Genomic DNA, 72,089 nt, shown 5'->3' with positions numbered 1-72,089 from the left:
TTTTGTTCCTTCTCTCTCTCGCTCTCTCTCTTTGGCTATATCTACACTAGAGAGCTTACAGCGGCACTGCTCTACCTCTGCAGCTCTGCCACTGTAAGGTTTCCCATGTAGCCGCTCTCTGTAGATGGGAGAGAGCTTTCCCACCGCCATAATTAAACCACTCACAACAAGCGGTGGTGCTATGTCGGTGGGAGATGCTCTCCCACCAACATAGCACTGTCCATACCGACGCTTCTGTCGGTGAAGCTTCTGTCGGTGAAACCGGTGCTTCTGTCGGTCAGGGGTATCATTTTTTTCCATACCCCCAACCAACACAAGTGCTAGTGTAAACATAGCTCCTCTCTTTCTCTCACACACACACACAACTGCAATCAAATCAACCCCCCACCTCTGTGTTTACATTCAGCCCATAATGAAACCCTTCCGCTCAGATAGTTCAGATTCCTGAGTGGCCTCTGTTTTGGGTGGTGGCGCCTATTGTTTCCACTGTCTCTGAACAAAGGGGCCTTTCATATTTCCCTCAGGTAGCCTGAATGGCAGGCAGCTGCACCCATCAGCTTCAGCAAGATTTTTCCCAACCCCCAGTGTAATGATGCTGCAACATAAATACTGAAACATTTCCACTGTTACATTAACCTAAAAACCAAAACGAAATGGTTTTGACCATATCAAACCAAAACATTTTACCCCCATTGAAATGCAATGTTTCTTTAAGGCATTTAGATGTTTCCAAACTGAAATATTCTGGAATTATTGTTTCAGAGTAAACTTCAACTTTTTGTTCGAATTCAGAATGAAAGGAAATTTTGAAGTATTGGAATTTCCAACCAGTTCTGCTGATATGCAGGAACATGCTAGTTATAAAACAAGCATAATTCCCCAGGGTCACTACTGGCAATATATTATATTCTCTATGTTTTCTGGGGAATGGGCCTCAGTACATTACATTTAATGGCGTTAGTTTCAGACCTATCCATCTGAAAGGAAGAAAAAACCCTGGACTGGCCAAAGCTTCTGGATATTCGGTGGGTATGTTTACTCTGCAATTAACACCCCAGGCTGGCCCATGTAAGCTGAATCGGGTTTATAGGGCTTGGTCTAAGGGGCTGTTTAACTGTGGCATGGACATTCGGGCTCGGGCTGGAAACCAGGTTCTAGGACCCTATGAGGTGGGAGGCTCTCTGAGCTAGGGCTGCACTGAGCCTAAATGTTTACCTCACAATTAAACAGCCCCTAGACCTGACGAGCCATGGGTGTCTAATTGCAATATAGACATACCCACAGAATAACCAGAAGCTTTCAGATCGAAGCCAGTTTACTGTTGAACAGCCAGTTTTTCTAAGTGCTCCAACCAAAATCCACATGCTTACTCAGATTGCCTTTGAAATTGCAGTGATTCATGTGAATCCAGGCTGGGGTTAGTGGTCCGAATTTGAAGTCATTTAGCAAGAGATTCCTGATACACACCCCCAGAAAAAAAAAATCACATGATGGCAACATGCTATGATTCTTGTAATATTTTTGTGACAAAGAGTCCTGTGGCACCTTATAGACTAACAGACGTATTAGAGCATAAGCTTTCGTGGGTGAATACCCACTTCGTCAGACGCATGTGGTGGAAATTTCCAGAGGCAGGTATAAATATGCAGGCAAGAATCAGTCTGGAGATAACGAGGTTAGTTCAATCAGGGAGGAAGAGGCCCTCTTCTAGCAGCTGAGGTGTGAACACCAAGGGAGAAGAAACTGCTTTTGTAGTTGGCTAGCCATTCACAGTCTTTGTTTAATCCTGAGCTGATGGTGTCAAATTTGCAAATGAACTGAAGTTCAGCAGTTTCTCTTTGGAGTCTGGTCCTGAAGTTTTTTTGCTGCAGGATGGTTACCTTTAAATCTGCTATTGTGTGTCCAGGGAGGTCAAAGTGTTCTCCTACAGGTTTTTGTATATTGCCATTCCTAATATCTGATTTGTGTCCATTTATCCTTTTACGTAGGGATTGTCCAATTTAGCCAATGTACATAGCAGAGGGGCATTGCTGGCACATGATGGCGTATATTACAATGGTGGACGTGCAAGTGAATGAACCGGTGATGTTGTGGCTGATCTGGTTAGGTCCTGTGATGGTGTCGCTTTTGTAGATATGTGGGCAGAGTTGGCATCGAGGTTTGTTGCATGGATTGGTTCCTGAGTTAGAGTTACTATGATGCAGTGTGTGGTTGCTGGTGAGAATATGCTTAAGGTTGGAGGGCTGTCTGTGGGCGAGGACTGGCCTGCCTCCCAAGGCCTGTGAAAGCGAGGGATCGTTGTCCAGGATGGGTTGTAGATTACTGATGATGCGTTTGAGAGGTTTCAGCTGAGGACTGTAGGTGATGGCCTGTGGAATTCTGTTGATTTCTGACACAAGTCAGATATTAGGAATGGCAATATACAAAAACCTGTAGGAGAACACTTCAACCTCCCTGGACACACAATAGCAGATTTAAAGGTAGCCATCCTGCAGCAAAAAAACTTCAGGACCAGACTCCAAAGAGAAACTGCTGAACTTCAGTTCATTTGCAAATTTGACACCATCAGCTCAGGATTAAACAAAGACTGTGAATGGCTAGCCAACTATAAAAGCAGTTTCTCCTCCCTTGGTGTTCACACCTCAACTGCTAGAAGAGGGCCTCATCCTTCCTGATTGAACTAACCTTGTTATCTCTAGACTGATTTTTGCCTGCATATTTATACCTGCCTCTGGAAATTTCCACCACATGCGTCTGACAAAGTGGGTATTCACCCTCAAAAGCTTATGCTCCAATATGACTGTTAGTCTATAAGGTGCCACAGGACTCTTTGTCGCTTTTTACAGATCCAGACTAACATGGCTACCCCTCTGATACTTGTAATATTTTTGTGACACCTGTAGCATCAGCATATATTAATTTTCAAAATGCTCTAAAACCCAGATGCACCATGGGATTATCTTGAATACTGGTCTTCTTCTTGATGCAAATTTGAGTTTCTCAAATAGAGCCACCAGCACCCCAATCAGGAGCGACTTTTAATATTCCAATTGCTTTGAAACCCAGGGCCATAATGAGATTGTCTTGAAAATTGGTGTTCTACAACATGGTCTGGTGCAGATGTGTAAATCTGTTGAGATGTATGGGCCAGTTAACGCATTTTGCCTCTGCCCTCTTTTTAATAATGCCACAACTTGTCTCTGGCAGACATCATAGCACTTTATCCTTCCAAATATGGAGCACTGTGGGAGCACAGCACATGGGTACAGTGAGAGAGATGGTCAGACTGTGTCCTTATTAAGGCAAAAGTCACATTTAGGGCAGGCTTTGTGAACACCAGCTGTCTGCTCCTGGCCTATATTCAACCACTTCACTCACTCTATGCAAACCACCCCAGAAGTGCCAGATGTTAATCCCCTTTGAAGCAGAGCTAACCTTAACTCTGCATTAAGAAAGTTTTGGGGCAAAAACCCCCAAAACAAAGCAAAATTATTATCCAACCTAATATAAAACCATGCCATTAATAAATCATAGAATCATAGAATCATAGAATATCAGAGTTGGAAGGGACCTCAAGAGGTCATCTAGTCCAACCCCCTGCTCAAAGCAGGACCAATTCCCAGCTAAATCATCCCAGCCAGGGCTTTGTCAAGCCGGGCCTTAAAAACCTCCAAGGAAGGAGACTCCACCACCTCCCTAGGTAACGCATTCCAGTGTTTCACCACCCTCCTAGTGAAATAGTTTTTCCTGATATCCAACCTGGACCTCCCCCACCGCAACTTGAGACCATTGCTCCTTGTTCTGTCATCTGCCACCACTGAGAACAGCCGAGCTCCATCCTCTTTGGAACCCCCCTTCAGGTAGTTGAAGGCTGCTATCAAATCCCCCCTCATTCTTCTCTTCTGGAGACTAAACAATCCCAGTTCTCTCAGCCTCTCCTCATAAGTCATGTGCTCCAGACCCCTAATCATTTTTGTTGCCCTCCGCTGGACTCTTTCCAATTTTTCCACATCCTTCTTGTAGTGTGGGGCCCAAAACTGGACACAGTATTCCAGATGAGGCCTCACCAATGTCGAATAAAGGGGAACGATCACGTTCCTCGATCTGCTGGCAATGCCCCTACTTATACAGCCCAAAATGCCGTTAGCCTTCTTGGCAACAAGAGCACACTGTTGACTCATATCCAGCTTTTCATCCACTGTGACCCCTAGGTCCTTTTCAGCAGAACTGCTACCTAGCCATTCGGTCCCTAGTCTGTAGCAGTGCATGGGATTCTTCCGTCCTAAGTGCAGGACTCTGCACTTGTCCTTGTTGAACCTCATCAGGTTTTTTTCTGCCCAATCCTCTAATTTGTCTAGGTCCCTCTGTATCCGATCCCTACCCTCTAGTGTATCTACCACGCCTCCTAGTTTAGTGTCATCTGCAAACTTGCTGAGAGTGCAGTCCACACCATCCTCCAGATCATTAATAAAGATATTAAACAAAACCGGCCCCAGGACCGACCCTTGGGGCACTCCACTTGAAACCGGCTGCCAACTAGACATGGAGCCATTGATCACTACCCGTTGAGCCCGACGATCTAGCCAGCTTTCTATCCACCTTACAGTCCATTCATCCAGCCCATACTTCTTTAACTTGGTGGCAAGAATACTGTGGGAGACCGTATCAAAAGCTTTGCTAAAGTCAAGAAATAACACATCCACTGCTTTCCCCTCATCCACAGAGCCAGTTATCTCATCATAGAAGGCAATTAGGTTAGTCAGGCACGACTTCCCCTTCGTGAATCCATGCTGACTGTTCCTGATCACTTTCCTTTCCTCTAAATGTTTCATAATTGATTCCTTGAGGACCTGCTCCATAATTTTTCCAGGGACTGAGGTGAGGCTTACTGGCCTGTAGTTCCCCGGATCCTCCTTCTTCCCTTTTTTAAAGATGGGCACTACATTAGCCTTTTTCCAGTCATCTGGGACCTCCCCCGATCGCCATGAGTTTTCAAAAATAATGGCTAATGGCTCTGCAATCTCACCCGCCAACTCCTTTAGCACCCTCGGATGCAGCGCATCCGGCCCCATGGACTTGTGCACGTCCAGTTTTTCTAAATAGTCCCGAACCACTTCTTTCTCCACAGAGGGCTGGTCACCTTCTCCCCATGCTGTACTGCCCAGTGCAGCAATCTGGGAGCTGACCTTGTGCGTGAAGACAGAGGCAAAAAAATCATTGAGTACATTAGCTTTTTCCACATCCTCGGTCACTAGGTTGCCTCCCTCATTCAGTAAGGGGCCCACGCTTTCCTTGATTTTATTCTTGTTGCTAACATACCTGAAGAAACCCTTCTTGTTACTCTTAACATCTCTTGCTAACTGCAACTCCAAGTGTGATTTGGCCTTCCTGATTTCACTCCTGCACGCCTGAGCAATATTTTTATACTCCTCCCTGGTCATTTGTCCAATCTTCCACTTCTTATAAGCCTCTTTTTTGCGTTTAAGATCAGCAAGGATTTCACTGTTTAGCCAAGCTGGTCGCCTGCCATATTTACTATTCTTTCTACACATCGGGATGGTTTGTTCCTGCAACCTCAATAAGGATTCTTTAAAATACAGCCAGCTCTCCTGGACCCCTTTGCCCTTCATGTTATTCTCCCAGGGGATCCTGCCCATCTGTTCCCTGAGGGAGTCAAAGTCTGCTTTTCTGAAGTCCAGGGTCCATATTCTGCTGCTCTCCTTTCTTCCTTGTGTCAGGATCCTGAACTCGACCATCTCATGGTCACTGCCTCCCAGGTTCCCATCCACTTTTGCTTCCCCTACTAGTTCTTCCCTGTTTGTGAGCAGCAGGTCAAGAAAAGCTTTGCCCCTAGTTGGTTCCTCCAGCACTTGCACCAGGAAATTGTCCCCTACGCTTTCCAAAAATTTCCTGGATTGCCTGTGCACCGCTGTATTGCTCTCCCAGCAGATATCAGGGTGATTAAAGTCTCCCATGAGAACCAGGGCCTGCGATCTAGCAACTTCTGCTAGTTGCCAGAAGAAAGCCTCGTCCACCTCATCCCCCTGGTCTGGTGGTCTATAGCAGACTCCAACCACGACATCACCCTTGTTGCTCCCACTTCTCAACTTTATCCAGAGACTCTCAGGTTTTTCTGCAGTATCATACCGGAGCTCTGAGCAGTCATACTCCTCTCTTACATACAAATGGAACAAATAACAGGAGGAGAACCTCAAGCTTCTCCCCTGCTTGAGCACCACCCCCAAAAGTAAAAATGCTTGTCACGGTAAATTCGAGGTTGCCATGCCAGGAGTGGTTTGGGAAAGGCTAGTAACACCCTAACCTGGCGTGTGAGTGGTGAAGGCAAAGCCCTGGCCCTCCCCACTCATGCCCAAAATCTCAGCCAGGATAGAACTATTTGAAGCATCCTTTGTACAAAGCACACACAAAAAAACCCATGAACTGGTGCACTTTTAACCACATTAACCACAGACATTAAACACCTGCTCCTGGAAGTGGTGCTGGCCCCTGTGGTCTAGGTGCAATAATCCACAGCACCTGCAGTGAGCGCTTTGTGTGGGTGCAGTGCTCTGTGGGCACCTAAAACGAGATGGTTTGAGCTGGGTCAGTCTCACTGGTTCAAGTTGCATCAGTGCAATTCTCTCGGGTAGACGCATCCTTCTTTAAGAGATTCCCCCAAACTATACTTCAAAAGTTCAGTAGCTATAGTTGTCTGTTGCAGATGATGGGCAAAAGCTCAAATCCTTTACATTTACAAAGAAAGCCCTTCTGCATAGTGTAGAGATACTCAGAGCATCAGTAATGTCCTTCCTGCGCTGCGATGACATATCACAGACGTTCTTTGGACAGTGAGGTCAGTAACGAGGGCTCTCCTCCTGCACTGTCTGCTGTGGCCATGTACACTGAGTCTGATGAGCCATGAACTCTCACAGGAGCAGTCAGATTTGCTGTTCTATCCTGCTGTTCTTTGGTATCATGTTGCCTCTATATAAATCCATGGTATGCCCACATCTTGAATATTGTGTGCAGATGTGGTCACCCCATCTCAAAAAAGATATATTGGAATTGGAGAAGGTTCAGAAAAGGGTATGGAACAGCTTCCATATGAGGAGAGATTAATAAGACTGGGACTTTTCAGCTTGGAAAAGAGACGGCTAAGGGGAGATATGATTGTGGTCTATAAAATCATGACTGATGTAGAGAAAGTAGATAAGGAAGTGTTGTTTACTACTTATCATAACACAAGAACTAGGGGTCACCAAATGAAATTAATAGGCAGCAGGTTTAAAACAAACAAAAGAAAGTATTTCTTCACACAACGCACAATCAACCTGTGGAACTCCTTGCCAGAGGATGTTGTGAAGGCCAAGACCATAACAAGATTCAAAAAAGAACTAGATAAATTCATGAAGAATAGGTCCATCAATGGCTATTAGCCAGGATGGGCAGGAATGGTGTCCCTAGCCTCTGTTTGCCAGGAGCTGGGAATGAGCAACAGGGATGGATCACTTGATGATTACCTGTCTGTTCATTCCCTCTTGGGGCACCTGGCACTGGCCACTGTCGGAAGACAGGATACTGGGCTAGATGGACCTTTGGTCTGACCCAGTAGGGCCATTCTTATGTTCTTATGTCTTATGTTTGTGTAGTTATTGAAGTTGTCAAGGGTGGGGCAGCAGGTTTGTATAATTTTTGGTGGTGCCCAGAACAGGTCCAAGTCCCCCCCATACACACACCTGCCTTGTAAGCTGATATATATTTTTTTAAAATAATGTAAAAGGGAACTGGAAACAGTAAGCGTTTAACAGTTTTCCTATATTGCACGATGTGGGAGATGGAGTGTGTGTGTGAGGGCTCAGGCTGGCGCTGGGGACAGGGGTTTGGGGTGTGGAGCTAGGGCAGAGGGTTGAGGTGCAGGGGTAAGGGCTGTGGAATGGGGCCGGGGATGAGGGGTCAGGGTGTAGGAGGGGGCTCAGGGCAGGGGCAGAGGGTTGGGATACAGGTGGGGGGTGAGGACTCTGACTTGGAGTGCGGGCTCTTGTGTGGGGCCAGGGATGAGGAGTTTGGGGTGCAGGCAGGCTGCCCTGGGGCTGGGGCCAGAGGAGGACTCTCCCCAGCCCTCTCCCCGCTGGCAGCAGCAAGCTCCGGGAGGGGGGAGGGGAAGGGAGAGGAGCTCCCTCTCTCCCCCGGCAGCACACTCATCCCACTCTACTGTCACTACACGTGCTCCTAGGGCCAATCTCAGGTCCAGGAAGCCTCTCGCTTACCCTGTGGTGGGTGCCGGGAAGGGGGGAGGGAGCTTCTATCACATCTGTGCCTCCTCCCCTCCTCTTCCAGCCTGCTGCCAGCGACACTCCCTTTTGTAGCCAGCAGCAGTCGGCAAGGGAGTGCAGTGCGGAGTGACAGGGCAGCCACCCGCTGCCCAGGGTGCAGGCAGAGATGCTCTGGGGGGAGGAATGGGGCCAGGAACATTGGTGAAGCTGGGCACTCAGACCCTGAATATTGCTAGAGCCTGGGCCCTATGAGCCCATATAACTCGCTACCCCTGGTCAAAGTATTTTTAAAAGAACATTACCCATATGATATGATCATCTTTCTGAGCATTAATCAGTGCTGCTGCCCTACCCTGACATGCAGACTTAATTTTTATCAGAATTCCCAGCCAACGGACTCCTTCAGGAACATTGTTATAGAACCTACTTGAGCCCTATGATAACCATTAAGTTACTGGAAAATACTAAAATATATAGAATATGGTGCTAGGCTTTGCCACAACATTTGTAGTGTTTCATGTAGCAAAACCTGGGTGCAATGAAATAAACTCTTTAAAATACCAACAGATTACAATTTTCCCTATAGAAAAGCGGTATTCAATTAGAATGTTTTCTCTGGTATCTGGTGCAGGTGATTTGCTGATCTCTGTATCTGTTTATTGTAGGGTTCTCCGAGCCTGTTTTCACTGAAATCCCATAGAGTTCAGGCAATGAAACTGTAGGTCAGTCTGTCCTTATGTCTGTCTTTCTCCTATAAATTCAATAGATCTTTTCACCATCCTCTGTCAATTCAATGAAATTCCAGTAATACCCCTGATCCACTCACCATCTACACAGTGACTAACTGCTCTGTCAGTGCTGAGGGGATTCCCACCCGCTGCTCTGGACATAATTTTATACATCTCACATACCAAGGCTGGACACCATTTTGACAGTCTCTTCTCACAGCAGAACCACACTCTGAAATACTCAAAGTACTATCTCATTCTGCTGCTTTCACTTACCTGTAACTTCCATCCCAAATTGTCTTGTGACTTTGAAATCACTGGAAAAAGTGAAGACCCCAGTGTCAGCCTCTTTACATTTTTCAACAAGAAGGAGCCACTGGGTGGGTAGAAAGTCATAGTTTGGGGGGGGGGGGTTGTTTTTTGTTTTTAGGGTGGGGGTGAGGAGTTGTATATTATTTTGTCAATACAATACTCTGGGGTGTGGTACCATTTAACCATTTTCACCAACCAATTCCTAAATATTTGTCTTGCCTTCTGAAAGGCATAAACTGGCTGCTCATTCTATGGCCCACCATCCAGAAGAGGCTCTCAGTATGCAGGTGGTATCTTAGTGCCATGTAATCAAGAGCACCTGGAAGTGTTTATGAGGTTACTAACAAGTAGCAGTGAGTGGGGTAAGGACATGAGGCATGAAATCATTGCAAATGTTATGCAGTGGGTTTTGCTCACCTCTGGTTGAAAGTAGCCTCTGAGGACAGAGGCTGGTGCAAGACTCTCTGCACCATGTTAGCCCCACATCAGGGCTGTGCTAGGGGTTGACCAGATGAGTGGTTGCACAGGAGTGACTGGGCACCAGCTGTGAGCAGCAGAACTGGACTCTAAGCCAGCCCAAAGTCAATGTATGAGAAGGCTGAGGATGGCTGGTTGGTGTGGGAGCAACACTGTACTGTAGGACCAGTATGGAAGGGCTGTAACTGCTATTCTATCCCAAAGTCTGAAGCAACTGCTGCAGCGAGGTGAAGAGGGGGCTGCAGGAGGGCACTGGGCCTGAGCTGCAGCAGTGAATTTCACCTCCACCTGCACAGACACCAACTACTCCAGCTGTACAGGAACAGAGTGAATCCCACCCACATGAGCCTAGATCTTGTAAATGAAAACACACCACCTTTCCGCTGAGTGGGGTTTCTCTGAGTGATAAAAGCACTAAGGGTGTTTACATTAGAGAAGGTGAGGTAGAGGCACAATGAATTTTATGATCATCTGTAACATGCATCTGTCTTGCTTTAGTGTGATGTGTGGTTGCAGTTAGGAAAAAACACACAGCAGCAGCACTGAGAAGACAGGGAGGCACCACCAAGATAATGTTCAAAAGGAAACTGTGGTAACATTGGGAAGGAGGAGATGCATCTGAAGAAGTGAGGTTCTTACCCACGAAAGCTTATGCTCCCAATACTTCTGTTAATCTTAAAGGTGCCACAGGACCCTGTGTTGCTTTTTACAGATTCAGACTAACACGGCTACCCCTCTGATACAAGGTTCCAGTAGTCAGTGCAGGACCCCTGCGCCCCCAGGCACAACGGAGTTCAGTTCCGGGGGGTCCCCTTGCATGGGGAGACTGGGGGATGGGAAAAATCAATAGTGTAGGCGAGGGGAAAATGCAGGTAAATGGAGTTTTCATGCTTCTCATTTGGGGAATATGGAGTGTCGGTTAGGTTAGGTTACCCGCTGCTTTTCTTATCACTGGGAACACTAGAAAGATCCCACTTCCCCCATGGGGAAGGATAGCAGATCTGGTCCTTTATGTTATGTATAGCATGTAACACATTCATATATGTATGCAAAGTATATGCATATACCAACTCCTGTATATCTATTTCATTTAAAGTAATCTTTGGTTGTATTTTTTTTCCTTTTTCCATTTGTTTTACAATCTAATAAAACTACTTTTAAATCACAAAATTTAAGACTACAAATTTTAAACCTGCTGCATCTAAAATTTGGCATGTCAAACCATATTTAGGCACATAAATAGAAGCAAACTGATTTTTTCAGAAGTGCTAATCCCTTTTAGCTCCTATTGAAGGCACCTAAGTTTGAAAACATTGGTGCTAATATCTAGATACGATTGTCGAATAGAAGAAAAAATACAATGGCATTTGGTCATGTGCAGTAGTTTTAATATATGATCCTAATCAGTGATGAACTGCCAAACTCTTAAGAACCGGTTCCTTACCAGTCCTTCGGCAGCATTTCGGTGGCGGGTCCTTGACTCACTCTGGGTCTTTGGCTGCACATTGGTGGCGGGCCCTTCAGAGCCGCCAAAGACCCAGAGCGAGTGAAGGACCCGCCACTGAAGTGTCGCCAAAGATCCGGTAGGGAACTACCCGGTGAGTACAAGCCCCCTGTTCCCCCCCCCATCTGACTGCCCCACTCAGAACCCGCAACCCATCAACCCCCCCCGTTCCTTGTCCCCTGACCACCCCCTCCCGAGACCCCCCACCCTAACTGCCCCCCAGAACCCCCCTCCCCACCCAACCCCCCCCGTTCCCTGTCCCCTGACTGCCTCCCCAGAACCTCAGCCCCGTCCAACCGCTCCCTGCCCCTTATCCAACCCCTCATCCCAGCCCCGGTCCGGCCCCCTTACCATGCTGCTCAGGGGAAGGCGGGGGAGGGGTCAGGGGAGCCTCCCCAGCTGGGAGCTCAGGCGGGCCGGATGTGGCCCGCGGGCCGGAGTAACAACTGAAAAACCTCCCTCTCCCAATTGCCCACCCCTTTAACAACCAGTTCTAAACCGGCTTCTAAATTTATCAACCGGTTCGCACAAAGGCCTCTAAGAACAAGCAGGAGAACCAGTGTGGTCAGGGGAAGCTTAGCCTGAATAAAAGGGTTGATGTTGGAGGGTGAATTCCAGCAGTAAGGATAGGACATATGGACGAGGAGGCCTGAGGAATGTACGCTGCTGGAGTTCTTTCATGGGAGACCTGACTTGGGGCTACAGGAGACATGTCATGGGCAAGAAGTGAATTGGGATGCACTCAGGTGGATGGCCTGGATAGCGAAGCCATGGAACAAGGGCAGAAAGAGTCTGGGGACAGACTGCTTAATGACCCTCTTGGGAAGATTAGTTGGAAATGATGTGGCATTGAAAACTGCTGTGAACCTGTTGTATTTTGGGAGAATGGTGTGATTGGGAGTGTTCTTTGGTAGCCTACCTTCACTGCTGACCTTGGTGAAGAATTTCACAAGCCAAAGCCAAGCATGAGGGCCAAGTTTTTTTAGGAATTCTGGATATATGTTGTCATAGCCCGCAGCTGTTCCACACTTGATGCTACCTGGTGTCTGTTCCAGCTCTGTTACAGTGAATGGTTCTGGGCAGCTTCTGATATGATGTACACATTTAAACATATACCATTCGTTCCTCACTTGTCTTCGCACCTATTTCTCCAAAGGTGCTCTGACCACTTTAAGTAGGTGTCCAGCTACCTGGTTGGGTGTCACTGAGAGTCGGCAGAGTGCAGGTGGCTGCTGCGCTGCTCCAAGGCGTCGGAGCAGACTCCAACACTTGTGGCTGGAGGGATAGAGCTCATCCTCTTGGTTGTCTCCTCCCATCTGGCTCGGTGAGCAGTGTCCAATGATTCAATCAGATGGTCCATGACATCTGGGTCACCATATGCCTCATATTGCTCGAGCAGGCAGCGCTCTCCTCATTGAGACAGGGGATGTAGACTCAGCGACAACTGCGTGGGATGGCTCTGCAGCCTGCTTTGCAGATAGCACCACGGAAGCGACAGTAGGTCTCATTTACCGAGATATGCCGGGCTGGTGTTGTCACCGCACTCTTCTCCAGGGCTTCCTGGTATTTTTCCCAGTCGGCCTTTCAGATGTTCCACTGCTTCTTTTTGGAACTGTTGACAACTGGGAGCTGTAGCCCGATATGCATCATTACCTGTAAAGGGTTAAGAAGCTCAAATAACCTGGTTGGCACCTGACCAAAAGGGCAAATAAGGGGAGAAGATACTTGCAAATCTGTGGGGGAAGGTTTTTGTTTTGTGCTCTTTGTGTGTTCTCTCCGGGACAGCGAGGGACCAGGGCAGGGAAAATACATCTGCTAAAGCCATACTTGAACTAAGCATTTAAGATTACAAATTGTAAGTAATAGGAAGGAAATGCGCTAGATTATCTTGTTTTAGCTTGTGAATTTTCCCTATGCTTAGAGGGAGGTTTATTCCTGTTTTGTTTTTTTGGTTTTTTGCCTAGAGGGGAATCCTCTGTGTTTTGAATCTGATTACCCTGTAAAATTACCTTCCATCCTGATTTTACAGAGGTGCTTCTTTTACTTTTTCTTTATAATAAAGTTCTGCTTTTAAAAATCTGATTGGTTTTTAGTGTCCTAAAAACCCAACGGGCTGGTCTGTGCTCACCTTGTTAACCTATTTGGTTGGTATATTATTCTCAAGCCTCCCCAGGAAAGGGGGTGAAAGGGCTTGGGTGGATATTTTGGGGAACAGGAATTCCAAGTGGCTCTTTCCCTTGAATCTTTGTCTAACTCACTTGGTGGTGGCAGTGATACCGTCCAAGGACAAGGAAGAATTTGTGCCTTGGGGAAGTTTTTAACCTAAGCTGGTAGAAATAAGCTTAGGGGGCCTTTCATGCGGGTCCCCACATCTGTACCCTAGAGTTCAGAGTGGGGAGGGAACCCTGACACCCCCAGTCTGTGTGATGGCTTTTGAAGTCTCCAACGTAGACAGCTGGGTGTGGCAGGCTTGGTGGAACTTGTTGGCTCCAGCTTGGAGCACACTGGCCTGCTCGTGAAGGTATCATGGGTCTTGCTACCTTGGGTCATAGGCGTCGTTGAACTGTTCCTCTGTGATAGGCAGTTCAGAGTCCATAAGAGGGAGAAGACGAGTGCTTGGAGACAACATAGCTATGGGTTACCCCAGGCTCTGTGCTTTCTCCAACCCTGTTCAACCTTTACATCAGTGACCTGCCAACAACAGAGTCATGGAAGTTCATCTATGCAGATAACATCTGTTGTGGTACCCAGGCCTGGATGTTCCACAACCTTGATGCCACCTTAAACCAGGACATGTCAAAGTTAGCTGACTACTGTAAGACTTGGCGCCTCCAGCCAAGCGTCATAAAAACAGTCTCCAGTTTGTTCCAGCTTCATCATGCCAGTGCAACATGAGAACTGAATGTTTATCTGAATAGTCAGAAAGTGAAGCATGAAGTAGAACCAGTTTATCTAGGTGTGACCTTAGACCACACACTGAGTTACCATGACCACCTGAAAAAGACAGCAGCTAAAATTAAAAAGCGCAACAATCTTCTTAGCAAATTGGCAGGTTCATCGTGGGGTGCTCATGCTCCACTTTTGCAGACATCAGCTATTGCCACCTCGTACTCGGTGACAGAGTACTGCACACCAGTTTGGAGTTGATCATCACAGACCAAACTGGTGGATACGCAGTAACATGCTGCCATGCGTATCATCTCTGGCACCCTGAGTCCGACACCACTCCCATGGCTTCCAGTTCTGAGCAATATTGCTCCTCCTCATATCAGACGAGAGGTTGCCACTGGCAAGTTACTGGAGAAAGTACGTGCCAAGCCTGCTGCTGCACAACGACCTTTTTAAACCACGAGCTGCACGTTTGCCATCAGCTCGCTCATTATGGTCTCATCCACCATGCCAGGATGTTAGGGCAGAAACCCTCTGGCGAGAGGAACGGGGCAGTTTATGGCTTATCTAGAAAAACAGTATATGGCAAGCTGGGGTGTGATCCTACCTCGTGCTAGCTGGGCAAACACTAACTATGAACCCTGCGCCTGCTCACTAACAGTTCCCTGGAGAGCTTTGGTGTACCCTGCTTTGGAACATGCGTAGGTCAATGTGCACCAGGGAAATTTTAGTGTGCAGTAGCATGGTCCGTACAGACACTTGATGGCCAGCAGGCTAGTGTGGGATAGATTTATGCCCTAAATTCCCACTAACTGACTAATCATCTAGACAAGTCCACAGGGCTATTGTTATAGGCTCTCTGCAAACTCAGGCAGGCATCACTGTATCAGTTACACTAGGCTCATGTTTCAAGCTCTTCTTCACAACCATGAGAGATAGACACCTGTTTTTTAAAAAACTGTTAAGATTCTGATGTTAGTAGGTGTCTTCAGGAGCTGTGCCCCTAGGCATATACCTATTGTGCCTGTATCTTAACCTGCACTTGTAGTGGCCCTGGTGTAACTTAAAGCCATCCTTATGATACTCTAAATTATGCCAGGGACCAAAACATCCCCCAACATCCTACAGGATCAGGGGAGTTGAAGGGGGGATTAGAGCCACTTTTCCTGCCCTACTCCCCTCAGTTATTTTGAGCAGAATTTGGCCACTGCTGGGGATCTGGCCCTAAGATTATATGGGGATGTGGTAATAGGAACAAATTCCTAAGAAGTGAAAGGTAGAGGAAATTTCAAAAGACTGTCTTCATGTTAACTAACATCTCTGCTCTCCAGTGAATCCTGGGAACAAACAGGAACAGGTAGTAACTCAACAAAACATATTTCACAGAACAGCTCTATGGACCAACTTCTTTCTGAATGATTCTAACACTTCAGCGTTATTATTCTCTAATACAATATGTACCATTTTCAATGCACATTTCTCATTTATTTATGTAAGAATGCTGATGTGGTTTGAATATGAGTCTTCATGATGAGCTAGAATTATTCCAGCAATTTAGGGAGCTCTAGGACTGAGCCACAACTGTATACTTCTCTCAGAGGTGCAGTTCTCTGCATTCTGATTGGAAAGAAACATATCAGGAAGTTTGGGATTAGGGGATGTCCCCTGGTTGTAGGAGTACATGCACAGACAGTTCAGAACAGAAGAATTCACAATAGCCATGCTGAGCTCTAGTCTGAGAGGAAAGAGTATACCTCAGTATAATAAATTGTAATAATTTCAGATTGCTACCTGTTGACTTGGTAATATTCAAGTTTTAAATGTATTTAGCACAAGCCAGGATTCAGTTAATACCTCTCCAACAGGAAGCAATCTAAAGCTATAAATGGAACTTGCAATTTATCTGATGCCTCAGCTATCCTTTAACATTTAATCAATTGCAAATGCTGACACCATAAGCATTATTTCTTAATTCAATGACTTGTTCATTCCTTACTTTGGATTATATTTATATTGCTGTTTTAGAAGTAGTTTTATCTTTTAAACTGAGTTCATATTTTTAAAAAATACTGATACCCTTCAATTTATGGTTTTAAAACCCTTTAGCTTAATTTTGTCACTAACAATATCACAGGACAGCACAGTTTGGTGGAAAATCAAATGCATCTCTTTCTGATTATGCAATTTGATTTTTTTTGTGTTAATTGCTCTCCTGTGCTGCACCTTTGATTTCTTCACACCTTACCTCCAGGCCTGGACAACAAAGGGACATCTTCCAGGACCCTATGCATGACACTTCCGTGAACTGCAGAGGGAACGAGAGCTTTTGATGAGAGAAACTCCAGGAAGAAAACAGGTACTGCCAGAACTAGCATTGGTGTTTCTATATGGGATACAATTCCTTCCAAGAGCAAGAGGCTATTGCTCAGTTGCAGGGGGTTGGGCAAGAAATCGAATATTGCCACTCTCTACAACCTAGCCTGATGTCAGAACTGCACTGATGGCCAGGCATGGTGTTGGAGGCATTGTGTTGCTGGATGCATTGTCATCTAGAGCAGATGTAAAATACAGAACTCCTCTCTGCCAAGTCATGAAAAATGCAAAGAGTGCCACTGGAAAAGCAGCAGAGTTGATCCCTCCATCCTGGCTACAGTCCATCTTATTTCATTACATTTTGCTTCCATTCCATTCACTTCTTAAACAATAGTCCTGTGTGTTTGTTTAACTCTATATATTTACACAAGCAGTTGTAAAGTGTTTTGAAGTACTGGAAGCTCAAAAAAGTTCTGGCTGAATTGAGGGGATTTCTCAGTTTTTGTTGTACTATGGAGAACCAATGAGAATATTTTCAAAGTCCAATGAAAAGGATTTCTGGGGCACTGCATCCTTACTTCTGCAGGTTCTCTTTCTTGCTAATCCTTTTGTTGGCTTTTTTTCTTCCTGTGATCTGGAAAGCATAGACAGATTAACCCCTGCTTAGTGCTTTATATAAACATCAAACCCAGTGGAAGGAAAAGATGTTACACCCAGAAAGTCACTGGAGCATCTGTGGCGTGAGAGTGAAACTAGAACCCTTCAGAAAATAGGATCTGAGAGTGGTTCTCTGATCCAAATTCCAGGACACAATTCTTGCCGCAATACTAGAGAAAACAGGAAGATTTGCAAAACATTTTTTTAAAGAAGAGGTATGGCTGAAGTGATTCGTTTTTGGCATTTTGGTGTACTCAAAGTCATACCTGCCTGCATCTCCCTTATTATTTCCCTCTTCCAATAAAATGAAATCTATATGTTTTGAAGTTAAAGGATTTATATTATCATATACACATATATCATCAGCTCAGGCAATAAAATTATTTTGTGTTGGAAGGGATCCCACCCCTCCCATCACAACAGGATCATCGTCAATCTCTCCTAGTCCCTCCAAAAGGAAATCATAACCAACAGCACCGGCACACCATGTAATTGTCACCAATCTCTTTTTTTCCTCCATCCATCTGCTTCTTCACCTCCCCTTCCCCCCAGCCACCAGAGAAAACGGATCTCAGAGCCCCTCCTCCACTCTGGAGGGTGCTGGGGTCCCCCAGCACCAGGACACATATAGGTCCTCCAAGAGCCACCCAGTTCCCAAGACATGGGCTCTCAGTGTTGCGAATGTGTAATTACATTTTTTAAAAATCCACTGAGGGTAGCAACACCATATGCACCTGTGAAGTGAGTTTGCTGCAAGGAAGTCCAGGAAGGTGGATTTCAAAATGTAAGCAGTGCGACACTTATCGTGATTGGTGAGGTTTTTTTAATTATATGAACTTCATTATAATTCTAAAAAAGAACTACAATATAATATAACTACATTATAATTATACCCTGGGCGCTATCAATATTTAACCTGCAGCCAGCAGCTGCCCTTGAAGTTCACTATAAACAGGTTTCACCTGTATAAAAAATGTTAAGGGGAGCCCCATACAGGCTGATTTGCCCCAGACCTCGCACCTCCCTAGGGATGGCCCTGCCTGCAGTTGGCAGGGGAGAATTCTCCTGACACACCACTGTACAAGGCTGTCATAAGCAATCCTATGCAGGCCTGTTTGCAAGCCCTGATGTAGAAGGTTGGACAGGGACAGGGAGAGGACGCGCTGTAGGGTCCCTATAACATTGAGTGCTATGGAGATTCTCAGCTGCTGTGCGGGGAACTTGAAATCTCTATTTTGCACCAGATATAAAATTCAAATGCACAAAAGCTAGCACTGAGTCTGTATATAACTAAGTTCCCTTTAAAAAAAAAGGCATCTTTGCAGGAAACTACATGGTATAAATTTTAATCCGTGCAGGATGGGGGCTTACTTTGGAGATGCTGGACATTCTGTATAAGGAAGATGGCAAACAACACAACTAGAATCACTCCCTTAGAAGCTGCAGTATCCAGAATGACCCAGTGCGCTTGGAGAGAGAAAGTAAATAATAAAATGCTGCCATACATGATTGACACAATTGAATGTTGATGGAGATTGTTTTTTTCTTCTCTTTGTATGTAGGATCATTCCTGCTTCCTGTACAATTGCAAAAGCCTTTGAAACCTGATTCTTGAGGTGACCCATGGTGAGTCGCAGCTCACGAGACTTCAGTGAAGCAAGTAGCAACAGGAGTCAACCGGTCTGCAATGGTTTATTGAGTTTTGTAACATTTTATGTGATGTTAAGCTCTCTGTACGTATGTTTTCTTTGTTTAACATTTAAGGCAAAGCAGGTATGGGCAAACATTACTAAATATCAGCCAGCAAGGGGGAAAGGTACAAAGTGCACTTCATGTGCTGCCAAATACTAGCAGCTGCTCAGGAGGTGTGGGGCCTTGCCCGCATCACAGTCCTGCTGGCTATGGAATTCTGCAGGCATGCTAGCCAACTGCACAGCATATTGCTGGGTCAGTATTGTGTCTGGCTCCTTGAAAGATGTGCTAGGTGAGCGCGGGAGAAAAATGTCCTTGTACCTTTTTCTCCCTCTAGCCACGCTCATGGGCAGCCAGAACTTTGCCCTCAACATATAGGATATGTCTACACTCTGAGCTGGAGGTGTGATTCCCAGCTCAAGGAGACAGACCTGCACGAGCTCTCATCGCTCTACCGTGCTAGAAATAGCAGTTCAGCTGTGGGAGAGGCAAGTTGTCCTGAGTACGTACCTAGTGTCTCTGACGGGCACATAGAAGTCTATTACCTTCAACAAGTAGGGCACAGTGTTAAGCTCATATGAGGACAATTGGAATTGGAAAAAACAGACCTAAGGCCACTAACTGCGGGAGTCTGGTTGTCACGCTTCATACCAACTGTGCCAACAAAGCTCAGCATTTCCAATGATAATCGCTACAATACATTACAGCTACACCACTCACTCTGAGAATCATAGACATGTAGGGCTGGAAGAGGCCTTGAGATCCTCCTGTCCATCTGCCCGCACTGAGGCAGGAGTATTTACACTTCTGCCATCCCGGATGGACGTTTGTCTAACTTTTTCTTAAATGTCACAAATATATAGGTGCATGTACAAATAACCTATTACTTACTTGTTTTCTTTTTAAACATCCCAAGGTGTTGGGGACAAATTGCCGAGACTGCACTTATGAGAAGCGTTACCATGATCACCCACGTGTGGAGAGACCTGTGGAGAAATAGAGAATGAAACAAGAATTGCTGTACCTACAATTAGGCTCTGCTACTGCAAATCACTTTGCCTGGGCAGACCCCTGCAAACACAAGGTGTCCCTTCGGAGGTCTGCCAAGATGGAGTAAGTAGCAGGATTGGGTCTTAGTTACGATGACAGAAGGGCTGTTTTGGTTAATTCTGTTTCATTGTGGTTTAATAACTGCCAGCCAAAACATGTTAAGCTGAAGTTAAGGATGAGAATATGTATCAATAATAAACATCCCATCCTCAAAAGCATTGTAGACCCAAGAGATTCCTACTTAGCTAGATGTAAAGCATCCAGATATGATAGGGTATGGAAACGTACAGTTATGACACCCAAACAACCTTAATTGCACCCAGCAGGGATGCCACAAGAGAAAAAAGTGGGGGTAAAAAATACTAATCTATCTATAAAAATCTGTTAAATCTAATGAGGGAGCATTGGAACCAAAGTTCCTTGTTATTAATTGTGTGGCGTGACCACAGTGCAGGTTGAGGGAAAGGGGGTGCCACGTGGGTGAAGGGGTATGGAAGGGTCAGAGAGGTCCCAGTTGACAAAAGAACTTATTCAAGAGCTTCCCCTACTGTTTGACAATGTCATGGGTTCCATTGGAACATATCTGTCATGGGAGCACAGAGGGAGATCCCTTAGGTACCTAGGGCCAATGCTAGGGCTTGGAGTAGCCTCCTTTTGAAAAGAACTCTGTGTTCAGTGAGGAGCCAGTGGAGACCCGGAGCGCTAAGTAGTCGTGTTTGTGCTCACCTGTGTCCTATGCAGATGGGTTGCTACGTTTTGTACCAGTTGGAACTTTTTTGGAGAGTTCGGTTTCTTTTTTAGATATAATGACTTGCAATAATTAAGCCTGGAGATCATGAATGGATGGATCACTGTGGCCAGGTCTGTGTCTTGGAAGTCCTGTGGCCTGAAGCTCTGAAGAGATGGAAACTCACTTCTACTGTCTATTGCTGAACGGGGGAAAGAACAGCCCAGAGCTGCTTGAGAACTCCAAGTGGACAGAGGATCCATAAGGGAGAGAGATCTTGGCTGACATCTGTTGGTAAACTGTGGAAAATGACTGAATAGGCCTGGCCTCATATATATTTTTGCTATGTGAGGGTTTAGGCAATTTTGTTCAAAATTCAGTAACATTTTTTGGGGGGGGGGATTATAAAGTGGTTGTTGTTGCTGTTGGATAACGAAAGGGCAAGAGAATGGCACCAAATGTCCCTGGGGTGACAGGTCACCCTGACCAATACCGCAGTCTGGCACAGTTAAGTAGCAGAGCCTAGAGAAAGTCAAAGAAAGAGGTTTTTATTTTCTGGTATGAGTGCACCATAGGTGGTAGGAACTCTGTTTAGGGTCCTATATGTCACTGATCCCTCTCTGAAGAGTTTGTGAGAGGCAACTTTTCTGTGCAGCTGCTGCATTGTGACCTAAAGCATCACAGAAGTGTTTTTTGTTGAAGCTCTAAAGGACAGCAGCAGCATAACTGGGGAAACCCAGTGATGTCTACCCAGAATTATTAGAGCTGAAATCACCACAGCTGCATTAGATCATGGGGGCCCCAGAGCAGACCTGCCAGCATTTCACTTAGGGGCTGGAGATGGATGTACCTGAACTCTGGCCTTTACTAACTCTAGACAACAAACAGTGAGTGGGGGTGCAGTGGAAGAGAGGGGGTGGACTGGCTATTGAAGGAACATTGCCTGTTTGGGTGTTCACACCACAAGTGGAACACTGACTCTAAAGACTCTTACCAAAGACACTGTTGGGCTGAGGGGTGGGAGTTTTACTTAGTAGTTATATAGAGAGACATTTGTGGTTTATTTTGCTAGTTTCTACCAAGGTGATTCTGTGTCTCTTTTCCCCCTTCTAATACAATGTTCCCTGCTTCATGCACAGACTCAGTGCTTGTCACTGGGGAAGTATTGCCTGTGGAGGTTGCCCAGGGGATGTATTTAGTTTTCCCAGGTTTTCAAAGAGGCGGGGCTCGAGCTGGTGGCATATGATAATTGTTAAAGGAACTACCAGCTAACTGAACCTGACTCTTGTTGCTGCCAACAAAACCTGTCAGTTGGGTGGCAGTCTGCTAGAACAGCACACAGTTTTCTAGCCAGGTGCAGATAGAAATGGTGTCTTTGTTGCTGTGGATATCTGAGTGTCCAACAGCACTGAGTCCAAGAGGACCTCGAGCCTATGGACTGCCTTAACATTCTGGGGGCTCATGCTCTCAATAACGGGGATAGTTATGAAGGAAGGAAGCTATTCAGAGCACTTCCTTCTTTCTACCAGCATCACCTCGGACATGCCGGTCTTCAGTACTTGCCTGCTGGTTTTCATCCAGGTGCTTATTTGGCTAACTAACCATTGAGATTACTGGCAGAGGGTGCTGTTTGCAGTTGACGTGAAGCAATTATAGACCTGCGTGTTTGCAAATTGCTGGCCCTGCAGCCTGTGTTGCCTTATTTGGTCCCTTGGGGCTTCATTTAGATGTTGAATAATAAGGAGGGGGTGGACTGCACCTTGTGTAGGCAAGAGACAAGTAGGTGCCATAACAACCCTCAGGGAGATCTGATGCGACCCTGAGTTCTTATGGTACAGAGGAACCATAGTCATTGCTGCACCATTTAAAAGGGTGCAACTGAGTAGCTTTACTGTGTAGCACAGAATCAGAAATGTCTTTTCAGAAAAATTCAATGGAGGGAAGTAAAATTGTGTCAGTATATCGAATATTATGTGAGATTATATTACATCCCGCAAGGTCTGGGGGTGAGAGCATGTAGATTCATGAAAATTCTGGGTGGTGGCAACTGCCCTCCTTGCCCTTGGAAAATAATTCTCCTGTGCAGAATAGGGAGCTAGATCCCCATGTCCTCCCAGGGGCACTAGTAGAAAATAGTCCTTGTACACAGGAGAGCGTCAGGCCAGCGGTATCCTGTACTTCATGTGTGAGAGGTGGGATGTTCTGCGGGGAACAGCCACATCTGGCCCTGAAGCATTAATCTGGGTTGGGGAAGCAGTTTTGAGAGGGCATATTTTGTATTAGATTAGCATGTTTGTCTGTCTGGCCACTAGGTCTTTGATGGTTACTTCATGGGTGGCCACCTCCAGCTTTTAAAATTTGCTCATAGCTGAATGCTTTTAACAATGAAGTGCTCTGGGTTACAATTTTTAGACACATCAAAGTTAAAAATGGCTTGGTCATTCGCAAACTGCCAATGAATCCATCAACAACACTAACTCAAAGCGGCACCAGACCCTGCCACCAGGGCCGGCTCCAGGCACCAGCGCACCAAGCGCGTGCCTGGGGCGGCAAACCACGGGGGGAGGCCTGCCAGTCGCTGTGGAGGCGGTAGTCAGGGAGCCTTTGGCGGCATGCCTGCGGGAGGTCCGCCGGTCCAGCGGCTTTGGCGGCAATTCAGTGGCGGGTACGCCGAAGGCGCGGGACCGGCGGACCTCCCGCAGGCATGCCGCCGAAAGCCGCCTGACTGCCGTGCTTGGGGCAGCAAAATACATAGAGCCGCCCCTGCCTGCCACAACAACAGATGCAAAACTTGCACACATGTATCCACTATTACAATGATCAACATCCCCCACAACACCTTTCAAGATCTATGGATCCTACACATACCTATCATAAGATGTGGTGTGCCTCATTCAGTGCACTAAATGCCCCACTAGTTACTATGTGGGTGAAACCAGACAGTCATTATACTCTTGAATGAATTCACAGAGGAAAATGATAAAAGAAAAAAACACCCTATCACACTTTTCACAAAGCGATCCTACTATATCTGACCTATCAGTGCTGATCCTCAAAGGAAACCAGCACAACACTCTTAAAAGATGAGCCTGAGAGCTTAAATTCATAACTTTACTAGACTCTAAAAATCATGGTCTTAATAAAGACACTGGATTGATGGCTTATTACAACAATCTGTAATCCACTAACCCTGCCCCCGTTTTTTTCCTGTGACTGCAGGTGTGTAAACTGGCCACTTCACCTTGAATGGTCCTTTAGAATATGTATTATTTCTTTGATCTTGTATTTAGCTGTAACATTCTGAGTACCTTTCCTAGACCTGAGAAAGAGCTCTGTGTAGCTCAAAAGCTTCTCTCTCACCAATAGAAGTTGGTCCAATAAAAGATACTACCTCATCCTCCTTGTCGCTCTAATTAACCCATCACTCAGCTAGTAGGGGGATCTAAAAAGACCATTTAATTTCTTAAACAAACTAGCAAACCTAACTTGCTGACACTGTTACTTGTTTCCAGAGTCTGTAGTGTGTTCCTGAAAGATGATCAAGGGGGTTAGGAAGAAAGGTGGGAGAAGGTGATTGAAGATAAGCAGTGGACAGCCACTAGCCACCAACACCACCCAGAACCTACACTAACCCCAACAACTGAAAGGGACCAAAGTATTACAGCCCACAGGAGACTAGACTTTTATGTACCATAGGCAGAGAATAGAAGGGGCAGAGGTGCACCAGTGCCCAAGGACCCCACAATGACAGGGAAATGATTGTGAGGTATATCCAGATAATCCTGGCAAGTGACCTGTACCCACATGCTGCAGAGGAAAGCTAAAACCCCTCAAGATCACTGCCAATCTAACCCAGGGAAAAAGCAACAGAGGGTCCTGTGGCACCTTTGAGACTAACAGAAGTACTGGGAGCATAAGCTTTCGTGGGTAAGAACCTCACTTCTTCAGATGCAAGTGAGGTTCTTACCCACGAAAGCTTATGCTCCCAGTACTTCTGTTAGTCTCAAAGGTGCCACAGGACCCTCTGTTGCTTTTTACAGATTCAGACTAACACGGCTACCCCTCTGATACTTAACCCAGGGAAAAATTCCTTCCTGACCCCACACCTACGGCGATCAGTTAGAGCACATGGTCATGAACCAGTCAGCCAAACATCTAAGAGAGAGAATGCTCGGTGCCACCTCAGAGCCCTGGACTTCTCTCCAATGTCCCATCTTCAGCTGTGACCATCCCTGAGGCTTCAGATGAAGGAGATTTAAAAAATCTTCCCAGAATACATTAGGGGGTCCCTTCCTGACTCTTGCCAATGCTGGCTCAAACCCTGTAGCATGAGCTTTAGGAACAATGATATATAAACCAAAGAGAGCCCCAGAACTTGTTTCCTTGACAAGAGCAAATTCATCTTGACTTTTAGCAATTCTCAGTTATTCCTACTTTTTCTAACCTTCACAGTGTAACTTTCTTTGCTGATCACCTCCTTTTTTCATTCCCTACAGGCTTTCTGACTTGGGATGCATATTTGATAGTCTTTGTGTAGTTGACCTGAAGAAATTTCAAGTTGCCTCTATATTTAAGTCTTGCACTCTTCAGTCCAGCTGAATTTTTTAGCTAATTCCCTTAATTTTCCAAAGTCTGCCCTTTTGAAATCAGAGATAAACAGATAATACATGTTCCAAAGGCGAATCAACAATTTTTGGTCCAAAATTCCACTGCCAGGTTTAGTGCACCTGTTAACACTGGGTACAAATTGCACAGATAGAACAACTAATACTCAAGTGTTTTTATATTTAGATTGTAAGTTTTTCAGAGCAGGGACCATCTCTTTGTACAAGGCCTAGCACAATGGGGCCCTTATCCATGGTTGGAGATCTACATGTTACTGTAATCCAAAATAATAATAATGCTTTTCCAGTTTAGATTTATTTAAGCACAGATCTAAACCAGATGCTCAGTACTTTAGAGGAAGTATAATTTTATTTTCATTTCTAAATTGTGGACATAATATTGAAGGAAGGAAAAGGACAAACTGCCCAGGAGGCTGCTGCTTTCTATACATAAAATAACGTAGTGGACATTCTATTCTTAGCAAACACAAGTATAAAGTGACCATTTGTCCAATTACATTTCAGTTGCACAATAATTGAATACAATGCAACTTCGCAGAACAGAGCTTTAAACACATACATACAATTCCCTTCTCATGTGCTCCAACAACATGAATTACTACCGTTTAGGGTTGCCAACTTTCTACTTGAACAGAACCAAACAATCCAACCCCGCCTTGCTCTGGTTGGGAGTGCAGGCTCTGGTGTGGGGATGGTGAGAAGGGACTTGGGGTGGAGGAGGGAGCCCCAGGCTGTGGCTGAGTGGTTTAGAGTGCGGGAAGGGGCTCTGGGCTGGTGTAGAGGATTGGAGTGTGGGGGTGTATGAGGGCTCCGGTTGGGGGTGCAAGTTGGGGATGGGGATGAGGGGCTTGGGGTGCAGGAAGGGGATCTGGGATGGAGCTGAGGGGTTCAGAGGGTGGGAGGGGGATCAGGGCTGGGGCAGGGGGTTTGGGCGTGGGAGGGGGTGAGCTCCCGGAAGCAGGCGCATGTCTCCCCTCCGGCTCTTATGCAGAAGCGTGGCCAGGCGGCTCTGCGCGGTGCCTCATCTTCAGGTGCTGCCCCCGCAGCTGGGAACCGCGGAGCCAGCGCTTGGGGTGGGGGCAGGGCGCGGAGCCTCCTGGCTGCCCCTACTGGTAGGAGGCAGAGGGGGACATGCCGCTGCTTCTGGGAGGCACGCAGAGCCACGGCAGGCAGAGAGCCTGCCTTAGCTCCACTGTGCCTCTGACTGGACTCTTAATGGCCTGGTCAGTGGTGCTGACTGGAGCCTCCAGGGTCCCGTATTGACCTGTCATTCTGGTTGAAATCCAGACACCTGGCAACCTTACCACTGTTGCACTACACAACTTTTCAGTGATCTAGTTCAACACACTCCTGTCACAATCACTGAACATCTACATTAATTCTCAAACAGTAACTAAGCTTCTAACAGTGTGGTAACAGAGAGAACTATACTTACTTCCTAAAATAGTTACCTCCCAAAAAAACAGCAAAAGCACTATATTTCTTCCTATTTAGCTCAGTCACCATGGCTATCCACCCTCAGCTGTCTAACAATTATTGCTAAATATGCTGCATGGGTACTGGTCTTTTCAAGAGACCTTAAACTGTTAAACCCCGGTGTGCGGAGCAGAGCTGGTTGATCTGTTTGCTACAAAGAACATTCTTTAAGAATATGACCTCCATTTTGGTTAGCAAATCATTTGTGAACTGTTTCTGATTCAGATAGTTTCTATGAAAAATTTTCAGCCTATTGATTACTTGCAAATTGTTCAATTAGTATATCTGGCATTCAGCATGGGTGTTGTATGAGTGATTGCCTAAGTTGCATGGTATTGTTGCTTTTCCCTGACTTGATGATTGAAAGGTTTTAAAATTAACTTCTGTTTCAGGTTTTTGGATGAATAATCGTGGCGACTACATTTTGGGAAACTCCTGGCACCTGCAAGTGTTGTCAGAAATTCCCAGCAGTCAACTAAATATTTGCAAGTGGTGGATAACAGGACCTCACAAATCACATTGAACTGAACTAGGAAAAGCAATTTGCTAATCAGTGTGTTTGGTTTTTATGTCTTTCTGTTTAAGAATTTGACCAGGTTTTCACCTAGTGCACTCAGCAGACACTTCATACTGGAGAGAATATTTGCTTAAGAAAATATTAAAGTTAGTTAACAAATATGTTTCTTTACTTTAAAAGAGAGAATAAAAAAATAAGAGCAAAAAAGTCATTGTAAACTCTCCGCTTGAGCTGATTTCATGCACATATACCAGTTATCTATTCTGAAGAGCCGACCCATTACCACATTTGCTCTGTCTACTAGCTGCTACTTGTGTGTGGGCTGAATTTGTGGCATCTTTTACTACCAGAACATATTTGCTGCTGCTGCTTTGAACTGCTCTCTGCATGTTAGTCACCTTCAGGCTGCTGCCCCAGAAGTTGTGTCTGTGTAGCTGAATTTATTGCTTTGTACAACTGTAATTATGTACAGAAATGTGAGGGGGTTTTAAAGGCACAAGGTCCAAGTTTCAGGGACGGATGGTGGATGTTAACTCTATTCAAAGTGATTAGATCAGAATGAGAGGAATTGAGGGAGAAATGGAAGTCCCATTTCCATTCTCCCCTTTGCTCTCTGAAACAGCCCTATTTCACTGATCTAGTCCCTTGCTGGGAAAGAAAGCTCAACCAAGTGTCAATTTATAGTATGAGGCAATATGGCCCAGAATGAAATTGTGATTTTTTTCATGAAGTTTCACAGATTGTTGCTGTATTTTCCACACAGCCCTAGCTGACATCCAACTAGCTGGCCTCGGCAGGGGATGAGACAGGAAAATGTGACAGAACATGAGTTCTGAAAAAGCAATATTACAAATGTAATATGTTCTGAGGGAGAGAATATCCATTATCCTCCCTTCACACTCCTCTTTATCAGAGCCTTGTCTACAGTACATTACTTGTAATGCCCAGTGAGTGAAGCCCCACCAATGGTACCAACAATGGGCACTACAGCATCAATGATACGCAGGCATTTTTACCACCTTCCCTGAGCAGGTCTAGATGACACAATTGGGAAAAAATGCATGTGCCATCTCCAAACTGCCCACCTCTGCCATTGCCACCACCAGTCAGTCTGCATCTGTTGGGAATAATTATGGGTAAGACAAAAACTCAAATGCAGACACAACCTAGATATGAACTAGTGGGGGGATAAAACCCATTCTTCCACCAATACTAAATGATGGCTAAACTTTGGCTTTGCTATGCCTGGTGGGATATTTGGAGGTTTAAGGTTATGTTCTGCTCTCAGTATTCTGGAGGAATGCCATGGAAGTCAATGGAGTGACTCCAGAGTATGTAAGAACAGAACTGGACCTGAATCTGTTACTGCAATAATAATGTAGGTTTCTGTGTTGGATAAAATAGAATATGTCTCTGGGCCCCAGCATGATGTAATACAAATGCATTGTGTAAAAGAACAGGCTTGTCACATAGCTATGTCCACTGGCCACGGTAGTGACAAAGATTGGGTTAGGTGATACGAGGGCTTTCTCTCTGTTTCAAACACCTGGCGGTCACAGCTCAGTGAAAACACAAGAAGAGAAAGCCCCATCTTTTCTCAGTCTCAAGACCAGTGAAGCAGGAAGCTGGAGTCGCTTTAGCTAAAGCAGAGTTATCATTGTGGTTAGCATGAGCTCTTGAAGGGCCGTGTGTCTGAGTGAGGGGGCAAACATGTTGTCTACAGAGGGTTGTCTCGTATATACAGAATTCCACAGGAAATATTTACTGTCTTTAATATTCAGCACACTGAATTATATTTAAATTGTTGTGTTCCCTATATCACTTTCTGGTGATAGGGAGATTTCTCTTGGGACAATAAGAAGGCTCTGTGCATGGGTTGATATTAAGGTGACCAGATAGCACGTGTGAAGAATTGGGACAGGGGGTGGGGAGTAATTAGCGCCTATATAAGAAAAAGCTCCAAATATCGGGACTGTCCCTATAAAATTGGGACATCTTGTCACCCTAGTTGATGTTGCACCATTTAATTCACCCCATGCAACTAAGAGTTTTTGCTTGAGTCTTGAAGTAATTGGGCAAAATTGCACTGTTAATTAGAACTTGCAAGCTTGTTGAAGCCTATAGGGTAGCACTCATTAACTGATAGCAGAATTGGCTCCTCTAATTGAACCTGGTCAGTTCTATTTAGAAATGATGTCTCCTTCTCTTTCATCTCAGTTTCATGTCATCTGATATTACCAATTCTAGACACCAATGGCCAAGGAAAATTACGAACAGGGTTTCAGCTCCCTGTGAATGGATGGACAGAATATTCATTATCCTCTCCCAAAAGTGCTCTCATATTTATACATTCTTACTGTATTTATTGGAAGCAAGACTAGTAGAAATTCTTATCTGCTTTGTTTCTTATCTACTTTGTTTCTTGTCCAAGTATCTATGAAAATTGGAAATAGAATTATGACATCACGGGTACCAAAGAAGTATAACCAGGCTGAGAGGGAAAGTGATTTTTATTCCAGACTATTTAAAACTTTGTTTTAATGTCACATCTATTAAATACAAATGCCCTGCCACAGCTTAAGAAAGAGTCTCTTTGGTAGAGAGCACTGCCTCTTCGGAGAAGGTTTGAACGTGTTATGGTTGATCTCTTCTCAGGGATAGCTGTGCAATACAGAGCTTGAGCCCAGTGGGTGTGGAATTCTGAGTAAAGGGCTGTATTCTGCTCTGTTACCCCAGTATAAATCCATTGACTTCAGTGGAGTTACTGTGGATTTACACCAGTATATCTGAGAACAGAATTTGGCTCACAATGAGGTTCAGACCTTATTTTAGTAAGTACTAACTTTAGGAAGAGGTTAGCTAGATTCTATTTCAAAACTTCTGCAATTTTGCATACCTGTTTCAAGTGATGGGGGCAAAAAGCTGAATGTTTTACATTTATAAATAAAGCCCTCTGCCTATTGTAGAGACCCTGAGAGCGTCAGTAACTTCCTTCCTGGCTGAGATGATATTTCAGAGACGTTCATTTGGACTATGAGGTCAGTAACAAGGGGCTCTCCTCCCGCACTATCTCTGTTGCAGCCACATGTACAGATTCTTAAGAGACATGAAGTCACGGAGGAGCTGCTGGTCTGTCCTGCTGTTCCTCGGTAAGTACGGGAAGGGGAGAGAGCTGAAAATGCCTCATTGGAAATGTCCTAACTTGAACTTGACAAATAGGCTCTGCATCGTTTCTAAATTATAATCCGCACTTACATAGTTTCACATCATGTGAGGAAAAGGGAACTGGTTGGTACTGTCTAAAAAGGTTTTCTGTTTGTATTTGATTTAATTGAATAGCCTGTAATGGTTTGATTATATTAATCAGTTCAGCCTTGGGGACACAGTGAGAATGCAAGGTGCAGCATTTGATAAGGTTTTATTGTAAAAGCCTCTTTTCTGAATGGGTTAATTTGCTGTTAACTATTACAACATACCTTACCTTATTTCCCTGTAGATTAGTATGAACGCTGTTTGAACCCCTCTGATTTCTGTTGGTTTGGAGCTCACACACTGTGGGCTGGGTTAACGGCATTTGTCAGAGATCTGTAAAACACACATTTATTGAGAGGATGAAGTTTGATTAACTTGAACTTCCAAGGAGAAGCCCCCACTCCTTCCCTCCAGCACCTCCTAGCCCAGGCTCTTCTTTCTACCTTTTGATGTCTTTGGAAGGGAGTGATCCATTCCCCACTAACCTAGTCCTAAGCGACCTCCTCCATCTCCCTGGTGGGGTCTTCAGGGTGTAACCAAGGGGTCTCTGCACCAAGCAAAGTCCTTGGGACCAGCTATTACATCTCCAAGTCCTTAAAGTGTCTTCTGAGAGGCAGGATTCAGCTGCCTTTCTCCCTCCCTCTTTCTCTCAGTGCAGCTGCCAAGAGAGTAACCCATCAACCCTTATTCTTTTTATTAAATGAGTAAAAACTAAACATTTTTGAGAGCGCTTTGGGTTATTTTAAGAAAGCCTATTTCCCAAAATGATGAAACCACATTTCTTGCTATTACAGTCATGGCCTGCCCATTGTTGGTTCATTTGTTGCAACCCTGGAATCAACTTTATTCTGAGAGATTTCATGGGACCAACCCTCTCCTCACATGCACATACACAATTTCCACCAACTTCAGTTGGAGCAGCCCCAGGTGTCTCCGGGATATGAGCATAACCCTGGAGATTTATTATTCAGCATGAACCAAGGTTACTGCCTTCTCCTCACATGCAGATTTCATTGTGTCCAAATTTGCATCACAGTGTACTGCTGGAAAGTGCTGTTCTTGGAGCTACAATATTGACAATATAACCATGATTATATTGGAATATAATAAAACATGACACATGCAGCTAGAGTTTACCTCAGTGTGCCTAGTTTTGGTGTAGTTTTTAACACTGCATATTTTGCTGTCTTTAACAATAGCATTAGGTTATTATTTTCCTACAGACACTATGAATTATTATAAGGGGGAAGTTTTCTCTGGTGCCAGGTTCAGGTGATTTGATGATCTCTTTCGGTATGTTTTCTGCAGGTTTCTCCCACACTCTTCTCATTGACATTCCTCAGGATTCAGTCAATGGAACTGTCGGTCATTCTGTCCTTCTGCCTGTCTCCTATAGGCTCCAGGGGCCATTTCCCTCTCGTCTGTCCATTCAGTGGAATTTCAGTAACAACCCTAATCTATTCACCACCTACACAGTGACTAACTGCTCTGTCAGTCCTGAGGGGATTCCCACCCGCTGCTCTGGACATAGTTATACACGTCCCGAATACGAAGGCCGGACTGTAGTTTTCCCTGAAAATGCTTCTCTGCTTCTTCAGAACCTGCAGCTCAATGACAGCGGAGTCTACAGCGTCGCCTTCAAAGTACCACAGCAAACCAGACACATCACATTAACTGTATCTGAATCTCACCTGAACCGTGGAAATGCAGAGGGTGGTATGTATGTAACTTACAATGCACACAGCACTTAGGAAGTCTGTCCCTCCATTGGTAACAGTGACAAGTAGTTCCCTCCAATGTGCATCATTTTGTGCTTATATACATTAAACCACATCTACTATATCGTTACCCAAGCGTCTAATTTAGCTAAATCTTTCTTCAGTTCTTTAGTCTTCTCTAATTGTGACTAAACTAAATATCTTGTATCGTCTGCTAATTTGGCCACTCACTTCACAGTTCACTCCCTTCTCTAAATCATTAATACATAAACATCGGTCCTGGTGTGGATCCTTCAGGCACTACCCAAGCAGATGCCATCTTTCTGCCTTGAATGTTTGGAGTGTGCCTAGTATATATTTCAGGTTTTGGACACTTCCATTAATAATATTAACCATCTATACTACATACTGAAGAGTTGTGCTTGCACTTTCTTTATTTTATTTTTTAACCAGTTTCCAATATATGGCAGAACTTTATCTCTCACCCCTTCATTATTTAATTGCCATAATAGTCTCCTGTGAAGGACTTTACAAAGGATTTTGGAAACTACAAGTGAATAATAGCAAATATTATTTTACTGAGGTCCTGGAAGAATTCTAGCAGAGTCGAGAGGCAAATGTTCCTTCCCAGATGCCAAACTGACTGGTTTCTACCAGATCATGTTAATTGTATCAAAGGTAATTTCATCATAGAGCTGGTGCTGCCTCAGTTTCCCCTTACTAATTAGGGTAGTAACAGTGTAGTGTAGTCCTTTGGCCAAACCCCAAAGATCCTTCCTGACTGTAATAAAAGCAAGAGTCCAAACAAACAAAACTGAGTTACTTCCAGCACTCTGTGATGGAGACTCATAAACAGCTATTGATCTCTTCAGGTTTCCTCCAGTCTCTAGTTTTCTAGCCCAAAACAAACCTTTCTCAAGTTGCTTTACCAAATCCCTCTAGTCCCCCCCTCCAAGTTTTTCCTAAACCCTTATTGGGCCTTTACTTGGAGAAACCAATAACAGGTTTTATTTCCTTCAGGTAGAGACAATCACAATAGAGCCTGATTCTTCCCTGGTCTCTCTCTTACTAGAGCAAAAGAAGCTATTTTATATTCCTGCCCCTTTATCCAGCATACATTGCTGCCCGGTCTACTATTCTCAATCCCTTTGGATTGAGAAGTCCCAGGATGCCTCAGTCTTGGGATCAGGGACCAGGAATTGAGAACCAGAACTGGAACAGGGCTAAAGTTGGACCTTGAACCCCTTTCATAGGACCAGCTCACCTGATGGCATTCATCTAGGTGTCTTATAACATTATCATAGAATCATAGAATATCAGGATTGGAAGGGACCTCAGGAGATCATCTAGTCCACCCCCCTGCTCAAAGCAGGACCAATCCCCATACAGATTTTTGTCCCAGATCCCTAAATGGCCCCCTCAAGGATTGAACTCACAACCCTGGTTTTAGCAGGCCAATGCTCAAACCACTGAGCTATCCCTCCACCTCATTCTATAGTTATCAATTCCAATATAGTTATAACATTCTATAGTTATCAATTCCATCCGCTTACCTGATACTGAAGTAAGGCTCATTTAACTGTAATTTACAGGATCTGTATTGCATCTTTTAAAATAGGTACAAAATTGGCTATCTTCTTTTCCTCTGTAGTAGTATGGTTTAATGGGATAACGTGATTTTAGTCAAATAAACAGCGTGCCATCGCTGGTAGATAGTATCAATGGCCAATGAGGGTCTGGCTGGAGAATCTTGCCTGCATGCTCGGGGTTCTACTGATCGCCATATTTGGGGTCGGGAAGGAATTTTCCTCCAGGGTAGATTGGCAGAGGCTCTGGAGGTTTTTCGCCTTCCTCCACAGCATGGGGGTCACTAGCTGGAGGATTCTCTGCTACTTGAAGTCTTTAAACCACAGGATTTGGGGACTTCAACAGCAGAGTCAGGGGAAAGGGGTTGGGACAGCTTTTGTGGCCTGCATCATAGAATCATAGAATCATAGAATATCAGAGTTGGAAGGGACCTCAAGAGGTCATCTAGTCCAACCCCCTGCTCAAAGCAGGACCAATTCCCCGCTAAATCATCCCAGCCAGGGCTTTGTCAAGCCGGGCCTTAAAAACCTCCAAGGAAGGAGACTCCACCACCTCCCTAGGTAACGCATTCCAGTGTTTCACCACCCTCCTAGTGAAATAGTTTTTCCTGATATCCAACCTGGACTTCCCCCACCGCAACTTGAGACCATTGCTCCTTGTTCTGTCATCTGCCACCACTGAGAACAGCCGAGCTCCATCCTCTTTGGAACCCCCCTTCAGGTAGTTGAAGGCTGCTATCATGCGGGAGGTCAGACTAGATGACCATAATGGTCCCTTCTGACCTTAAAGTCTATGAGTCTATGAGTCTATAATAATATTTAGCATTTATTAATAAATACATTAATAAATACTTTCCATAGCTCAATATCTCATTTAATAATACAATTAGTTGGCTTTAATCATATGATTTTTAGTAGCTCAGCTAAAGATCTTTTAGATCTTTTAGAACTCTTGGATGAACGCTAATCAGTCCTGATGACTTTTTTCCTCTTTATCTTATCAATGTGTTCCAGCATCTCTTTTGACACCTCAATCTTTGACAGTACTTCTATTTTATTACCTGAAAAGAGTGCAGGTGAAATCCTGTCCCCATTGACTTCAGTGGGACCAGGATAGGTATCTCCCCAACATACACTGTGGGGAAGACTGATGCAAAGTAGTCATCTAGGCCAAAAGTTTCAAGAGTGTTTTCACTAATTTTGGATGCCTTCATTTTGGGTGCCCAAACTGGGAATTCTTAGGGCCTGATTATCAGGGGTACTGAGTATCCACAATTTGCAATTTCAAGTGCCCGTGAGAATTAGGTCTTAAGCAGTGTTGCCAACCCTTGTGATTTTATTGCAAATCTCATGATATCTGGTGCTTATCTGAAAGCTCCAGCTCCTGGAGTCATGTGAGGATCTCAGCTTTACTTTAAACAAAGAAATTTCTTTCACCCATACTTGTGGAGAATACTTCAAGAGATGAATCCTAAAGGATCAAAAGCCAGAAGGGAAATAAAGATTTCAAATCTATTTTTTTAAATCTCATCATTTTAAAGCCAATTTCGTTATTTTTTTTCTGGCCTGAGTCATGAATTGAACACTTGGGGTTGGTAATAGTGTTTAAAGTCTCACAAATAGGGATCCCAAAAACTGAAATGCCCACAATCAGAAGACACTTTGAAAATCTAGGTCTGAGCTTTTCTACAATATCCTTAGGCTAGTATCTGATTTTCTCAGTCTTCATACACCAAACACACTTACATAATTTGGTGCAGTTTCTTTTTATGACTTTGGCTAATTGTTCATCATATTCCTTTTTAATCCCCCCTCATTTCTACTTTACAATTTATCAGCTTTAGCTCCTGGTCCTTTTGACTTGTTTCGCTTGGATTGGACTTTTGAAGTACACCATTCCTGCTTGAATATTCACTGATTCCCTGACACTTGACCATTTTTTCTTGACTTTCATTTTCCTTGTTTTATTTATTGGTATAGATGCCTCTCTTATTTGATTAGCCTCTGGGCTGATTCTAGGGCTTTTAAACTCTTCACATTTATCTTTAATTACTTTCTAATTGGCATCCTCTTTTTTTTTTAAATCCCCCTTTCTAAAGTTTAGTGTGACAGGGCTAGTTTTTGATATTTTCCCCTCCCACATGGATGTTGAACTCAATTATATTTTAAGTATTATTATATTACACAGTTGCTCAACTATCGCTACTTCTGAAACTAGCTCCAGTGTCTCAATTGAGACTCAAGTGAGAATAGCCTCTCCTCTTGTGCGTCGTAGAACTAGCTACTCCAAGAAGTAATGTTATGTGGCATTGAGAAATTGCTTCTGCAAACTGTGTCTCAACGTGTCATTTGCTTAGATGATATGCAGTTTGCCGAAGTGGCATCTTTGATCTACTTTGTTGATCTGCCAATTGCTATCATTAACGTGGTTGGAAGGCCAGTAGTATAATCCTTTCATTTGGGATTCATAGCCAGGCACGTGTTACCAAATACTTCTATCCCCTCAGAAATGCTATTTCTTTAGATTCTACTGGAATCTTTTAGGTACAGGGCTACTGCTCCCACCTTCATAATCAAATGCATCCGAAGAAGTGGGCTGTAGTCCACGAAAGCTTATGCTCTAATAAATTTGTTAGTCTCTAAGGTGCCACAAGTACTCCTGTTCTTTTTGCGGATACAGACTAACACGGCTGCTACTCTGAAACCTGACATAATCAAATCTGTTCTTCCTGTATAGTATATTCCCATGTATTACAGTATCCCTTTGGTTGTAGTCATCCCACTGTGTTTCTGGGAACACTACTAGGTCTTTTCCCATTGTTTTAGAGTGTTCTCCTCCAACAAAGTAGCCTGAAATTTTATATATTAAACATAGGATTAATCAAGGTAGATTCTGAATCTACTCACACAGCTAATCGCACCCAAGGTATTATCACCGTAGAGGTGAACATCAGGAAGGGACTGACCACACCCTTATCCTGTTCCAACTCTCTCCTCCTCCAGGCTGATATCAGAATTTTACCACAATCCCATTAGAGGAAAGGTGCAACCATACAAACCCCCATTCTTAGAATTCATGGATCTAGAGGATTTCCACTGCTTCCGGTTGGAGAGGTGATTGTCTGTGGGACTGTCTACACTCTAAGTGAAGGTGTGATTGTAGCATGGGCAAACATACCTGTGATATCTTTAATCTATCCAGCAGGGGTACTAACAGTGTACATGTGTGGCGGCACAGGATAGTAACTTGATTGTGTACTCAGAATCCTCGGTGGGTTTGTGCCACCATGTCCTCACCATTATTGTTACACATGCTACTCGATTAAAACTAGCATGGGTATGCCTAACTGTGCTATAATCACACCTTCTCTTGCAGTGTAGACATACCCTATGAGCCCAGTCTGTCAATGGTCTGGTCAAACACTAAACTACCTTCTATTGACACATTGGTCCTAAATGTCCCTATCCTCTCAATTACCCGCACAGATTGTCATGGCTTACTAATAAACAGTGACCAATGAAATGTGAGAACAGGAGGCTTGATCACCAGTGGTGGAAGATCCACATGGAATTTGATCAACTCTGATGTAAGGAATATGTGATCCTAGACCATGATTGGGAAGGAAACAGGGACCTTTCTTCTCTAAAGCAATAGCACCTGGCAAATTTTGGCCAAAAGAACAGTTCTAGACAATGACCATCTATCCAGACTGCCTTGTGTCTACCATAGACCTGAGCATCTGCTGCTGTGAGGAGGTCCCCTCATATTTTGCAGGGAAAACTGCACATATCCTAGACAGCCTCTCACCCCTTGAGTTTTTACCTTGAATTTTGCGTTCAAATGAAACATCAATTCAAAATCATCACATTTCATTTGGTTTCGCATCAGAGCCATGTGGAATTTTGCATGATTTCAGGGCAAAGCCATAAGTCAGCCTAGGTTTTCTGGAAAGGTATATGCACCTTCTGAGGACCCAAGTCTGAGTTTCCAGGTTGTAACAAAATCCAAAAATAGCTGAGTTTTGTGCGGTTTCAAATTTCATTACAAACATTTTGCACAGTGACAATACTGAATCAAACTGATTAGTACTGAATGTAAATCTTTTTCTGCTCAGTATGATTTCAAAAGGCTTTTAAACTTTAAAAGATAAATTCATCTTCTTTTGATAAAACTGGATGTAGGTCCAGACTGCAAAATTTTAATCTGGATCCCAACTTCCCCAATATTTGAAGTTGTTTGGATTTGGGTTTTTGGTTTGGCCCACTATTTGGAGAGCACCCAACATTTGGGGGTATTCGTATGTATGGTTTAGTTTCAGGCTCATCTCTAGATAAAAGTGAAGTAAGTCTAAGGCTAGCTGGAAGGTTCTCCTTCTCAGACCATGTCTACGCTACAAAGTTAAGTCAAGGTAACTTACTTCAGCGTACAGCCACTGCAGTAATGACATCACTTGTGCGTGTCTACACTTTGCTTCTTGTGTTGGCAGTGCACATCCTCACCAGGAGCACTTATATCAATAGTGTCAGTGTGGGGCATTGTGGGATGGCTCCTTAAAGCCAGTAACAGTCGATGTAAGTAACTCAGTGTCTACACTGACACTGCATCAATCTAATTACGTTGACTTTGACGCTATGCCTCTCATGGAGGTGGAGTTATTAAGTCAGTATAGTGGGGTAGTTACGTCAGCAAGAGTGAAATTTGAGTGTAGACACTTCAATAGTTACGTCAATATAAGCTGCCTTGTGTTGACCTTACCTAACTCTAGTGTAGAGTTAGACCAGGCATCAGTTTTGTTTTTGCAACAAGTAAAAACCGAAATAAAACATAGAAGCAAAAATCAAAAATAGTGTGTGGCTGTTACACAACAATGGGAAGTAAATATATGGAATCCAGACAATATGTAATAATAATCTTCTCTGAGGCACAATAATGCTCAAGAACGCCTCCTCACTTCCTGTATCATATTGCTTTGTGCCATTCATTAATGCAGACTTGCTTGTGCCAGCTAAGGTCAAAGTTCTATTCTTAGTTCTCAAAACTTTCACTGATCAAGTTGAAAATTTCAAGGTGTGGTGTCTGATCAAAGGTTACTTGTTTTGGAACGACTGAGCAAAAATAGTTCAGCAATTTTGAAAATGGAAAAATATATTTTCTTCGTGATTAAAAGTTTCTTACAGCCTACTTTTAATAGCTCTGGTGCCAAAAAAGTTAGGGATAGAAAGCTGAAATTGGCAGGGAGCTAGTGCTCATTGAGGACAAATGCTTTTAAACATGCCAGTGAACATTGGGTTTAATTCATTGGAGTTATAGTCCTTTGGAAATTACATTTGGTGCATGTATAGAATGAACAGCATGATTTTTAGCACTGTTTGGCAGTCATCTGAATAAAGGAAAGATGCACTACTATACTCAGGGAATGACACAGAGCGCTAGGGTCTGATTCTCCAAGCATGTGCTGTGAAGTGCTTACTGCTCTGAACTTCCACTTAGAGCTGGATGAACGTCTTCAGACAAATAGTTTTTTAATCAAAAATGATATTTGCGTCGACCAAGAACTATTTGTAAATTTGATATGAATTTGCTGAATAGTTTCAGCCAGTTTCTGCTGGGGGGGGGCAGAGGAGGAGGCTAAATTCACAAAACAGCTGGAGGAGGAGGAGTTGCTACTGCTTACCTTATAACCTTTAGCCCAGTAGTTAGGGCACTCACTTGAGACATGGGAGACCCAAGCTTGAATCCTTGTTTTAGACCACAGATGTGAATGAAGATCTTCCCTCTCTCTGGAGAGGCCCTGACTTCCAGGCTACAGACTAGTCTGGGATGACACTCTCTTCTGTAACAGCTTTGTGTTAAATACTTGTATGGTCTCTGGACCAGAAAGCAAGAGAGAGAATGACTCTCGTACTCACCTGGAAGGGGGGTGACACGAGTTCAAGTCTCTGCTCCAATGAATAGTCAATACAGAGTCTAACAGCTTCAGCAGCGGGGTTTGAGACCCTCACCCCAGAATAGCCAATAGCCTGGTGGTTAGGGCACTCAGTTAGGGGGGAACTGTTAGGTTCAAATCCTTGCTCCAAAGTGGGGATATGAACTTGAGTCTCTGCCGTCCTAAGTGAGTGCCTTCACCACTGGGCTTGAAGTCCTAAGGTGAGCAGCTTTTTCTTACCCATAAACTGAGAAATCAATTATTTGCTCAGCTGAATCCCTCTGCCTGTGTCTCCTAAGCATGCAGTGAATGAGGCAGAGCTCTGCGGAAGCCCTTGTGTCACTCAGTGCACATCTTTCAAGGTGTAGTGGGAGCAAGGGCTCCACAGCTGCATAGTCATCCAGGTAGCAAGTGCTGAGAGAAACTTATGCCAATGGTTCTCAACCAGGGTACACAGAGGTCTTCCAGGGGGTACATCAACTCGTCTAGCTATATGCCTAGTTTTATAACAGGCTACAGAAAAAGCACTAGCAAGGTCAGTACAAATTAAAATTTCATGCAATGATTGTTTATACTGCTCCATATATTTTACACTGAAATATAAGTACAATATTTATGTCTGATTTTGTAAGCAAGTTGTTTTTAAGTGAGGTAAGACTTGGGGGTACACAAGACTAATCAGACTCCTGAAAGGGGTACAGTAGTCTGGAAAGGTTGAAAACCACTGACTTATACTGTCCGAGCACTGCTGCCTGAGTTCAGCACAATCCTGTAACTTACCAAGACCGTCTCTGAAAAATATACATTAGCCATTATAGTTATTTCCTTATAAAATACTCTGACAACTTGTTTTCTTGTATATGTCAGGAACAAGAAAAGAAACTAATCAACATCCAGACCTTCTCCTTGGACTTCAGATCACTGGAGGCTTCAGTTTCCTCCTGCTCTTTCTGTTGCTGTTCTTCTGCTGCAGATGGCATAAGGGTGAGTGGTTTGCTCATACACCTCACTCACTGCTGTTGGTGCTTCAGATTCTTCAAAATTACTTTTTAATGAACAAATCCAAGTGACCCTGACTAGCTTCTGGGAAGTCCATGTGCTGCCCTGCCAGCCAGAGTGAAGCCCTCCCATGAACCATGCCCTGAAATGTGCAGGATGCTCCTGATCCATTATGAAACCATGTGGAAGTTGTCACAAGACAACTAAAGGGACTTGGATTTATTTAGGGTTCTCTGACACAGTGTCAGGATAGAGACTCACAGCATGACTCCATGTTGTGACTCAAGATGCAAACTTTTGCGTGTTTGTAGCTCAGTATCAGGGCACTGCAACAATATATTGTCCCATATCACAACTAATCATAGGTGATGTCTCTAGTGCAATATGGAGTCTTTGAGGTTGGAGGGATGGAAAGTTGTGAGCAACACTTTAGGACCTCGCTCAAAAGGAAATGGCACAGGGAGACACCAGTATTTTGGAGGGATATGTACCTAAAATACTATAGTTAGTTCAAATGATTAAACCTAAAGGCCTGATTCTCCTCTCACTTATACCAGTGGAAATCAGGAGAAATGCCACTGAAGTCATTGTGGACATACAAAATTGGTGTTAGTGAGGAGAGAATCAGCCCCACACTCTTTAGATACCTTCCAATGGATCTTTCAAGAATGTGAGGTTAATTATTTGCAAATAACTTTTGCTCCCAGAACACGCACACAGAGAAATCTCTAACTCAAAGGCAAAAATCCATTTCTCTTTGTGTCACTGATGGATGTCTTTGGTTTCAAAAGCACAGTGCTACTATTGATTACAAGAATTAACAGATCTTCATAGATGCAAGTGATTTAACTGAATGTCCACTGTCCCTGTAAAATATTAACTATTCAAATAACTTTCACAGGTGCAATTCAGCAGAGGAGGACAAAAATCATAAAGCAAAAAGAAGAGGTACTGTAAAACATAATAAAACACGGGGATCTGGTCTCCACACATAATATGGAGATATACCTATCTCTTAGAACTAAAAGGGACCTTGAAAGGTCATTGAGTCCAGTCCCCTGCCTTCACAGCAGGAAGCAAATTTGGGAGAATATTTAAAAAAAGCAAATTTTGAACAAACAAATATAAGCATTAACACCAGAAACCTGGTTCTATAAGTGACATGATCCATGTATCCAATCAAGAATTTTGAATACTTGTAACAAGCTGTTTGCAAACAATCTGCACACCCAGAATTACTTCCCAACAATATACATCATTCACAGGACATAATAGAAAAAGACAATTTCTAAAATGATTAAAGCTGAAATATATGCTCTAAAACTAACTACGGTGATTAGTAATAAATATAGGTTGCATTAGTGAGATATTTCAACTTTTTATGTGCTTAAATGATCAGCTGTACATTTTTATTTAGATTTTGGGGAATAACAAAAACAGCTAAATATGCAAATACATAATCATACGTCTGTAAATGTGAAATTCAAATTCAACAAAACTCTGAAATGATGACAAAATGGGGTACAATAACTCCTCACCGCTGCAGCTTCCTCTGCTGCTCTTCTAATGCAGTATCAGCCCCAGTGCAGTCCGCTAGCCTGACTCTTCCATGTTGCCAGCTGCTTTTACATGACTGTTGGCTCTTCCTTGCAATGAATGTGATCAGCAGCCACCTCTCCATGGTATTGATAACAACATTTTGGGACTCTGAGCTAACGTTATGACAACAAAGCTCATTACAGAGATTGAAACACCAAGAACTGAGCAAATGCAGTTCAAATTTACTAACCATAGTAAATGAAAACTGCATCATTCCCTGCAAGATACTAGACTCTGACCCCAATGGACTGCAAAGGGAGCTGTGGCCTTTGATTTGCCCCTTTCGATGAGTCATTCTTAGCCTGTTTCCACAACTACAGAAGAAGCTTATTTGGATGTTCTCCTTTATGATCATTCAAATCCCCTCTTCTTGTTGTTCTATCCATCCCTCTCCTACACACAGAAACCTCTGACCATTCTGCATACAAGCAGAACTATTTTCATTTTGGGTATCCACAGATTATCTCATTAGCAAAAATTAGATAATTGCACTCTGCCTCTTTCACTTATCTTCTGCCTCTCTCTCCTATCTATCGAGGAATTTACATCATTGCATATATCACTCCTGAGCTGTGCTCATTGCTACTGGAAATTATAGAGCTATTTTTTAATTAAGCTGGGAGAGAGAGAGAGAGAGACAAATGATAGGCTGCTGTCAGGATGTCCCTAACTAGTAATGCCTATTTTCCGTACAGTACTAACTGGGATATGATTCTGCAACCCTTGTGCACAATGGCCAGACTGGGGAAATAGGTGGTTTAAAGCATCTTAAACACCACTTACCATTTAGTGTAGACTGGGGGGGGAGGGATAGCTCAGTGGTTTGAGCATTGGTCTGCTAAACCCAGGGTTGTGAGTTCAATCCTTGAGGGGGCCATTTAAGAAAAAATTTTTAATATTTCACTAGGAGGGTGGTGAAACACTGGAATGCGTTACCTAGGGAGGTGGTGGAGTCTCCTTCCTTGGAGGTTTTTAAGGCCCGGCTTGACAAAGCCCTGGCTGGGATGATTTAGCTGGGAATTGGTCCTGCTTTGAGCAGGGGGTTGGACTAGATGACCTCTTGAGGTCCCTTCCAACTCTGATATTCTATGATTCTATGATTCTAACACATTTAAAACACTAGTGGGAAGCTAATGGTTGACCATGAACACAAAGCATATTTTTAAATATGCTAAACCCTGTTTACATTAACATGTTGGTTAACACATTCTAAACCATGACCTGTTTTCCTAGTCTTGACATGCCCATTGACTAGTACTTACAACATCTGCAAGCCTCATACTGTATTGTATGATGTGAGTGCTGAGACATAGGAGGATTGACATCGACCATTAGCACTCCTCCCTCCCCCAGACATGGTGGCAGATACTGGAGGGTGGGCCTTTGGGGAAGAGGAGCACTTGAGTTTTGTGCAGGCTATTAAAACCTGGCTGCTGAAACTGTGGGTTTTGTGGCCCTGGAGGCCTCATCAGCAAACCCTGCAGCCTTCTCCTCCCAGCTGGCTGGCCAGAGCGAGCATGAGCCCACAGGGGCTGAGCTCTGACATTGCTCCAAAATCATTAACTGGTTTATTTCAGCATTTCTCTGAGTGAGCAAAAGTAAATTCACTGGAGAAGGACACAGATATGAATGGGAATTAGCATTTGTAAAAGGGAAGGAGAGTTGTTAATCTGAGATGGAGGTCAAATCTGTTCCTAATGGTGGTGATCATAGATTATTATTTAGTATTTCTATCATGGTAGCACCTATTGGCTATCCAGGCCAGGGCCCCATTTGCCAGGCAGTTTGTAAAAACTCCCTATTAGCTCTCTCAGCATTACAGGAGTTCTCCTTCTCAGTCTTTCTGACTCTGAACATGTTCCTCTGCAGGGACGTTCTTGCAGCCCTGACATTGGTCGTTCTGGGTGGTTATTTCCCCTTGCTGAGGGTCAGCGTGGTTTCATCATTTTCTTTCAGCAATAGCAAGGATTGCTATAGCTCTGCAAGGTGTGGTTTTCTGTGCTTCTTCTACATAAACTGGTGATGCCTGTCTTTGCAAGACTAAGTTGTCTGCTGCTGGGGATGGAGGAACCAACTCACTTTAAAACCAAAGTTACGTGAATGTCCACGTACATGCTAAACACAAACTTGTATAAAGCTGAGATCAGTGTGGATACTGGGTCCCCCATATGTCACCACCTCTATCTCCCAGCTCTCTCTGTCTGTCCTTCCCTCTTCTCATTCCTTACCTCCCACTAAGCCCTGCATGGCTGACTCTCATCCTTCCCACTACTACCCCTTTCCTCCCTGTGACACTCACTACAAACAAAAGCTCAGACTGTTCCACTGACCCACGTACAAACAGGCCCATGACTAGAGCTGTGTGAACGGCTCAACATGAGTCACAAATGAGCTTAATCTCAGTCCTGACCTCAGACTGCCTCAGCCAATCAGCACTGCTCTGTTCTAATTGTGGTAGCTTCTGTGAACTCTCCATAAAAGGCTTTTTGCAAATATTTACCTCTCTCTGGATATTTGTGTTCTGCACCGATCTGCTATGCAAGGCATGACCCGAGTTTGGGTCAGGTCTTTAGGGATAGGTCCATGGGGAAAGCACATGGGAGAAAGATCATGTTATTTCTACCATGTGATTTGAGCAATGTCCCTGATTGGCTGAGCCTGTTTTCCATATATTGATTGGTCCAGGGCCCCAGATCACAGTACTTTTGCAGTATGTCACAATGTCAGTCTTGGCCTCTGTAAACTTAATTTGTCCCTTATTTTATTGTTTTCAATTGCAGTCAGTAGTTCCCGGCCCAACTTTAAGCTCAAGGGAGGAGGATGGAGAAGGAACAGCTGCTGAACCAATTGTTGCTCCTTAATGTTATGTGATAAAGAAATATAAATAAATAACTATATAGTAGATATATAAATATAAAAAGAAAATTCTTTTTAATCAAGACTGATCCCCAAGAACAAGTTTCTTAACTCAGTGTTGGGGGGGGGGGGGTTGTTTTTGTTTATCTAGGTCCCAAACCATGAGGAATCTCACATGGAAAGTTTGTTACCAATGACGGTATCAACAATTTATGCAAGGATTGGAGAAGATGCTGGGCAGAGGCAGCGCAGATCAGAGTCACAGACTGAATATGCCTTTTTAAGCTTCTCTTAACAGCAGCTGTAACCCCAATGTGCACAGTTGGTTTTAGGCATGATCAGCACATGCAGTTACTCTGGGAGCCACACAGTTCAAGAGCTCTGCTGTAAATAATCAAATTATCCTATTTAATGGGAACAGTACATAATGGCAATATTGTTTAGATGGTTTTTCCAGACTTCCAAGCTTTTCAGAAGAGTGTATTTTACACATGTAAATAGATGATGGATTAAATCCAAAGTGTCTTTGTGAACTCAGGACTCATCTGTTTTAGGTGCAGCTTGAGGCACTGAAGCCTGTAGATTATCATTATTGACTCTTCGTACTGGGGTAGAGCCTGGAGGCCCCAGTCAGGGATCAGGATACCATTGTGCCAAGCAGTGTACACACACAACCTAAAGATGGTTCCAGCCCCAAAGCGTGTGGGACATCTTAAGCACTAATATGGGTTCCACTGACAGGTACCCTATGTGTCCCTGCTCCACTAGCTCTCTGGGTGGATAGGATATATAGTATGTGTTGCATTTGGAGCCACCAGGTGGTATCCAGAATAAGAAACTTACTGTACCTAGTTCTAGGCTCTGCTGTCATCTATGTGCTCTGTGAAGATCCTAGAATGAGCTGCTCTTTATTCATTCTAAAGTTATTTTGAAAACACTGAGTGAAGATAAAAAGAACTGGGTGAGTGGGGTTTGGAATTGCTACTTATCTGGGGAAGGAAGGATCTTCCTTTTGCAACTGTTTAAATTTTTCATTTGGCAGGAAGCTAATGTCCATGAGCTCCCTGTAATTTGGGATTATTTTTAAAGTAAGTTTCTTTCCCTTTCACTGTGAAGATACCCTTCGTACATTAAACCAATATAACCTGATTGCTAGTTCTGAATATTTGTTATTTATTTTTCCTGGCATCACAGCCTCTTCATGGTTCATTCTCTAGCCAAAAAGACCTGGCTTTGGGGATCCATGAAAATTGTGGCAACAGAACCCTCCATTTTGGTTCAACCCACATGGAAATATTTTGGTTGAAGTTACCCAAAACATTTTGGTGAGTCAGTTCAAAATAAAAATGTGTTTCCCTGTTGTGGCTTATTGTGTTATGGGAGTCATAGTTCGGGTGCCCATTTTCTTCTATGGGCTGAGCTCCCTGGTCAGGGCCAGCTCTAGGCACCAGCATTCCAAGCCCTGTCCCTGGTCACACTACCTCTCCCATGAGGCAACAGTCTTCCCAGTCACTGAATGCTGTGGTGCATCGTGGGAATCAGATGGCAGCAGGTATATCATGGAGATGTAGTCCAACCAGGGAGTCTGGCCCATCAGGGAGGTTGGGGGCATCGGGCAGCCTGAATTACAGCTCCAATGAAACAATGAAGCACAATGCACCACAATAGGGGAAGTGACTGAAACGAAGGAGTGGGTGGGTGAGATTCTGTGGTCTGCATTGTGCAGCAGGTCAGACTAGATGATCATAATGGTCCCTTCTGACCCTAAAGTCTATGATTCTATGAAGTGTTTTCAGTCAGTTGAGCAAAGCAAAAGGAAATGTTTCAATTTGGGAATCTTGAAATATTTTCTTTCAATTGACAATGTCAAAATGGAAAAAAAAATTCATTCTGCACAAACTTTCGATGTTTCAAGATTGGGACTACTTTCCTGGGGTGCAGAAAATTCTGATCTTTGCCCAGCTTTACAGATAAATGTATGGCTCTGGAAAGTTTAAGGAGAGTGCCCTCCTGTGTGTCCACAATGTATATGATTGTAAACAGGATTATTTCACACAGCCAGATTTTCTGAAGTGTTCAATAATTTTTTGTTTGTCCCTCCATTTCTGAGACGCCTGGTGCCTAATTTTCAGATATACTGAGGATCTGCAATGCCCACTGACCTTAATTGTATGTACATATCTGAGGATTGTGTCCTACCTTGGCAGTAGGATGGAGTAGATGATGTGCTGTGTCTTTTCCAGCCCTGTTACTATGAACTGATATATTATATACTGATTAAAGACAGTCAAAAAATGTTCCATCTGATCTTTTTCTGTCAACAGATGCTGATTCAACAAAAACATTTTACAGGATTGTATTGATTTTGCTGCAGGTTTCAATAGAAAATTAGTAAAACACTGTATTTCTATAAGGTCAAAAGGGCTAGTTTTAATAAGGCTGAAATGTTTCATTTAGACTTTATAAATTATAACATTATATAATATAATGTACATTTTTTACCTGTTTTTGACCCAAATGGTTTGCCAATTTGCAGGGTCTTGAGGGTTTTTCTGGTAGGAGGAGAAATTGATGATAAAGTCAGGTGTTTATTTGATGCAATCCTTTTTATTGCAAACAATGTACCAAGTCCTGTTTCCCTGAACACAGCAGGAATAAAACAACAGTGGATGGTTTCTTTGCTCATGGTTCCAAGACTCTTTCAGCCAGCACTCTGCCCAAAAGCTCTCTGAGCTTGTTCTCAGGGTCATGTTGCCAGGGTTTCTCTGGGGCTTTTTTGCTCCTTCTCAGAATGCTTCCAATTCCATTGTGTTTTTGTTCCTTCTCTCTCTTTGGCTATATCTACACTAGAGAGTTTACAGCTGTACCTCTGCAGCTCCGCCGCTGTAAGGTCTCCCACGTAGCTGCTGTCTGTAGATGGGAAAGAGTTTTCCCATCGGCATAATTAAACCACTCACAATGAGCGGTGGTGCTATGTCGGTGGGAGATGAATGGGCCAGTTAACACCTTTTGTCTCTGCCCTCTTTTTAATAATGCCACAACTTGTCTCTGGCAAACATAGCACTTTTTCCTTCCAAATATGGAGCTCTGTGGCAACACAGCACATGGGTATAGTGAGAGAGATTGTCAGACTGTGTCCTTATTAAGGCAAAAGTCACATTTAGGGCAGATTTTGTGAACACCAGCTGTCTGCTCCTTGCCTATATTCAACCACTACACCCACTCCAGAACTGCCCCAGAACTGCCAGATGTTAATCCCCTTTGAAGCAGAGCTAATCTTAACTCTGCATTAAGAAAGTTTTTGGGCAGAGAATTGAATATATATTTATATTTCTAGGTTAAAAGCAGAAGAAAGAGTGTAACCCCCTCTCCAAAAAGCCAGCAACATATTTCATGCATCTTAAAGAAGCAACAAAGGTCACAAATTAATGTTTCTTTTCCTATACAGATCACTTAATTATTATATATTCTTATTAGGTATGGTCTCTTTTCCCATTTCTAAGAAATACACTACAACACAATATAATCCACGCCTTTGCTTCACTTTGTTTGGCTGTAAATTGTTCATTGTATGACAGACCTAGCTGAGCTTTTGTTGAAACTTTATCATCATCCTCTTCTTCTGGGCTTAGTTGCACTGGTGAAGTGGGATAAGGAAGTATGAAGTATTCCCTCCAAAACTAAACCTGGACCTCTCCTGTCCCAGTCTCGTCGGGGGAGACCAAAAAAGCGACGGAAACTGGTTAACCACCCCCCAAAAAAACTCAAAACAAAGCAAAATTATTATCCAACATAATGTAAAACCATGAAATTAATAAATGGAACAAATAACAGGAGGAGAACCTCAAGCTTCTTCACTGTTTGAGCACGACCCCCAAAAGTAACAGTGCCCGTTATGGTAAACTTGAGTTTGCCATGCCAGGAGTGGCTTGGGAAAGGCTAATAACTCGCTAACCTGGCGTGTGAGTGGTGAAGGCAAAGCCCTGGCCCTCCCCACTCATGCCCAAAATCTCAGGCAGGATAGAACTATTTGAAGCATCCTTTGTACAAAGCACACACAAAAAAAGAGTGAACTGGTGCATTTTTAACCACATTAACCACAGACATTAAACACCTGCTCCTGGAAGCGGTGCTGGCCCTTGTAGTCTAGGTGCAATAATCCACAGCACCTGCAGTGAGCGCTGTGCATTGGTGCAGTGCTCTGTGGGCACCTGAAACGAGATGGCTTGTGCTGGGTCAGTCCCACTGGTGCAAGTTACATTGGTGCAATTCTCTAGGGTAGACGCATCCTTCTGTAAGAGATTCCTCCTATTATACTTCAAAAGTTCAGTAGCTATAGTTGTCTGTTGCAGATGATGGGCAAAAACTCAAATCCTTTACATTTACAAAGAAAACCCTTCTGCATAGTGTAGAGATCCTCAGAGCATCAGTGGCATCCTTCCTGGGCTTCGATGACATATCACAGACATTCTCTTGGACAGTGAGGTCAGTAACGAGGGCTCCTCCTGCACTGTCTGCTGTGGCCACGTACCCTGAATCTGACGAGCCATGAACTCTCACAGAAGCAGTCAGATTTGCTGTTCCATTCTGCTGTTCTTTGGTATGTCTGGGAAGGGGAGAGAAATGTACTAACTGGGACTGGATGAAACCCAATACGTGACATACGGCACTTGAATAGTTTCACATCATGTGATGAAAGAGGAAACGAGGTGGTGACCATCCAAGATGTTTCTGTTTGGATTGGGTTTAATAGCCTGCAATACTGTAATTTCAGGTTTCAGAGTAGCAGCTGTGTTAATCTGTATCCGCAAAAAGAACGGGAGTACTTGTGGCACCTTAGAGACTAACAAATTTATTTCAGCATAAGCTTTCGTGGGCTCACTTCTTCGAATGCATAGAATGGAACACACAGACAGAAGATATTTATACATACAGAGAACATGAAAAGGTGGAAGTACCCATACCAACTGTAAGAGGCCAATCAATTGAGATGAGCTATCAGCAGTAGGATAAAAAAACTTTTGAAGTGATAATCGAGATGACCCATTGAAGGTGTGAGGAGAACTTAACATGGGGAAATAGATTCAATTAGTGTAATGACCCAACCATTCCCAGTCTCTGTTTAAACCTAAGTTAATTGTATCTAATTTGCATATTAATTCGAGTTCAGCAGTCTCTCTTGGGAGAACACTTCAACCTCTCTACCACTCAGTGACAGACTTGAAGGTGACAATTTTGCAACAAAAAAACTTCAAAAACAGACTCCAAAGAGAAACTACATACAAAGCACTAGCAAAGTCAGTGCAAAATTTCATACAGACAATGACTTGTTTATACTGCTCTATACACTGAAATGTAAGTACAATATTTATATTCCAATTGATTTATTTTATAATTATATGGTAAAAATGAGGCAGTAAGCAATTTTTGAGTAATAGTGTGCTGTGACCCTTTTTATGTTTGGTTTTGTAAGTAAGTAATTTTTAGGTATGGTGAAATTTGTGGGTATTCAAAACAAATCAGACTCCTGAAAGGGGTACAGTAGTCTGGAAATGTTGAGAGCCACTCCGTTACTGAACTGGGGCTCAGAATTGCTCAATAGTTCCATTTGTGTAGTTATTGAAGTTGTCAAGGCAAAGGATTTTAAAAAGACCATTTCCCACATGATAGAATCATCTTTCTGAGCATTAATCAGTGTCGTTGCCCTTCCCTAACATGCAGACTTAATTTTTATCAAAATTCCCAGCCAGTGGACTCCTTCGGGAGAATTGTTATAGAACCTACTTGAGCCCTGTGATAACCATTACGTTATTGGAAAATAATAAAATATATAGAATATGGTGGTAGGCTTTGCCACAACACTTGTAGTGTTCCATGTTGCAAAACCTGGGTGAAATGAAATAAAATACCAACAGATTACAATTTTCCCTATAGAAAAGCGGAATTCAATTAGAATGTTTTTCCTGGTAACCGGTGCATGTGATTTGCTGATCTCTGTCTCTATTTATTGCAGGTTTCTCCCAGCCTGTCTTCACTGAAATCCCTCGGAGTTCAGGCAATGGAACAGTAGGTCAGTCTGTCGTTATGTCTATCTCCTATAAATTCAATAGATCTTTTCACCATCCTCTGTCAATTCAATGGAATTTCAGCAGTGCCCCTGATCCACTCACCATCTACACAGTGACTAACTGCTCTGTCAGTGCTGAGGGGATTCCCACCCACTGCTCTGGACATAATTTTATACATCTCACATACCAAGGCCGGACACCATTTTGACAGGCTCTTCTCACAGCAGAACCACGCTCTGAAATACTCAGAGTACTATCTCATTCTGCTGCTTTCACTTACCTGTAACTTCCATCCCAAATTGTCTTGTGACTTTGAAATCACTGGGAAAGATTTAGCCCCAGTGTCAGCCTGTGATGCTGCTGCCCGTAGGAGCCAGCTGAGGTCACTCAATTAGGGTGAACTGCAAACAGAACGGGGTAGACAAACCCCAAACGCTGGTGGATATTCCAATACTTAGATTTACCAAGCCAGGACAAAATAACTTCTATATTACCATACAGGTTACTCAGAAGTCCAAACAACGCATTTCCCTTAAAGTGTCCAGCCTCAGGCCTCCATCCAGACATACCTGTCAGATATGATGATGATTACTGAAAATCTTATCTCATCATATAAAATAAAAGGTTCTTCCAACCCCAAAGGATCAGCCACATACCCAGGTCCAATTATAACTTAGATCTTCCCCAAAATACACACTAATAGTCAATTCTTATTAACTAAACTAAAATTTATTAAAAAAGAAAAGAAAGTGTTGGTTAAAAGATCAATATACATACAGACTTGAATTCAATTCTTAAGGTTCAGATACATAGCAGAGGTGAGCTTGTAATTGTCAAACGTCCTTTTAGAAATAGTCCATAGGTTATAGTCCAATATCCATAGTCAGGGTGACTCCAGTCAGTCACTGGGGATCTCAATCATTGTGGCTTAAGGTTTCCCCCTCTTGAAACCCAAAGCAGATCTGAGATGCAGAAAGATCGTGTCCCAAGGTTTTTATACATTTCCAGCAGCCTTTTGGCCTGAGAAAACAATACGCTCAACTTTCCTTCTTCTAAACATCATGGCAATTAGCACAGGATAATTTATCCATTAAAAAGTTCAGATACAGGTTACCACAACCTTCAAAGAGACATATAGACAATAATACTATTTCTTTCAAGTGTCTTCCTAAATACTGATACTCCTTTTTTGATCTTTGAATCAAAGCTATACTAATAGACAAGACTTGTTTGCTTACATCACAAGACCTGAGCAAACATCTACTTTTCTATCTCTAACAATGCAGACTTGCATTTCAAAGCTCTATTCATTTACCTATCTTCCTAACCATTCTCTAAGGTTTGGCCCCGGGTTAGGTCAGTTTGTGAGTTAATGAACTCTTCTGGCCCTCTCATCTTTCAATGAGATATTATATTACACTCATAACGTCACACAGCCTCTTTACATTTTTCAACACTGGGTGGGTAGAAAGTCATAGTTTGGGTCGGGGGCGGTTTGTTATTTGTTTTTAGGGTGGGGGTGAGGAGTTGTACATTACTTTGTCAATACAATACTCTGGGATATGGTACCATTTAACCATTTTCACCAACCAATTCCTAAATATTTGTCTTGCCTTCTGAAAGGCATTCATACATAAACTGGCTTCTCATTCTATGGCCCACCCTCCAGAAGAGGCTCTCAGTATGTAGGTGTGTTAGTACTCACAAGTACTCCTGTTCTTTTTGCGGATACAGACTAACACGGCTGCTACTCTGAAACCTGACAGTATGTAGGTGGTAACTTAGTGCCATAAAATCAAGAGCACCTGGAAGTGTTTATGAGGTTACTAACAAGTAGCAGTGAGTGGTGTGACAAAGTTCCTCCTCTATCTTGGTGGGTCCTGCGCTTATTGGCGGATTTTCTTGCCTCAGAGATTCACCATGTGGGTTGGGGAACAGCCCAGAGACCTTCCCCTCTGGAACAACCCACAGTCCAGGTCAATTGGGAGGTTTGGGGGGAACCCGGGCCCGCCCTCTACTCTGCATTCCAGCCCAGGGCCCTGTGGATTGCAGCTGTCTATAGTGCCTCCTGTAACAGCTGCATGACAGCTACAACTCCCTGGGCTACTTCCCCATGGCCTCCTCCAAACACCTTCCTTATTCTCACCACAGGACCTTCCTCCTGGTGTCTGATAACGCTTGCGCTCCTCAGTCCTCCAGCAGCACACCCTCTCAGCTCCTTGCGCCTCTTGCTCCCAGCTCCTCACACACACCACAAACTGAAGGGAGCTCCTTTTTAAAACCCAGGTGCCCTGATTAGCCTGCCTTAATTGATTCTAGCAGCTTCTTCTTAATTGGCTCCAGATGCCCTAATTAGCCTGCCTGCCTTAACTGGTTCTAGCAGGTTCCTGATTACTCTAGTACAGCCCCTGCTCTGGTCACTCAGGGAACAGAAAACTACTCGTCCAGTGACCAGTATATTTGCCCTCTACCAGACTCCTGTACCCCACTGGTCTGGGTCTGTCACATATCCCTCCCCCCTGCTCAACGCCAAGGGGTTGGGCAGCTTGGGACGCCAGACAGTGCACACGTGACAAGCCATTGGCGTTGCCATGATGGCTCCCTGCTCTCGGTTGCACACGGAACTGGAAAGGTTGGAGGGATAAGAACCATCTGGTCACCCTTGTGTTCTTCTCCTTGTTCCGCTGCATCCATTGAAGAGGGGCATGGTCGGTCACGAGGACAAATCTGCGCCCGAGCAGGTAGTAGCGCAATGTTTCCATGGCCCATTTTACAGCGAGGCATTCTCTCTCCACCACTGCATATTTTTGTTCCCTTGGAAGGAGTTTCCGACTGAGGTATAGAATTGGGTGTTCCTCCTCCCCGACCATCTGTGATAGAACGGCCCCCAACCCTACTTCCGATGCATCCATCTGCAGGATAAACTCCTTGGTGAAATCAGGGGCTATCAGTACGGGGTTACTGCAGAGGGCAGTCCGTAGGTCTGTGAATGCTTCCTCTGCTGCATCAGACCATCTCACCAGATCAGGTCCACGGGCTTTCACTAGGTCTGTCGGGGGCATGCCCTTGTGGCAAAGTGAGGGATAAATCATCGGTAATACCCCACCACACCTAGGAACGCCTGGACTTGTTTCTTGCGACTTGGTTGGGGCCAATTTTGGATGGCCTCTAACTTGTTCACTTGGGGTTTTACCAAACCTTTTCCCACAATGTAGCCAAGATATTTGGCCTTTGTAAACCCTACAGTGCACTTGGCAGGGTTTGCTGTAAGGCCAGCTCACCTGAAGGTATTGAGGACTGCCTCCACCTTCTCCAGGTGGGTTTCCCAGTCTGGGGTATGAATGACCACATCGTCCAAGTAGGCAGCACCATAACTGTTATGTGGGTGTAATAGCTTGTCCATGAGGCACCTGAAGGTAACTGGGGCCCCATGTAGTCCAAAAGGGAGGACAGTATTTTGAAAAAGACCCTCTGGTGTAGATAACGCAGTCTTTTCCTTTGTGTCTTCCGCAAGGAGAATCTGCCAGTACCCCTTTGTCAAGTCTAGGGTAGTCAAGTACCGGGCATTACCCAGACGGTCCACTAGCTCATCTATGCGAGGTATGGGGTACGCGGCAAACTGGGATACTTCGTTTAGTCGCCGGAAGTCGTTGCAAAATCTTGTGGTGCCATCAGGTTTGAACACCAGCACGATTGGGCTGGACCACTGACTGTGGGATTCTTCGATGATCCCCAACTCCAGCATTTTTTTTACTTCTGCTTTTATTTCCTCCCTTTTTGCCGCTGGCACCCGATAGGGCCTCATTGTTACTCTGGCCCCAGGGTTCGTGACGATGCGGTGATATGTCTCCGTTGTTCGACCCGGTTTTGTCGAGAACACATCTTGGTTCCGGAGGATCATCTCAGACACCTCATTCTTCTGGTCTGGTGTTAAATCGGGAGACACTCTTACCTGTTTGGAAGGCTTGTTTTCCTGGGTTAGGTCTGTTTGGACCGTTGTGCATGCCTCTTGTGCATGCCAGGGTTTCAGAAGGTTAACGTTCTTGTTTTCTGTGTCCTGGCTGCCGCACCTTGTAGGTTACTTCCCCCATGGGTTCAACCACCTCATAGGGCCCCTGCCATTGGGCCAGAAGCTTGCTTTCTGCCGTGGGTACCAACACCATAACCCGATCCCCTGGTTGGAACTGTCACACTTTTGCCTGGCGATTGTAATTGGTTCTCTGGGCCTTCTGGGCCTTCTCCAAATGTTCCCGTACAATAGGGGTAACCCAGATTATCCGGTCTCGCATCTGCATTACATGCTCTATTATATTTCTCTCCTCATTGGGTTCTTCTTCCCAGATCTCTTTGGCGATATCTAGTATACCACGGGGGTGATGCCCGTATAATAACTCGAAGGGGGAAAACCCAGTTGAGGCCTGTGGTACCTCCCGGATAGCGAACATAAGGTAGAGTAGTAGGGTGTCCCAATCCTTCCCATCCCGACTTACCACCTTCTTTATCATAGCCTTGAGGGTTCGGTTAAACCTTTCTACCAACCCATCAGTCTGCGGATGGTAGACCGAAGTTCTCAGGGTATGTATACGGAGCAGCGTACAGAGGTCCTTCATTAGCTTTGACATAAATTGGGTTCCTTGGTCGGTTAATATCTTCTTCGGTAGCCCCATTCGGGCAAAGATCCCCACCAGCTCTTTGGCTATAGTTTTAGAGGCCGTGTTCCGCAGGGGGACGGCTTCTGGGTAGCGAGTAGCATAGTCCAAAACAACAAGTATATATTGGTGGCCCCGAGCCATCTTCTCCAGGGGTCCCACTAGGTCCATGGCTATTCGCTCGAAGGGGACCTCTGTGATGGGAAGGGGTACTAAAGGTGCCCTCTAGTGGGGACGGGGACTGTGCAGCTGACACTCCGGGCAGGAGGCACAGTACCTCTGCACTTCTTCATGTACTCCGGGCCAGAAGAACCGTCGTAGGACTCGTGCCAGGGTCTTCTCTACCCCCAAATGCCCCCCCAAAAGATGACTATGAGCCAGACTTAATACTGCGTTCTGGTCTTTTTGACGTATTAGGGTCTGCTGTACCTTCTGCCCCTGTACTGGTGCTACCCGGTATAAGAGATCCTTCTTCATTATGAAGTAGGGTCCTGGTCCCTGGGTTTTTCCTTCCATGGGGACCCCATCTATTTCAGTCACCTCCTTCCTAATGTTGTCATACCTTGGGTCTTCTGTCTGGTCCCATCCAAAATTTCCTCTGCCGGGGCTAATCTGTCCAAGATCTAGGGGCCCAGTCTCTGTTGCCTCTACTGGTTCAGAAGCATTAAGGCGGAGGTCAGACTCAGGTGCTTCTCCCTCCTGCATGGCCTCCTTTTCAGCTGCGCGGGTCCACCTACCTACAAGAGCGACCCTCTGGCTTTGGGTCAGTATTCGGGTTCCCAAGGCCTTAGCTGCCCTTCTTTCCCTTTTTGTCTTTCTACCCTGTCTGGGAGTGGAGAACAAATCTGGGGATTTTTCAGAGAAGATTGGGGGTTGACAGTCTGCTGTGGATGCCTCACCAATTTTAGGGTCCCCATCTTTCTCCCATCCCCTTACTGGGAGTAAGTTTCCAAACCCTGGGAAGTCCCTCCCTATGAGCACCAGGTATTTTAGGGACTACACCTGCTGCTACCTCAGTAGTGTTCCCTTGGATCTCGATTTTTACTGGGATGGTGGGGTAGTAACTAACTGTCACATGGACACATGTTATCCTCGTACGTTTAGCCTGCAGCAGCTGACTACGCTTCACAAGCTTTCCTGAGATAAGCATGATAGCACCCCCCGAATCAACCAGTGCCGTGGTCCCTACCCCATTTTGTTCCACTGGTCTGGTATACATATGTGGGGTTAGTAAGACCCCGACAAGGTGGATTAGGGAGCATCGATCTGCCCAGTACCCCAAGTTACACTGCATAGGCTCCTCAGCATTGGGACACTGTGCAGCTATGTGTCCCCACTCCCCGCAGGCATAACATCTGTATGGAGCCCTAGGCGTTCCCCGGTCTCTTGGTTTGGGCAGTCTAACATCACGATCCTCTTCTCCCTCAGTGCTCCGACTCTTTGTGGCCTCTGATGGGCCTTCAGCCTCTCTCTTTTTCCACCTGGGCCCTCCTGGTGGCCCAGTCACCCGAACTTTAGGGCTTGGTGCTGCTAGTTTAACCCGGGGTGCCTCTTCCTTAACTGGTTGGGTCAGCTCCCTCACTGTCCTTCGCCTCTCTACCAGGGCGACAACCTCGTCATAGGTGGAGGGTTCGTTCTGGCTTACCCAGGCACGAAGGTCTGGTGGTAGTCCCCTCATGTATGGGTCGATGACCAGAACCGCTAGTACCTCTACCAGACTCCTGTACCCCACTGGTCTGGGTCTGTCACAGTGGGGTAAGGACATGAGGAATGAAATCATTGCAAAGGTTATGCAGTGGGTTTTGCTTGCCTCTGGTTGAAAGTAGCCTCTGATGACAGAGGGTGGTGCAAGACTCTACACCACATTACCCCCACATAGGGGCTGTGCTAGGGATTGACCAGATGAGTGGTTGCAGAGGAGTGACTGGGCACCTGCTGTGAGCAGCCCAAAATCAACGTATGAGAGGGCTGAGGATGGCTGGTTGGTGTGGGGGCAACACTGTCCTGTAAGACCAGTATGGAAGGGCTGTAACTGCTATTGTCTCCCAAAATCTGAAGCAGCAGCTGCAGCGAGGTGAAGGAGGGGCTGCAGGAGGGCACCGGGCCTGAGCTGCAGCAGTGAATTTCGCCTCCACCTGCACAGACACCAATTACTCCAGCTGTACAGGAGCAGAGTGAATCCCACCCACATGAGCCTAGATCTCGTAAAGGACAGTTACCTGTTCCGTAACTGGCGTTCTTTGAGATGTGTTGCTCAGGTGTATTCCACATAGGGTGACCAGACAGCAAGTGTGAAAAATCGGGACAGGGGTAGGGGGCAATAGGAGCCTATATAAGAAAAAGACCCAAAAATCGGGACTGTCCCTATAAAATCGGGACACCTGGTCACCCTAATTCCACAGTAGGTGTGCGTGTTCACCACGTGCACCGGTGCCGGAAGTTTTTCCCTTAGCAGTACCCGTAGTGGGGGAGCCCCGCTGCGATCCCTGGAGTGGCGCCTCTATATCGCGCAATAAAAGGGGCTGCGTGCTCCCCCCACCCTCAGTTCCTTCTTGCCAGACAATTCCGACAGAGGGGAAGGAGGGCGGGATGTGGAATACACCTGAGCAACACATCTCGAAGAACGCCAGTTACGGAACAAGTAACTGTCCTTTCTTCTTCGAGTGATTGCTCATGTGTATTCCACAGTAGGGGTGACTCCAAGCTATACCTGATGGAAGTGGGTAGGAGTTTAAAGGTTACCCGGGCGGAGCACCACCCTACCAAACCCGGCGTCATCCCGCGTTTGGGAGACGATTGCATAATGCGATGAAAAGGTGTGGACAGAGGACCATGTAGCAGCCCTGCAGATGTCCTGAATAGGGACATGAGCCACGTAGTCAGCCAACGAGGCCTGAGCTCTCGTCGAATGAGCCTTCACTATAGGAGGCAGGGGAACCCCTGCCAGGTTGTAACATGTGCATATGCACAAGGTGATCCAGTGGGAGATCTGCTGGGTGGAAACCAGTTGCCCCCTCATGTGCTCGGCCGAAGCACTAAAAAGCTGAGGGGATTTTCGGAAGGGCCTGGTTCGGTCTAGGTAAAAAGCCAGCGTTCTACGCACATCTAGCATGTGCAGGCGATGTTCCTCATTGGAGGAATGAGGTTTAGGACAGAGGACTGGGAGGAAAATGTCCTGATCCATGTGAAAAGCCGAGACTACCTTCGGCAGAAAGGCTGGGTGCGGGGCAGAGCTGGACCTTATCCCTATGGAAGACCGTATACGGGGGTTCAGAGGTCAGGGCCCTAAGCTCCAAGACCTGGCGGGCTGAGGTGATAGCCACCAGGAACGCCACTTTCCATGATAAGTGGAACCAAGAACACGTGGCCAAGGGCTCGAAGGGGGGCCCTGTGAGGCGGGAGAGCACTAGGTTCAGGTCCCAGAGCGGGACTGGGGGTCTAGCTTAAGGGAATGCCCGATCCAGCCCTTTTAGGAACCGGTAAGTCATGTGGTGTGAAAACACCGAGTGGCCCTGCACCGGGGGGTGGAAAGCCGAAATGGCCGCCAGGTGTACCCTGACCGAGGAGGGCGCCAGCCCTTGGGTCCTAAGGGAGAGGAGGTAATCGAGGATGAGCTGGATAGATGCGGAGGAGGGGGAGGAACCCCTCTCCCTTGCCCACGTGGAGAACCGATACCATTTGGCCAGGTAGGTTCGTCAAGTGGATGGTTTCCTGCTGTCAAGCAGGACCTGTCTAACATCCTCAGAAAACCTCCCCTCCTCCTCATTCAACCATGAAGCAGCCACGCTGTCAAATGGAGCGCAGCCAGGTTGGGGTGGAGGAGATGTCCTCCCTCCTAGGAGAGGTCTGGTCAAAGTGGCAGCCTGCGCAGAGGGGCCACTAAAAGTTGCAGGAGGGCCCCGTACCAATGTTGATGGGCCCAATCCAGGGCTATGAGGATAATCCGTACCCCGTCTGCCTTTACCTTCTGTAGGACCCTGCCTATCAGGGGGAAGGGCGGGAAGGCGTAGAACAGGCAGCCCGACCATGGAATTAGGAACGCGTCCGATATTGCCCCTTCGCCCTCTCCCACCCTGGAGCAGAGTCGTGGGCATAGGCGATTCTGGACGGTGGCGAACAGATCTACCTGGGGAGTACCCCACTCTAGGAAGAGCCGCTTGGCCACCTCCCTGTGTAGAGACCACTCGTGTTGTTGGGAGAAAAACCTGCTTAGGTGATCCGTGAGCATATTGTGCTTGCCAGGCAGGTGAAAAGCCCTCAGAAGGATGTTGTGGGCTATACAGAACTCCCACAGGAGCTGGGCTTCCTGGCACAAGTCCACGGAACGCGTGCCACCTTGCCTGTTGATATAATACATCACGGTCGTATTGTCCGTGAGGAATCTGACCACCTTCCCCCCTAGGTGCTGGCTGAAAGCTACGCACGCCAGGCGCACCGCCCTGAGCTCCCTGGCATTTATGTGCAGAGACAATTCTGAGGGCGACCACCTGCCCTGGATTTTGAAGCTCCCCACATGGGCTCCCCATCTCAGGTCCAAGGCATCTGACACCAGATCTAGTGAGGGAGGGGACTCCCAGAAGGGGATACCCTGAAGCATGTTGCTCGGGAGGGACCACCATTTCAGGTCGGTCACTACATTGGGTGGCAACGTGATGACCTTGTCCAGGCCGTCCCTGGCCTGGGAATATTGGGAGGCCAGCCAGAGCTGGAGGGGCCTCATCCTGAGCCTAGAGTGTCGCACCACTGAGGTGCATGCTGCCATATGGCCTAGGATTTGAAGGCACACCTGTGCCATCATCACAGGAAAGGTCGTGACCGAGGTGATGAGACCTTTGAGCGTCTCGAATCTGTCCCAGAGGAGGGAGGCCGTGGCCACCAGCGAGTCTAACAGTGCCCCTATGAAGTGTATGCGCTGAACCGGGACTAACATGGACGTTTCCTTGTTTACCACTAGGCCTAGACTCATGCAGGTATCTATCAGGAATTCCATCTGTGCCTGCACCTGGGACCGAGACTTGCCCTTGAGCAGCCAGTCATCCAGATAGGGGAAGATCTGTAGCCCGTTCCTCCTGAGGTGGGCTGCCACCACCACCATGCATTTGGTAGAAACCCTGGCCATGGAAAGGCCAAAGGGAAGGACCGTAAACTGGTAGTGGTCTCTCCCTACCAGGAAGCAGAAGAAGCGCCTGTGACCCTCGAAAATGTGGATATGGAAGGACGCATCCTGGAGGTCCAGGGCTGTGAACCAATCTCCTGGGTCCAGGGACAGAACAATAGAGGTCAGGGACACCATACGGAATTTGCAGCGAACCAGAAACTGGTTGAGATTCCGCAGGTCGAGGATTGGCCTGAGCCCGCCTTTTGGCTTCGGGATCAGGAAATACCGGGAGTAAAACCCTTTGCCCTGGAATTCCTGAGGTACCCTCTCCACCACGCTCACCTCCTGGTTTAAATGGAGGGCATGTTCCAGGTCCCCAGGGACATCCCGGGACGGAGGATGGTGTGGTGTGGGTGAATCGAACTGCAGCCTGTACCCCTCGGAGATGGTACTGAGGACCCACTGGTCCGACGTTATACGGGACCAATGCACTCTGAAGGCCGATAAAGGGTTGCCAAAAAACAACTTTATTAACTGGGGGGTTCCCATTGCAACAGGCCAGGTGGTCCCCCGCAAAGAGTCAAAAACGCCTCTTCCCCTGCCTCTTGCCCTTTGAAGGGCGGGGCGTGGGGCTGAACGGGACTAGCGCTGTGACCTGCACTTCTGGTCCCTAGGCCTCTTAGGCGGGGGCTCGTATCTGCCCCTTACGGGGGGAGCCAAGGGCTGTGGCCTGGGTTTGTCCTTGGCTGGCAGGACATACAGGCCGAGAGTCTGCAGGGTGGTGCGGGAATCTTTCATCCCATGCAGACGAGTGTCTGTTTAGTCCGCAAATAATGCCTTGCCGTCGAATGGCAGGTCTTGCATGAGGGACTGGGATTCCACGGACAACCCCGACAGCGACGCCCGTCGCATGGAGATAGCAGAGGCCATCGAACGAGCCACTGTGTCAGCCGCATCCAAGGCCGCCTGGAGCGCTGCTTTCGCCGCTGCCGCACCCTCATCGACTAGAGCTCTGAATTCCTTCCTGTCCTTTTCTTGGAGGGAGGGCTCGAATTGCAGCAGAGACCCCCACAAGTTAAAGTCATACCTGCTCAGGAGTATTTGATGGTTTGCCACCCTGAGCTGGAAACTCGCAGAGGAATAAACTTTTTTCCCCTCCTGGCATCCTTGTCCTTGGGGGTGGGTGCGGGCTGGCTGTGTCTTTCACGGTGGTTGATGGACTCTACGACCAGTGAGTTCGGGGTAGGATGAGTGTACAGGTACTCATGCCCCTTTGTTGGCACAAAGTACTTTCGCTCTGCCTTCTTAGAAATGGGCGGCAGAGAAGCCGGGGTTTGCCAGAGTCCGATAGAAATGTTGGCTACCCCTTGGTGAAGAGGTAGGGCCACACGGCCCGGGGCCGAGGAGGACAGGACATTAAACAAATTGTCCAACGGCTCCTCCATCTCCTCAGCCTGGCGCTGGAGGGTGGTGGCTACATGTCGGAGAAGTTCTTGATGAGCCTTAAAATCCTTCTGAGAAGGAGGAGGCAGTGCCGCTATGGACTCATCTGGTGCCGACGAGACAACCGGTACGGCCTCTAGGGCATCACGTGGTACCAGTGGGTCGCACCCCACGTCCGGGTCCGGGTGCGGTGCCGGTGGTTCAGTACCCGAGGACTGCTCTCGGTGCCGAGGTGGGGACGCCAAAGACACTTGGGATGCCCTAGCCATGGAGCAGGGCCTCGCTGGTGCGGGTGCCTGGGGCCACGGTGCCCACTGGCACCACTGTCCTTGCCATGGTGCCCCTTGCCATTGAGCCATCTGAGGTCCTACCAGGGTTACATGTTCCTGAGGGACAATGCATCCCAGGGAAGGATGGCTGCGATCCGAGGCCCAAGTAACCGAGGAGCGCACAGTGCCGTAGGAGCGGCTGGACCGATCCCGTCCATGTCAGCTCCAGCCCCGGGATTTTGACCTCGACAATGATGAGATGTATACGTCGAAGGTGCTATCTCTGGACTCCCTGTGGCAACCGTGGCTCTGACGCCTCGGTGCCGGTGCCGGTCGGGATGTACTCTGAGTATGGTACGCGCCGTGGTATGAGCGGTGGTGCCGATGGTGTCGCGACCTGCTATCACTCTGGCTGGAAGAGGAGCGACTACGCTTTCTGTCCCGGCGCCTGCGGCCCCTGTGGGCCAAAGAAGATTCCGGCGACTCTCTCTCAGGCGACCCCGACAACGGAGTGGAGATCTGACGCAGGCTACGGGAAGGCCCCGCGGATCGAGCAGGGACCTCAACCTCCGACCTGGCTGGGAAGGGCTGGTGGGCGCCCAGCGGTGGCTTTCCTCAGGACCGGGGGCCTGACGCGGGTGGCACGCCTGGTACTGGCAGGACGAGGATATCGCGCGCTGCCTGAGCTGCCTCCGGCGTTGACGGAATTCTCATCGTCGGAGAGGCACACGTGGACAGGGCCAGACTACTCCGCTCCACACGAGTCGGAGGTTTGGGTCCCGAGGGGGATCATGGGCTGCCCAACTCGGGTCCAGCCTCACCCCTGTCCTTGTCTCGGTGCCACTGGGGCTTGCCTTGCTTCCTGGCAGGGGATCGGTGCCGACTGGTGGACGGGGCTTCACTCCGCACCGAGGATGCGGTACCCGGTGCTGGGTTGGGTTGGCGCGCCGGTGCCGGGGCCAATGCCAACTCCATAAGCAGGGTCCGGAGTCGGATCTCACATTCGCGCTTAGTCCAGGGCTTGAAGGATTTACAGATTTTGCAGCGCTCACTTATGTGAGCCTTGCCCAGACAGGGAAGACACTCGGAGTGTGGATCGCTTCTGGGCATGGAATTGCAACAGGAGTTGCACGACTTGAAGCCTGGGGCTCGGGGCATGCCCCAAGCCAGGACATTAACTGTAGAAACTACTAATGGTCGAAGATCGTACTACTAAGGAAAAGACGCTGCAGCAATGCTGGAGCACAAGTTCCGACTACCTTCACTGGCGGCAAGAAGGAACTGAGGGTGAGGGGAGCACGCAGTCCCCTTTATAGCACAATATAGAGGCACCACTCCAGGGGTCGCAGCGGGGCTCCCCCACTACAGGTACTGCTAAGGGAAAAACTTCTGGCACCGGTGCATGGGGCGAGCACGCACACCTACTGTGGAATACACGAGAAATCACTCGAAGAATAAGGGGCAAGGTCACATCACCTTTCCGCTGAGTGGGATTTCTCTAAGTGATAAAAGGTTAGGTTACCCGCTGCTTTTTTTACCACTGGGAACACTAGAAAGATCCCACTTCCCCTATGGGGAAGGATAGCAGATCTGGTCCTTTATGTTATGTATAGCATGTAACACATTCATATATGTATGCAAAGTATATGCATATTCCAATTCCTGTATCTCTACTTCACTTAAAGTAATCTTTGGTTGTATTTTTTTTGCCTTTTTCCATTTGTTTTACAATCTAATAAAACTACTTTTAAAACTAAACAAAATTTAAGACTTCAAATTTCAAACCTGCTGCATCTGAAGTTTGGTATCTCAAGCCATATTTAGGCACATAAATAGAAGCAGGCTGATTTTTTCAGAGGTGCTAGCCCCTTTTAGCTCCTATTGAAGGCACCTAAGTTTCAGAACATTGGTGCTAGTATCCAGATATGGTTGTCTAATAGAAGAAAAAAATAGAGTGACATTTGGTCATGTGCAGAAGTTTTAATATATACTCCTAATGGTCCTGTACACTACTAGATTACTTATTCACTTATCTATCTACTTAATCATACTTGTCATCTATGACCTATCAAGTTTCAGGTATTTTTTAATTCTATTTTTGCTTTCTCTCCATTTTTACTTAATTAACTTTGAATTAATTTATAGCATTCTATCTAGACACTTATTAGATCACTCTAGAACTTGAGTGTCTCACATACATCAAGGAATATTACCTCAGAGGGGTGCTGTGAGGTAGAGGGTACAATACATTTTATGTTCATCTATAATATGCATCTGTCTTGCTTTAGTGTTTATATGTGCCTGCAATATTGCTGAAAAGTGATAGTTAAATAAAAACCCCTCGCTACTATTGATTTGTTCTTTCCCTTACTTCTGAGCTGCAAAATAGTTGTAGACACTATCTGCTTACCATCGGCATATAAGCTTTTTAGACTCTGGAATTCTCTAGATTGTTTGTTTTCTATCCAACAGTTATACAATCACCCAAAAGGTGTGTGTTGTGGTTCAGAGTGCCTCCATCTCTCCATACTTGGGGATGGGGAGAAGGGATTCAGTTAAAAAGACAGTTCTTTGTATTAGGGTTTACTGTGTGCCAAATTGGATGATGAAATAGCAAATATAATGGAAAAATATAATTTCTCTGTGCTAACCAGAAGTCTTAAAAGGTAGCTAGCCCTGTTCTCCTAAGACAATCTTAGCATCTGCTCTGTACAGGCGTAAACTAAGTCAAGTAATGACCAAAAAGGAAGTCAAAAGGATTACTGTAAAGAGTTCTAGTAGCTCTGTGTGAAGAGTCTCCTGGACCAGTCTAAGGCCACCAGAATGATACTACCTGGAGACCTTTCTAATACCTTACAAACTAAGGGTATGTCTACACTACGAGAGTACTTCAATGTCACTTAAATCGAATATGTGGAATCGATATTACAAAGTTGAACGTGTGTTTCAACACTAAGGACAGTAATTTGACTGTGTGAGTCCACACTAACGGGGCAAGCGTCGACACTGGAAGCGGTGCACTGTGGGCAGCTATCCCACAGATCCCGCAGTCCCCACTGCCCATTGGAATTCTGGGTCGAGCCCCTAATGCCTGCTGGGGGAAAAAATGTGTTGAGGGTGGTTTTGGGTAACTGTCGTCATCCAACCGTCACTCCCGCCCTCCCTCCCTGAAAGCGCCGGCAGGCAATCAGTTTGCGCACTTTTCTGCTGAGTGACAGTGCGGATGCCACAGCACTGCGAGCATGGAGCCTGCTGTGACCATCGCTGCAGTTATGGCCGTTGTCAACACCTCGCACCTTATCAGCCACCTTTTCCAGAGGCAGATGGTGAGAAATCAGGCGAGGAGGCTACGGCAGCGCGATGAGGACATGAAGTCTGAGAGTGGCACAGACCTGTCACAAAGCACGGGACCCCACGCCGTGGACATCATGGTGGCACTGGATCATTTTGATGCCGTGGAACGGTGATTCTGGGCACGTGAAACAAGGACTGACTGGTGGGACCGCATAGTGCTGCAGATCTGGGATAAATCCCAGTGGCTGAGAAACTTTCGCATGCGGAAGGGAACTTTCCTTGAATTTTGTGAGTTGCTGTCCCCTGCCCTGAAGCGCAAGGACACCCGGATGCGAGCAGCCCTGACTGTCCAGAAGCGAGTAGCCATAGCCCTCTGGAAACTTGCCACGCCAGACAGCTACCGGTCAGTCGCGAACCATTTTGGCATGGGCAAATCTACTGTGGGGGTTGTTGTGATTCAAGTAGCCAACGCAATCGTTGATGTACTGCTGTCAAAGGTAGTGACCCTGGAAAACGTGGAGGTGATCATAGATGGCTTCGCAGCGATGGGATTCCCAAACTGCGGTGGGGCTATAGATGGAACTCACATCCCTATCCTGGGACCGGACCATCAGGCCAGCCAGTACATTAATCGAAAGGGCTACTTTTTCAAGGTGCTGCAAGCACTGGTGGACCACAGGGGACGTTTTACCAACATCTACGTGGGATGGCCGGGCAAGGTTCATGACGCTCGTGTTTTCAGGAACTCTGGTCTGTTTAGACGGCTGCAGGAAGGTACTTACTTCCCGGACCTCAAAATAACTGTTGGGGATGTGGAGATGCCTATAGTGATCCTCAGGGACCCAGCCTACCCGCTAATGCCATGGCTCATGAAGCCCTATACAGGCACCCTGGACAGTGAAAAGGAACTCTTCAACTACCGTCTGAGCAAGTGCAGAATGGTGGTGGAGTGTGCTTTTGGACATCTCAAGGGGAGATGGAGAAGCTTATTGACTCGCTCCGATCTCAGCGAAACCAATATCCCCATTGTTATTGCAGCTTGCTGTGTGCTCCACAATCTCTGTGAGAGCAAGGGGGAGACCTTTATGGCAGGGTGGGAGGTTGAGGCAAGTCGCCTGGCTGCTGATTACGCCCAGCCAGACAGCCGTGCGATTAGAAGAGCCCAGCGGGACGCGCTGTGCATCCAGGAGGCTTTGAAAGCTAGGTTCCTGAGTGAGCAGGGTAACCTGTGACAATTTTGTTTGTTTACAGAGAAGCTGAACCTGCCCCCGTTTCTTTACCCAGTGACAGTTCACTATCCTCTCCAGTTTCATGCCCCGTTCACCCCCTTCCAACCCACGTTTAAAAATAAAATCACTGAAAATTTGTTAATGAACAACGTTTTCTTTATTACTGTTTTCTCGGTAAAGTGTTGAAACTGGGACGCAGACTGTGGTGGGGAGCGGGTGTAGTGTACTGATGCAAAGGACGCTTCTAAACTCGAGGAATGCCAGGCTCCTGCTTCTACAGTGGTCCACACTGGCAGACTGATTGTTTGAACAGAGCCTGCCACCCCTCCTGTTCGGGACTCTGTGTGTGGGGGCTATGTGACTTTGTGGCAGGGGGAGGACGGTTACAGATTCCCTGCTGCGTGGCTCTGTGATCTAGGATAAGGACCGCTGCATAAGATCTGTAACCGCCCTCCCCCGCCACAAAGTCACCTAGCCCCCCCCCCCGACAATGAAAACCACCTCCCAGACTGACCAGGGTGCCTAGTGACTGCACTGTGTGTGTGACCTGCTGCTGAACCTGCCCCCGTGTCTGTACCAACCACCTTTCCCCCCCCTTAAAACAGACTGTCCTTTAAAAAAACATGATGGAAACAGCAATTAACAGAAACGTATTTTTTATTAGCAAATGGACAGTTAGGGGATGAAACTGGGACGGGGGCTTGGGTGAGGTGGAAAGGAAAGGACTTATCAAATTTTGGGGAATGACAGCCTTCTGCCACTTGAGCAGTCTGCAGGGGTAGAGTGACAGTTTTCACGGGCTCTGCAGCCCCTCCTTCTTGGTACTTTGGGTGAGGGGGGTATGGGACTTTGTGGCGGGGGACGGTGGTTACAGATAGACTGCAGCGGGGCTCTGTCTTCCTGCCTCCGGTCCTGCAGAACATCCACAAGGCGCCGGAGCGTGTCCGTTTGCTCCCTCATTAGTCCAAGCAGTGTTTGAGTCGCCTGCTGGTCTTCCTGCCGCCACCTCTCCTCCCATTCGCTGTGTGCTCACTGGTATTGGGACATGTTCTCCCTCCACTGAGTCTGCAGGGTTGCCTCGGCTCGGGAGCAGCCCATAAGTTCTGAGAACATGTCGTCCCGTGTCCTTTTCTTTCTACGCCTAATCTGCGCCAGCCTCTGGGAGTCTGATGACAGGGTAGGTCGGGAGACAGCCACAGCTGTGGGATGGGAAAAAGGGAGTGAATTCCTCAGAAAGATAAATTTTTGGGTGAACAAAGAAAATAGTCTTTCTCTGTGAAAAAGACCATTTACAGCACCTATCACATGCGCACTCATGACAAGGTCGAATTTTCGGCCTTCGCATTCAGTCCCTGGGGTCTTGCAGTGCAGATCACAGAATCGGAACAGCACAGTGGAATTTGGGTAGCAGGCTGACATGGTAAGCCGTAGACTTGTGGCAGCTTAAAACTTTAATAATAGCACTGCCCTATTTTCACGTTCAAAGCAATGCTCCTAGCGTTGGCCAGTTCCTGCTGCCAGCAATCCGGCAAGCATGAACTCTGCCCCTGTCCCACCCCCTCGCGGCTGTCCCCGGGAAAGATCCCTCTATGCTGCCCCTCTCCCGCCTCCACCGCATGGCTGTAAACCAGCGGTTACAGTTCTGTAAAGGAACAGGGAAGCAGTCCCAATACTAACATTCCCCTAATTCAAAGCAGGTCACCATGAGCGACATCACTCTGATGCGTATTTCAGACAGCGACAAGGAACGCATGGTTCGGGAAAGCCTGCAAAGACCAGGGCCGTATGCCGCCATGCTGTGCAAGGCAATGATACCGGAGTACTTGATGGTAGCCTGGCGCGGAAACGTTTCATACTACGGAGGACACAACAAGGCCGCTCTCCCAAGGAACCTCATGCAAAGGCTTTCCAATTACCTCCAGGAGAGCTTCATGGAGATGTCCTATGAGGATTTCTGCTCTATCCCCGGACATATTGACTGAATTTTACTGTAACTGCACTGGCAAGGGCTAAACAGTAGAGCGCCTAGGGCAAACCAATCAAGATATACCGGACATTGTTAGATTTTTTTGCAGCAGTTGCACTGCCAAAGACTAGAACTTTAAGTGCCTAGGACAATCTAATCATGAAAAACCCACAGTTAATATTAATGTTCTTTTCAAAATAAATGTTTACATGTTTAAACCACTTACCAGCTGATCCTTCCCCTGATTCTGGGTCCAGGTTAACGCCTGGGGACGGTTGGTACGGGATCTCTGTGAGGGTGATGAAGAGATCCTGGCTGTCTGGGAAATCAGCGTTGTAAGCGCTGTCGACTGCCTCGTCCTCCTCATCTCCTTCCTCATCTTCCCCGTCCACTACCATCTCAGAAGAAGCGGGCGTGGACAATATCCCATCCTCAGAGTCCACGGTCAGTGGTGGCGGCCACACCTAGGATGGAATGCAGTGCCTCGTAGAAACGGCATGTCTGCGGCTGGGATCCGGAGCGTCCGTTTGCCTCTTTGGTCTTCTGGTAGCCTTGTCTCAGCTCCTTGATTTTCACGCGGCACTGCGTTGCATCCTGGCTGTATCCTCTCTCTGTCATGGCTTTGGAGATCTTCTCGTAGATCTTTGCATTCCGTCTTTTCGATCGCAGCTCCGAAAGCACGGACTCATCGCCCCACACAGCTATCAGATCCAAGACTTCCCGATAAGTCCATGCCGGGGCCCTCTTTCTATTCTGAGATTGCATGGCCATCTCTGCTGGAGAGCTCTGCATCGTTGCCAGTGCTGCTGAGCTCGCCACGATGTCCAAACAGGAAATGAGATTCAAACTGCCCAGACAGGAAAAGGAATTCAAATTTTCCCGGGGCTTTTCCTGTGTGTCTGGTCAGAGCATCCGAGCTCGGACTGCTGTCCAGAGCGTCAACAGAGTGGTGCACTGTGGGATAGCTCCCGGAGCTATTAGCGTCGATTTCCATCCACACCTACCCTAATTCGACATGGCCATGTCAAATTTAGCGCTACTCCCCTCGTTGGGGAGGAGTACAGAAGTCGAATTTAGGAGACCTCTATGTCGAACTAAATAGCTTTGTGGTGTGGATGGGTGCAGAATTAATTCGATTTAGCGCTGCTAAATTCGACATAACCTCCTAGTGTAGAACAGGCCTAAGGGAGGTTTGAGATGGGGAGTCGCATGCAAGGCTAAAGTGACATGGATTTCAGCTCACTGGCCAAGCTGCCCCTATTCTTACCACTGGTGGCCGTCCACTTGGTGGGTTCCCCTCTGTTGTCCTGTTAGGGAGACTATCTCTCCACCAGGTATTCCTATACAGCAGGGAAGAGCTAGATGGTGGTTTCCCTTGTTTAGATCTCTCTGCGTGAAGGGACCTGATATAGTGCACTACGTTTCTTTCTTTATTCTAAAGAAAGGCAAGTGTATGTACATAGAATCATAGAATATCAGGGTTGGAAGGGACCTCAGGAGGTCATCTAGTCCAACCCCCTGCTCAAAGCAGGACCAATTCCCAACTAAATCATCCCAGCCAGGGCTTTGTCAAGCATGACCTTAAAAACCTCTAAAGAAGGAGATTCCACCACCTCCCTAGGTAACCCATTCCAGTGCTTCACCACCCTCCTAGTGAAAATTTTTTTCCTAATATCCAACCTAAACCTCCCCAACTGCAACTTGAGATCATTACTCCTTGTTCTGTCATCAGGTATCACTGAGAACAGTCTAGGTCCATCCTCTTTGGAACCCCCTTTCAGGTAGTTGAAAGCAGCTATCAAATCCCCCCTCATTCTTCTCTTCTGCAGCCTAAACAATCCCAGTTCCCTCAGCCTCTCCTCATAAGTCATGTGCTCCAGCCCCCTAATCATTTTTGTTGCCCTCTGCTGGACTGTTTCCAGTTTTTCCACATCCTTCTTGTAGTGTGGGGCCCAAAACTGGACACAGTACTCCAGATGAGGCCTCACCAATGTCGAATAGAGGGGAATGATCACGTCCCTCAATCTGCTGGCAATGCCCCTACTTATACAGCCCAAAATGCCGTTAGCCTTCTTGGCAACAAGAGCACACTGTTGACTCATATCCAGCTTTTCGTCCACTGTGACCCCTAGGTCCTTTTCTGCAGAACTGCTACCTAGTCATTCGGTCCCTAGTCTGTAGCAGTGCATGGGATTCTTCCGTCCTAAGTGCAGGACTCTGCACTTGTCCTTGTTGAACCTCATCAGGTTTTTTTTGGCCCAATCCTCCAATTTGTCTAGGTCCCTCTGTATCTGATCCCTACCCTCCAGCGTATCTACCACTCCTCCCAGTTTAGTGTCATCTGCAAACTTGCTGAGAGTGCAGTCCACGCCATCCTCCAGATCATTAATGAAGATATTGAACAAAACCGGCCCCAGGACCGACCCCTGGGGCACTCCACTTGAAACTGGCTGCCAACTAGACATGGAGCCGTTGATCACTACCTGTTGAGCCCGACGATCTAGCCAGCTTTCTATCCATCTTATAGTCCATTCAACCAGCCCATACTTCTTTAACTTGCTGGCAAGAATACTGTGGGAGACTGTATCAAAAGCTTTGCTAAAGTCAAGGAATAACACATCCACTGCTTTCCCCTCATCCACAGAGTCAGTTATCTCCTCATAGAAGGCAATTAGGTTAGTCAGGCATGACTTGCCCTTGGTGAATCCATGCTGACTGTTCCTGATTACTTTCCTCTCCTCTAAGTGCTTCAGAATTGATTCCTTGAGGACCTGCTCCATGATTTTTCGAGGGACTGAGGTGAGGCTGACTAGCCTGTAATTCTCCGGATCCTCCTTCTTCACTTTTTTAAAGATGGGCACCACATTAGCCTTTTTCCAGTCATCCAGCACCTCCC

The 72,089-nt window shown here is 46.0% G+C and overlaps 1 protein-coding gene across 1 annotated transcript; it reads left to right on the top strand.

Annotated features, from left to right (window-relative positions):
- The first annotated feature begins 30,142 nt into the window (after positions 1-30,142).
- Positions 30,143-47,065, top strand: LOC135973391 (uncharacterized). Its single transcript, XM_065556420.1, has 5 exons — positions 30,143-30,389; positions 31,801-32,208; positions 40,591-40,707; positions 41,624-41,670; positions 45,329-47,065. The coding sequence occupies exons 1-5, from the start codon at positions 30,326-30,328 to the stop codon at positions 45,470-45,472; spliced, it is 780 nt and encodes a 259-aa protein (XP_065412492.1). The 5' UTR covers positions 30,143-30,325; the 3' UTR covers positions 45,473-47,065.
- Positions 47,066-72,089: the final 25,024 nt, after the last annotated feature.

This window comes from Chrysemys picta, chromosome 9 (assembly GCF_011386835.1).
Source record: "Chrysemys picta bellii isolate R12L10 chromosome 9, ASM1138683v2, whole genome shotgun sequence".
Lineage (NCBI taxonomy): Eukaryota > Metazoa > Chordata > Testudines > Emydidae > Chrysemys > Chrysemys picta.
Note: the sequence above shows the minus strand (reverse complement) of the source record. Positions and strands in the feature narration are given on the sequence as shown.

Bases quoted from the DNA above. Each gene is read 5' to 3' on its own strand.
- LOC135973391 (XM_065556420.1), top strand. From the start codon at position 30,326: ATGTACAGATTCTTAAGAGACATGAAGTCACGGAGGAGCTGCTGGTCT. The intron at 40,708-41,623 runs GTGAGTGGTTTG...TAACTTTCACAG, and splicing joins CTGCTGCAGATGGCATAAGG to GTGCAATTCAGCAGAGGAGG. The intron at 41,671-45,328 runs GTACTGTAAAAC...TTGTTTATCTAG, and splicing joins TCATAAAGCAAAAAGAAGAG to GTCCCAAACCATGAGGAATC.